This window comes from Piliocolobus tephrosceles, chromosome 13, assembly GCF_002776525.5.
Source record: "Piliocolobus tephrosceles isolate RC106 chromosome 13, ASM277652v3, whole genome shotgun sequence".
NCBI lineage: Eukaryota > Metazoa > Chordata > Mammalia > Primates > Cercopithecidae > Piliocolobus > Piliocolobus tephrosceles.
The window spans coordinates 76,425,617-76,492,318 of record NC_045446.1 but is presented as its reverse complement, the minus strand read 5'-3'; the positions used below and the strand labels follow the sequence as shown (position 1 = coordinate 76,492,318).

At 38.0% G+C, this 66,702-nt stretch overlaps 1 protein-coding gene across 3 annotated transcripts; it reads right to left on the bottom strand.

The window, feature by feature from the left end:
- Positions 1-7,713: 7,713 nt before the first annotated feature.
- EED (embryonic ectoderm development) lies at positions 7,714-43,311 on the bottom strand. Of its 3 annotated transcripts, XM_023209234.1 has the most exons (13): positions 42,352-43,311; positions 37,270-37,422; positions 35,495-35,587; positions 32,014-32,079; positions 30,769-30,894; positions 29,679-29,760; positions 22,623-22,714; positions 20,673-20,806; positions 18,328-18,433; positions 16,729-16,803; positions 9,310-9,468; positions 8,456-8,529; positions 7,714-8,058 (listed from the first exon to the last, which is right to left on the bottom strand). In XM_023209234.1, exons 1-13 carry the CDS (start codon positions 42,463-42,465, stop codon positions 7,932-7,934), a joined length of 1,401 nt encoding a protein of 466 aa, XP_023065002.1. In that variant the 5' UTR covers positions 42,466-43,311; the 3' UTR covers positions 7,714-7,931. The 3 variants fall into 3 exon arrangements, with proteins under 3 accessions (XP_023065002.1, XP_023065005.1, XP_023065003.1); XM_023209237.2 differs by lacking the exon at positions 35,495-35,587 and having other exon boundaries at positions 42,352-43,305; XM_023209235.2 differs by lacking the exon at positions 16,729-16,803 and having other exon boundaries at positions 42,352-42,942.
- Between the last annotated feature and the right edge of the window lie 23,391 nt (positions 43,312-66,702).

Here is a 66,702-nt window from a genome sequence, read left to right as displayed (position 1 = left end):
TAGCTGGCTGTGGTGGCACATACTTGTAATCCCAGCTACTCGGATAGCTGAGACAGGAGAATTGCTTGAACCTGAGAGGTGGAGGATGCAGTGAGCGGAGATTGCACCACTGCATTCCAGTCTGGGCGACGGAGTGAGACTCTGTCTCAAATAAAAGTTGAGTTACTTTTGTGCAGTGTTTCCACTCCCCTGGTAAGAACAAAATAATTGTGTGTATAAGACAAATACCAATTTTTGTAATTTCTAGTATTTCACATAAGAGGTAAAGGCTCTTATGTTGGTATTTAAAATGATCATTACACCAGGCGTGGTGGCTCACACCTGTAGTCCCAGCACTTTGGGAGGCCGAGGTGGGTGGATCACTTGAGGTCAGGAGTTCAAGACCAGCCTGGCCAACATGGTGAAACCCCATCTCTACTAAAAATACAAAAATTAGCTGGGCGTGGTGGCACATACCTGTAATCCCAACTACTTGGGAGGCTGAGGCAGGAGAATCGCTTGAAACTGGAAGGCACAAGTTGCAGTGAGCTTAAATCACACCATTGCACTCCAGCCTGGGCAACAAGAGCGAAACTGTCTCAAAAAAATAAAATGATCATTACACAATATGAAAATGAATACTAAAATTCATGCTAACAATTTAACTTTACTTAGAATGGTATTAAATAGCAAAATTTAAAACCATGACCCGTTGAGAAATTGTTAAAGAATGGAAAAAGCTTTATAATTAGTACCTTTAACCTAATTTTTCCTTTTTTTTTTTTCTTTTCTTTTGAGACAGGGTCTTGCTCTGTCACCCTGGCTGGATTGCAGTGGTGTGATCACAACTCACTGCAGCCTCAGCCTCCTGGGCTCAAGTGATACTCCCACCTTAGCCTCCCCAGTAGCTGGGATGACAGGTGCACACTACCACACCCAGCTAATTTTAAAACATTTTGTACAGACAGGGTCTTGCTATGTTGCATAGGCTGGTTTCAAATTCCTGAGCTCAAGCAGTCCTCCTGCCTTGGCCTCCCGAAGTGCTGCGATTACAGGCATGAACCACCTTTCCCAGCCTTTTCTGTTTTTGTTTTTGAGACGGAGTCTCATTCTGTTGCCCAGGCTGGAGTGCAGCGGCGCAATCTCAGCTCACCACAACCTCTGCCTCACGGGCTCAAGTGATTCTCATGTTTCAGCCTCCTGAGTAGCTGTGATTATAGGTACATGCCATCATGCCTAGCTAAGTTTTGTATTTTTGGTAGAGACAAGGTTTCACCATGTTGGCCAGGCTGGTCTCAAACTCCTGACCTCAGATGATCCACCCACCTCGGCCTCCCAAAGTGCTGGGGTTACAGGCATGAACCACCACACCTGGCCCAAGGAGTTTGCCTTTTCATTTTGCACTGGGCCCTGGATATTACATAGCTGACCTTGTCTCCAGGACTAGGAACAGGACCAATAGCATCCTGTGTTCCTCTTGAATGAATCTACATTTCTTTGACAATGAGCTGGAGACAGGCTTCATGAAGTACAGGGGGCTCCAGGAAGACTTTGTTCTGAAATCCAAGAATCCTCACTGTATCCTTTACTCAAGCTCTGGCATATGTCATCATGACTTTGGTTCCCTTGGGGCAAAGAGCATACTTTTGGCCTGAATGGACATTGAGTGTGGGGGTGCTTAACACCTCTGCTGAACAGGTCTTGTACACTTTTGAGTTGGAGGGCAGGTCAGCTAGGTGTGCACTTCCAAAAGAGGCCTCACTGTCCAAGGTACAGTTGTAATCCAGGAGGGAAATGAGCTCCATGATGTGCCACTATGTGGAGAACTCCTGGGTTATCACGACACTGAAACTCTTGATGAATGATTACTGGAGGAGGGAGTTTAGATCGTGTCAGGCCCTACACTATGGAGTGTGGGGATGCCACCCTTGGTTCCCATTGTCCAAAAGCAAAACCCAGGAACTTCCACATCTTACTGTCCTTCACATCAGTGTAGAAGGCTTTGAAAAACCTGCTGTCCTGATGAGAGCCCTGTCTCACCACAAAAGGCTACAACAGGGGTATGGCATCAATTGGATCCTCATCCAGCTTGAAATAAACTGTGGAAGCTGCTTTTCCTCAGGACCTGATACAGGGTGAAGTTTTGGGCTTGGTAGAGACTGAAGCAGACTGGCACATCAGTGGCCAAGACTGCAGTCAAAGTGGGAGACATGATGGTAAGCAAGATGCCAGAACCACCTGCCATTTCTCCTAGCTCTATCATACATGCCCACATGGCACCCAAGTATCCTGGAGCAAGTAAGATAATTACCTCTTCAAATATTGCCTTCACTTCATTCTTTTTTTGTTTTTCTGGATCTCCAATTAAATATTAATCTCCAATTAAATGTTAGATCTTTTCAGTTTATCCTCTGTATTTCTTAACCTCTCATATTCTCCATTTTCTTGATTCTCTGTGCCACATTCTAGGTAATTTCTAAAGATCACCTCCAATTCACTAATCTCTATTCAGCTGTGACTAACCTGTCTAACCCGTCGGTTGAATTTTTTACTTCAACAAATGTATTTTTCATTTCAAAAAGTTCTATTTGTTTCCCTCTCATATTCACCTCATCAGTCGTCATAGCCTCTTACTGTTTGCTTATTTTTATGACTGTTTCTGTTTCATTTATTCAACCAATAGTTATTGAACCCCTGTTACATGAAAGACACTGCTCTAGGTGCTGGGGTTATACCAGTGAAATAAAAACCCTGCTCTCATATAGACTACATCATAGTAGCAGAAGAAATACAATAAACCAAATAAGCAAATTATGTAGTATAGTAGGTGGTAATTGAAATGGAGAATAACAAGGAAGAAGAAAGTACAGAGAGGGAGAGTTGCAATTTTAAAATAAGGTGGCTGTTTTATATTATCTGAAAATTACAATATCTAAAGTCTTTGGTGGTCTAAGTTTGTATTATTATTATTATTATTATTATTATTATTATTATTGTTTCAACTCAGCCATAGAACTTGCTTCACTGTCTATCTGGTGATCTTTGATTGTAAACTATTTGGTTGACTTAAATCTTCAACAACTTTAGGGGCCTCCTTCAGTCTTACTTTGTTTTGCTTTGTTTAGTAACTAGTACCCACTGAAGAGGTTATCAAACTATGGCTTGTGGACAGAATCTAGCCAACTGCCTATTGTTTGTTGTTCTTTTTTTAACTTCTGCCTCAGCCTCCCAAGTAGCTGGGAATATAGGCATGCACCACCATGCATGGCTAATTTTTTTTGTATTTGTAATAGAGGCGGGGTTTCACCATGTTGCCCTGGCTGGTCTCGAACTCCTGGGCTCAAGCAATCTGTCCACCTTAGCCTCTCAGAGTGCTGGGATTACAAGCATGAGCCGCCATGCCCCGCCACTGCCTGTTTTGGTTAGTAAAGTTTATTGGTACACAGCCATACTCAGTTGTCTATGGCTGCTTTCACCCTACAGCAGCAGAGTTGAATAGTTTATAACGAGACTGTATGGCAAAGCCTAAAATAGTACTATCTAGCTCGTTACAGAAAAAGCACCCTGATCTACAGAGATAATACACAGGAAACTAGTAACAACAAAAAGGAAATGGGCACTACCATATGCTGTTGGCGCAAGTGTAATCTGGTACAAACTTAATAAGAAAGAAATATCCTATCTAATTCTAAAATGAGCCTGAGAGTTACACAAAGACTTGTGTACTGGCCTGTTAATCAAAATATTATCTATAATAGCAAAACTCTGGAAGCAATGAACATGTCCAACAACAAGGAATTAAACAGACAATGGTACATTCATGGAAATGTATTAAAAGATATGCAAACAGAATAATCTGTTAAGAATTACTGGGAATCTGAAAATGCAGCATATAAACAATATATTCAGACAATCATAATTCTTTCAACTTACACACACAAAGTATATCCCATCACTAAAAGCAATTATTTCTGGGTAGTAAAAGGTAGTTTTTACTTTTTTCTTTATACTTCTAAATAAACTGCATATATAATTTAGAAATTACTTTTTAAAGTGTGAGCATGGTATTGATATTTTGTTTAAAGTCTTTATTGGAAACACAGAGTAAATTTTTACAGATAAAATGAAGTCTGGGATGTGCTTCAAAACAATCTGGCGTGGATGTATAAGTAAATCAATATTGGCTATGTACTGATAATTGTTGACGCTTGACTTGGTACATCGTATTCACTACTTTCTTCACTCTTCTATATGTTTGAAACTTTCAAGTATAGAGTTAAGAAAAATAACCCTGTCTTGTCTTTTCAGAAACATAATAGCCAACATATCAAAGCTGGTTTTATCCTTCCTAAGACACTGTGTAAGAAATACACTGGACAATTATTGGGTCAAAGAAGAAACTAAAAGAGAAATTGAAAGATCTCTTGAAAGCCTGGCACAGTGATGCATGCCTACAGTCGTAGCTACTTGGGAAGCTGAGGCAGGAATGGATCACTTGGGCCCAGGAGTTCGAGGCTGCAGTGAGAGCTGTAACTGCACCTGCGAAGTCACTGAACTCTAAGCCTGAACAACATATAGCAAGACCCCGACTCTAAAAACATATATAAAGATACTTTGAGACAAATGAAAATGGAAACACATGTCAAAACTTATGAGATGCAGCAAAAGTAGTTTTAAGAGAGAAGTTTATAGCATTAAAAAAGATTGCAAACCAACAACCCAAACCTCAACACCTCAAGGAACTAGAAAAAGAACAAACTAAACCTCAAGTTAGTGGAAGGAAATAACAAAGATCAGAGCAGAAATAAATGAAATAGAAAACAAAAAAATGAAAGAATAGAAAGCTAAACAAAACTGACAAACCCTTATAACAATAAGAAAAAAGGACTCAAATCAGAAATGGAAGAGGAAATATTACAATTGTTAACAAATAAAGTCTCCCAAAAGCCCAAGACTGGGCTTTTCTGTTTCTACTAAACATTTAAAGAATTAATACCACTCCTCACATTCTTCCCAAAAATGAAGAGCACGGAATAGTTCCAAACTCATCTTACAAGGCCAGTATTAGCCTGATACCAAAGCCAGACCAAGGACACTAGCAGAAACAATATCCCTGATGAACATAAATACAAAAATACTCAACAAAATACTAGCAAACCATCATCTTCAGCAATACATTAAAAGAATCATCTGCCATGACCACGTGGGATTTATCCCTGGGATGCAAGGATGTTTGAACATATGCACATTAATAAATGTGATTCACCATATGAACAGAATGAAGGACAAAAACTGTACATTATCACAATAGATGCAGAAAAAGCATTTGACAAAATTCAACACCCTTTCATGATAACCCCCAACAAAATAGGTATAGAAGGAATGAATGTTCCTCAACCCAATAAAGGCCATGTGTGACAAGCCAGTAACTAACATCATACTCAATAGTGAAAAGTTGGAGGCTTTTCCTTTAAGATGAGGAACAAAGTGATGGATATATTAGCCCAATTTGCTCATTCTACATTGTATACATGTATAAAGCATCATATTGTGCCCTATAAATATATACAATTGTCAATTAAAAACAATTTCTTCTTGATTTCCATTTCCTGATACAACTTCTAAGAACCTTGAGATCACTTGAGTGAAAAGAATGTGTTTTTGTAGGCTAATGAGATAACTGGTGACTGGGGCAGCCCTCTGGATAGCATCCATTAGGAAAAGAGATGTTACTTCCTCAGTATTTCAGGGAAAGGAGAGAGGGCAAAAACAGAGTATAAAGAATGTGGCTGATAACTGGTCTGAGTTCTCACTCCTGGTCCTTTCATTATCTGCACTTTTTTTTTTTTTTTTTTTTTAGACGGAGTCTCGCTCTGTTGCCCAGGCTGGAGTGCAGTGGCACGATCTCGGCTCACTGAAAGCTCCGCCTCCTGGGTTCACCTCATTCTCCTGCTTCAGCCTCCTCAGCAGCTGGGACCACAGGTGCCCGCCACCACGCCTATTTTTTTTTTTTGTATTTTTAGTAGAGACGGGGTTTCACTGTGTTAGCCAGGATGGTCTCGATTTCCTGACCTCGTGATCCACCCACCCAAGCCTCCCAAAGTGCTGGGATTACAGGCGTTGAGCCACCGCACCCAGCCCATCTGCACTAACTTTAACACTCGATATTCTAGCCTAGCCAACATGGTGAAATCCCATCTCTACTAAAAATACAAAAATTAGCTGGGCATGGTGGCACACACCCGTAATCCAAGCTCCTTGGGAGGCTGAGGCACGAGAATCACTTGAGCCTGGGAGGCAGAGGTTGCAGTGAGACCTCTGAGACTGCACCACTGCACTCCAGACTGGGCAAAAGAGTGAGACTGTCTCCAAAAAAATTAAAACTAACCTCCAGAATGGAGTAGTGAATAATACATTTCTAAGAACCAAAAGGAAAGATGACATTCTCACCTAGTTAATCATGCAACAGGAAGGATTTCATCATGCAGTATTTTGCAAGAACCTAGGAAATCTCATTTTGCTAAAAGGCTATGACAGTATTCCTTGTCTTTTGATGTTTGTACATAAGAATTTACTTGCTATAAAGGTTTACTTCTTAAAGTTCCTATTAAAATTTCTAAAAAACAATTGAAGGGTCCATTGGACCCAGACAGTAAAAGGCAGTTCGTTTTCCTGTTTATTCAGACTTACGCATTATACCATTACCAGGGAAGTAAACTGTGCTTCAGAGACAGCTCAAGAAGGGGCAGTGTCAAATACTGTACAAGATATCAAAATCAAACTTTAAAAATATACATATTTATAGAAACAAGGTTCAGGAATCTTTTTAAAAACCTGACAAAATTCAGTCTTTTGTATTTTTCTCTGGCTCACCTCATTTCACCTCCAACCTTAGCTTTATGATCATTCGGGCTTTCTTCACTCCTCTGCTTCAAGTTAACTAACCCCTCCACATGTGATCTTGGTCTTCACTCTTTAGGGAATTTTTGCCCACAAATAAATACAATGTGCCTTATGTTGGAGACAAAATAACCAACTATTCCCAACCTTATGATCTCAATCTACTTAATCTCTCTTAGCCAGTAACAACTTTCTAGAAAAGGGGCAACAACTCACTACATGAACATACTTGCCATCTCTTTCATGATCGAACCCACTGAATTTAAGCTTCTATATCCTCTCCTCCTTTGCTCAAATGATATCTCCTCTAAGGTTACCAATGGCCTAGTTGCAAATCTAATGGCAATAATACTTTTTTAAATTATAAAGAAAGGTTACAGTCAAATATTATCATAGGTTCTAACTCTATAGAATTCTAAATATTACTTATGAAACTATTACATAGGAAATCATTAAAAAATATAAAACCATAGGAAATATAATCTCCAATAATTATAAACACTTAAAATATATTTAGGACTTATTATATGTCAAATACAGTTCTAACTGCCTCACACATAACGAATCATTTGATCCTCACAATAAACCTGAGGCAAGTATTATTATCCCTGTTTTATACACAAGGAACCAAGCATTGAGAGGTTGTTTATCCAAGGTCATGTAGTAGCAGAGCCAAGATTTGAATTCAGTTTAGTTCTAGAGCCTATACTTAATCTCTGTATTATAAAACTTTCTCTGGTTAAGAGAACTACAAAAAACAAGCATTATAAAAAGATAAGGCATAATTTTATTACTTTTAACGTTTTTCCACCACAATGAAAATAACTAAACACACAGCTTTACAAAAATAAATTTTTATTAAAAGCAGTAGAGTCTGAGCAGGAAGACAGTACAAAGAATGTAAACAATGTAAACATCACTACATTCAGCTCAGCCTGATTGAATGCTGAAAGACAACTCTAAATGCTCTACGTGCCCTTACTAGCAAGATACATTAATTCTATTTTACACAGACAACAAACACACTCTAATTTTGATTAGGCAAAAGTATTTTATCGAAGTCGATCCCAGCGCCAAATACTGGCATCATCACAAACAGCTATAAGAATGCTGCTATCCCTGCTAAAACTGGTTTGTCGAATAGCAGCACCACATTTATGATGAGTCAGTGTTGTACATCTAGGGAAAAAACATGACAACAGGTTAAAAACCACACATAACGTTGTCAGTGTCTACCCTAAAACAGTGGATTAGAAAATAAGCAGATGTTCCAACTCATATGAAAAGCATTTAAAACCACAATATACTTCACTAAGAGTCTCAAATTTTATAAAATTTGGATATATTTTCAGTTCAACAAGCACTATATAATTTGTATAAAAACGAGAAATAACGTCACCAAGGTACTTAGGAAAAACAAAAATTATTGGAATAAAAAATAACTTCAACTCTGAAAACAGTAAATGTTAAAAATGACTTAAGGATGGCACTGCAAATATAAATGATCTTTTCTACACTGGCATACAACTGTGGAGAAAAAGCCTGAAATTTTGAACAGAAATTTCTAAATACTTACTTGGCTTTATGAGGATCTTCTACTTCTAAATCCCAAACATAAAGTTTGCCAACTTGATTGCCCAATGCAAGCATCTGTATAAACATATTTTTAAAAACATCAAATTAATAAAATTACCAGGTTCTAAAGCACTGTAGGAATCCTCAGACAGCTTTCTTGTTTCAGAAAAAGCTCAGTTCCAGCCTCTGTGCTCTTGACTATTTCTTTGGGTCTTATACTCCTGATTTGTAAATATGAATAAGACCAATTAATACATCACAAGTGTCTTGAGCAAGTAAGAAGGCATTTTGCAAATTTATGAAGGGCCTTACAAATTTACATTGTTAGCATGGTACTTAATTTTTCTTCTGTCTTCAAGAAATATAGCAAAAGCTGTGGAAAGCTCTTCCAAAGTTTTCTTACAGAAATAAATACCCAAGTAATTTGTTACCACAAAATCCTAACAATATATTTCTTTAAATTTTTAGGTAACTAATATTTTGTCTGTCTTCTATCCTGATTTTTCTCTACGGAACAGTTACATACGTAGATTGACAATCTAATTACTAAAACATTAAGTCTTAGTAATGGTATGGTAATGTTTATGTTATGGAACATAAATACCTAATTTCCACCATTGATACCTAACTGCCAATTTAATTTAAAGTAAGCACTGCAGATCATATGCAGAGCCACAAAAGCAGAATGAATAACACCAAAGTATTTGATGAATAACATCAAAGGGCAAAGTAATCAATACAAAACATCAGGGTAGATTTGTAGAGGAAAAAGAACATGGACATAACAGAAAAAGCTAGAATTACAATGGTCTTTCATAAGTCAGATCATTTCAAAATGTAAAAGTACGTTGATACCTTTTGCCAGAAATCCATAGAAAACCTCATGTACCAAATGTCACACTGGCTGTAATCAAATCGCCCAAGAATAGTCACATTAGACTCACTGGGTTTAATTTTATCTATATCATCTTCCATCTTGCCAGGTTTCCAGCACACAATGGCATTTTCACAAGACTAAAACAAAGAGAGAAATGAGAAAAAGAAATGTTAATGTGGAACTGAATCATACAAAGTAAAAACGAGGCTTTTCTATTGTTTTGGAATTCACAGCTCTTAGAACCTGGTTAATTCATCTATCAAGTACAGTGATGTACATTCATTTATATTTACACTCAATGCCCATACTTAAGGACAAGAAATCCGATTATCAACAGAATTCGATAATACAAAAGAATCACATTTTCTGAAATATTCATTTTGGAAGTCAACATTTCTTTTCCAAGTTAAACCAAGTTCAGCTCTAGATACTCAGACACCCAGAGACTTGAAGTGTTTTATAGCAAAGGTATAATTACAAACATACAGAATTAGAATACATGGCTTTTCATAATCCGGCATTAATCTGGCTCTTGCTTACTTCACTAGTTTGCAGTTTCCCATTTTAATTATAATCACAGGTGGTTTTCTTTACCTGATTAACTATTGTTACTTCATCCAGTATCTGTGCCACACAGTAGGTACTCAACAGGTATCTTAGGAAATTTGATGAACTCATATAAATGGCCTTAGAACTCAGGTTATAAATAAGGCAACTGAAGGCAAGTAAAGCAGTTGTTTAACATCAAGACACTGATATGGGGACAGGATTGAAATAGGCTTCAAACTTATACTTTTCCTCTCCTATAAAATCAAATTTGTATGCACACACCTAAGCAGTAAGTGGTAAAGAATACAATGAGAAAAAAATTACAAAACTGTGGGCACTATTCATATCACTATCTAGGTCAGTAGTCTGCCCACTAAGGGACATTTGGCAATATGTCTGTGCTCTAATGGGTAGAGGCCAGAGATGCTACTAAACATCTTATAAGGTACAGGAAACCCCCTTCAAAAAAGGAATTATCTGGCCTAAACTAAATAGCACCAGGATTCAGAAATCCTCGTGTAAGTGAACAGTGCCCCTAGAGTTTTACTGGACAGCCTACATAATATAGTCACAGGTGGCAGCCCTGTGGGGTTCACAGGCATTTAAATAATTTAATAGTATGGCCACTTGAAGATTAGGGAGGAGACAACACATTCTTTTTTCTTCTCTACCTTTTTTATTTAGACTTTTTAAATCCTAGTGTTATATGACATCTGTTATTCAAGTTTTTAACTGTAAAGGACCTTAGAAATCACCTAGTGTGATGACTTGGCTAAATGCAAAATTGGATCAATAGTCTGTGGAGTTTTCTCGAAAGATTCATCTCAGCCGCTACTGATTCAGTCTCTAAGAGAAAGGCCAAAGCAGAAGAACTGTAAAAAAGCTCTTCAAGTGCTTCTTACTAACTGCACCGGTAAAGAATTTTTAAGTACTGGAGTCCCTAGATGGAAAAACTAAAGCAAAGTGAGGTAAAAAGATGTTGCCAGAGCTAATGGATGGCTGCACTTCAAAATCATCTACTAAGAGCTTTTTAGAACTACCAATTCCCAGGGCCTTGTGCCAGATTTAGAATTTCTGAAGGTGAGGTCTAGGAAATCTATTTTTCTAACATTCTCCTAGTGATTCCGATGCAGACTCAGATTTGAGACCACCAATATATTTCAGTTCAGCCTACCACCTAAAATTCAGAAATCCTTTCCAGATATCTAAGTTCTAAGAGCAGAAATTTTAAAAACCTAATGGCTTTTTACTTCTGCTGGAACAATAGAGCAGATGTATTTTTTCCTATCCGTCCGCTTAAAAATCTGAGTATCATACATAAAGCAAACATAAGACTTGAAAAGGTAGAGAAAAGGCAAACAAGTTAGAAACCTTGGAACATAATGATAACTGTTGAGTTTCCTGGGTTTTCTTTTGCCTTATGTATACTTTTGCCTTATGTATTTCTTTGCCTTATGTATACCAGACTGGATGCGAGAGAAGGCAGCAACTCAGAAATGCTAATGAGTGAAGACAACAAGAACAACAACAACAACAAAAGCCTGCTCTTTCTAGCCAAGTAACCAAAAAAAGTAGCAGCCTAACAAGACAAAAATTTCAGATGACAATGCTCTACTCCAGCCAAACATCCTAGAAAAATCTGTGGACCCATCTCCACCTGAACCAGCAAAAGCCCAGTGAAAAACCCATGCTCAGGTTGTAACTAAGCACCCCAAGTGCCTATCCCATGACTCTCCCCATACCTCTTATAGCAATGGGGTGATCCTCCTCCTCTCAAGGCTAGGGTGGTATCAGAGGAGGCCTAATCGAGTTAGGACATTCGTAGCCACTCACTGGTAAAGCCACCAACTACCCACAGTGTCAATGGAGACCACTAGGGGGGTAGTAATTAGGCATCCTGGCCCTTCCCAGCTAGAGTGGTATCAGCTGAGGCCTACGAAGAGCCTTAACTCCCACCCCCACTGAGCAGTAATGAAGCACCAACACCAAGTCAACCGAGTGGGGAACCTGGACTTCCACCCCAACCTGTCACAACACAATGCGCCTCCCTTCCCCAGATGAAAAGGTATCAGAGAAAGCCTGCTGTAAGAGAAGATCTAAATAAGGTCCAGAGTCTCATAATACCCAAAATACCCAGGTTTCAATCAAAAATCACTCTTCATACCAACAATCATAAAAATCAACTTCAGAAAGACAAAAATCAGCTTTAAAAAGATAATCAACAGATGTCAACACTGAGATAACATGGATGTCAGATCTGACATAGATTTAAGGCAGGAATATAAAATGCTTCAATGAATACAAACATACTTAGAATGAACTGGAAGTTTTATAACTAAAATATACTATTATAACCCAAATAAAAAACTCAACTGATGGGTTCAATACCAAAAGAGGAGAGGGTCAAGAGTTAGTAAATTTAAAGACAGCACAATAGAAATTACCCAATCTAAACAAAAAGAAAAAAGACAGTCCTAGGGACCAAACAAACGATCTAACATTCATATAATCAGAGTCCCAAAATGAGGGAAGACAGCAGGGCTGAAAAACAATTTGAGTAATGGCTGAAAACTTTCCAAACCTGGGACAAAACCTCAATCTACTACAGATTCAAGAATGTCAGTGAACCCCAAACAAGACAAACCCAGAGAAATCCATATCAAGTCATATCATACTCAAACCTCAAACTAAATACACTCCTGCTCAATCTGAAAACTAAAGGCAAAGAAAACAATCCTGAAAGCATTAAGACAGAAAGAACTTCTTACCTACAGGGGACAAACAATTCCAGCGACAGTAGATTTCTCATTAGAAACTATGGAGGCCAAAAAGGGAGCAAAAACATTTGTCAAGTGCTGAAAGAAAATAACTGTGAAGCCAGAATCCTATATTCAGTGAATATATCCCTCAGAAATAAAGAAGAAATGAGGCCATGCTCAGATAAAGAAAAACTAGGAGAATCTGTTAACAGCAGACCTGCTCTAAAAGAATGGTTAAAGCAAGTTTTCGAAACAAAAAATTAAGAAGATTTGAATTTATCAGTAAGGAAGAACAACAGAAAATGCAAAATGAGTCAATACAATACTCTCCTTTTCCTTTTGGGTTTTCTAAATTGTGTTTGATGGTTGAAGAACAAAAAAACTGATATGGTTCTCAAATATAAATAAATATTTAAGACAGTAATGTAAAGGGAAGGAAGCATTCTAAATTTCACTTAAATGGCTTGTGTCTATAATCCCAGTGCTTTGGGAGGCCAACGCAGGGGAATCACTTGAGGCCAGGAGTTTAAGACCAGCCTGAGAAACACAGCAAGATCCCCACCTCTACAAAAATTAAAGAAATTAGCTGAGTGTGGTGGTGCACGCCCATAGTCCTAGCTACTCGGGAGGCTGAAGCAGGAGGATTGCTTGAGGCCAGGAGTTTCAGGCTTCAGAGAGTTAAGACCGTGCCACTGCACTCCAGCCTGGGTGACTGAGCAAGATCTTATTTCTGAAGGAAAAAAAAAACATTGTAAAATGCTGATAATACAGTAGACAAATGAGTTAGTATAGATAAATAAAAATGGAATTCTAATGGAAAAACCATTCGTGTAACCCAGAAAGTTAGGGGGGAAAAACTCAGAGAGAAATGAAAAAGACAAAAAGAAAAATGGCAGACTTAAAATAATAACTGATATTAAGGCTTAAATATAAATGGTCTAAATACACCAATTAAAAGACATAGGCAGAATAGATTTAAAAAATATATGATCCAAATATATCATCTACAAGAAACTTACTCATTATAATATACATAGATTAAAAGTAAAAGTTTGAAAAAAGATAATGTAATGAAAAAAGAGTCAATTCCAAAGACACAGCAATACTAAATGTAGACTGTACCAACAACAGAACTGCAAAACATGACAGTACTGAAAGGAGAAAGAGAAAAATCCACATTGTAACTGAAGATTTCAACACCTGTCTCTCAATGGTTGATAAAACAGTAGACAGAGAACAAACAAGGATATAGAAGAATTCAACATCATCAACGAATAGTATCTAATAAACACTCATACAACATTCCACCCAACAGAACACATACTCTTTTCAAGCTCCCATCAAACATATCTAAAATAGAGCCATAAAACAAATTCTCAAAAACTCAACAACCTAAGCTACCATCTTAAGAAACTGATAAAAGTTGAGCAACATAAACCAACAGCAAACAAAAAGGAAGATATAAATAACATTTACAACAGAAAACAAACAGTAAAAAGCTAGTTCTTTGAAAAGATCAATAAAATTCACAAACTTCTAGCAAGACTGACCCCCAAAATAGATCTACACTGCCAATTTCAAAAATGAAACTGGCAATTTCAAAAATGAGACCAGCCCTGGCAACACAGCAAGACTTCATCTCTACAAAAAAATTTTTTTAAATTAGCCAGGCATGGTGGCCCACGCCTATAGTCCCAGCTACTCAGGAGGCAGAGGTGAGCGGATTGCTTGGGAGGTCGAGGCTGCAGTGAGCACCACAGCCAGTTGCACCACAGCCACAGTAAGACCCTGTCTCAAAAAAAGAGAAAGAAACGGGCTATCACTACAGACCTAGCAGATGTTGAAAGGATAATAAGGGAATATTACAAACAACTCTGTATACATAGATTTTACCTCAGATGGAATGTACCGATTCCTCAAACAGCACAAACTACTATAGCTCACCCAGTATGACCCGAAATGAAGTAGTTAATTTGAACAGCCCTATAACCATTAAGTTAATGGACTTCATTAAAAAGTAACACTAGCAGGTGAGTGACTCACGCCTGTAATCCAAGCTACTCAGGAGGCTGAGGCACCAGAATCACTTGAACCCAGGAGGGGGGGGTTGCAGTGAGCTGAGATTGCACCACTGCACTCCAGGATGCACAACAGAGCAAGACTCTGTCTCAAAAAAAAAACAAAGTCACACTAATTTTGCACAATCTCTTCTGGAAAATGGGAAACAAGTCATTTGCCAATTCATTTTATAAAGTCATTATTACTAATACCAAAACCGAAAAAAACAGTACCAAAAAAAAAGTTCAGACCGGTATCACACCTCATGAATACAGACACAAAAGTCCTTAACAAAACATCAGCAAACAGAACTCAGCAATACAAAAAATTACACAGGATGATCAAGTAGGAATGTATTCCAGGGTTCCAAGGCTGGATCAATATTCAAAAAACCAATCAATATAATCCACTATATTAACAGGCAACAGCAGATAAACCACATGATCATATAAACTGATGAAGAAAACACATCTGACAAAATACCAGTCATGAAAAATCGCTCAAAAATTTAGGAACAGGAAACAGTTCTCAACTTTCCAACTTGATAGAGAATACCTACAAAACAAAACAACAACCAAAAACCCTAATATGCTTAATTGTAAAAGACTGAATGACAAGTCAAGAATATCTGTTCCTAACAATGCTATTCAACACAGGACTGAAAGTTTACCAGTGCAATAAGGCAAAAAAAAGAAAAGGCATATAGATCACAAAGGAAGAAATAAAACTGTCCTTATTTGCAGATCACATAATAGTCTACAGAGAAAATCACAACACACACCTTGAATAGGTAGTCTAGCTAGGGCACAAGATTCAAGATCAATATGCAAAAATCAATTATATTTCTATATATTAGTTATGAACACATAAAAATGGAAAATAATATATGATTCATAATTGCTTAAAAAATACTTAGGTATAAATCTAATAGAGCAAAAACAGGACTCATATGCTAAAAACTATAAAATGCTGATGACAAAAGTCAAAGAAGATGTAAATAAATGAAGAGACATACCACAGTCATGGATTAGAAGACTCAGCACAGTATTAGTTCTCCTCAAAATTATATATACAGGTTTAATACAATTCCACTCAAAAACTCCTTCTCCTCAAAAAAACTCCCGGCAAGATTTTTATAAATGTAGAAAACATTTTTCTAAAATGTACACACAGAAAGGCAAAGGAATTAGGATAGCTCAAAACAATTATGAAAAAAAATAAAGATGGGAGAAATCTATTAGATTCCAAGAAAAATTATAGAGCTACAATAATGAGGACTGTGTATGCAGTACTGGTGGAGGGGCAAATATACAGATCAATGAAACAGAAAAGGAAAATCAGAAACAGCCCCACGCAAGTATAGCCAAACAATTTCTGATAGAGGTGCAAAAGCAATTCAGTGGCAGAAGAATAGTCTTTCAACAAATGCTGATGGAACAATTGAGTACCTATAGGGGAAAAAGGAACTTCAACCTAAATCTCACACCTTCATAAGGAAATCAACTCAAAATGGATTACATATTCAATGTAAAACTAGCAGTATAAAACTTTTACAAGAGAACACAGGAGAAAATCTTTAAGGTCTATGGCTTGGTAAGGAGTTCTTACGCACAACATCAAAAGCATAATCCATAAAATAATATTTAAAAATAAATATACTGGATTTAATAAAAATTAAAAACATTTGCTCTGTGAAAGACCCTATTAAAGAGGATGAAAAGACAAGCCACAGACTGAAAGAAAATATTTGCAAACTATGTATCTGATACAGGATTCATATTAGAATGTATTCAAATTCTCAAAACTCAACAGTAAAAAAACAACAACAACAACACAACAACAAAAAACCAATCCAATTAGAAAATGAGCAAAAGATATGAAGAGACATCACCAAAAAGGATACAAATGGTAAATAAGCACATGAAAAAGATGTTCAACATCACTAGCCATCAGGGAAATGCAAATTAAGACCACGATGAGATATCACTACACACCTATCAGAACAGCTAAAATAAAAAATAATGACAATACCAAATGCTGGCGAAGATTCGGAGACACTGGATCTCTCATACATTGCTGGTGGGAATGTAAAATGGCACGGCCACTCTGGAAAATAGTTTGGCAGTTTCTTAAAAAACTAAACAAACTTAACCATGACCCAGCAATTGCCCTCCTAGGCATTTACCCAGAGAAATGAAAACTTAAGTCCACACAAAAACCTGGACACAACTGTTGATTAGCAGCTTTATTTGCAATAGCCCAAAACTGGAAACGACCAAAACCTCCTACCATAGATAGTTAAATAAACTATGATAATCCATACCATGGGATACTACTCAGCAATAAAAATGGCAAACTACTGATACAGGCAACAACTTGGATGGATCTCAAAGGTCTGAGTGGAAAAAAACAATCTTAAAAGGTCCCAAACTGTACCATTCTTGAAATGACAAAATTCACGTGATAAAATGACATAAAACTATACACACACATTGTACCAGTGTCAATTTTCTGGATTTGATACTGTGTTACAGTTATATAAGATATAAACTTTGGATTCTGGATAAAGATCATATGGGACCTCTCTGAACAATCTTTGAAACATCCTATGAATCAAGTTATTTGAAGATCAAAAGTTTAAAGAAAAAAGAAAAAAAACAGTTTATACATAAAGCCAAGAAAAAAGTAAATCAGGCTCTGCCCAAGAAAATGTGAAGTGGCCTGAAATTCACATCAAGAAAAGAAACTGGACAGCAATTTCACCAAATTTGATAATCCTAAATGCTCATGTAATATCACCAACAGCTTCTCTAAATTATCAGCTACAAAAAAATACAGACACACACACAACCACACACACACACACACACCCAGACACACACCCAGATGGTTCCTGACTTAAAATGGTCTGATTTACAATTTTTCAACTTTACCAAAATGGTACAAAACAGCTACAATTTTGAAGTATTTGGAATTTGGAATTTTGATCTTTTCCTGGGCTAGCAGTATGCAGTATGTGAGATATTCAATGCTTTATTATAAAACAGGCTTTGTGTTAGATAATTTTGCCCAATCTGTAGGCTAATTCTGAGCACATTTAAGGGAGGCTGGGCTTGATAATCAGTAGGTTATGTGTATTAAATGCATTTTCAACTTATGATGGGTTTATCACGATGTAATCCCATCATAAATTGAGGAGAATCTGTATAAATCCATCAACAGGAGCAGGGACTGGCAAACTACAGCCCATAAGCCAACTCCAGCCACCTGTTTTTGTAAATAAAATTTTACTCAAATAGTCACGGAGATACAAAAAAATAAAAACAAAAGCCAATTCTGTTGGCTTTAGTTACTGGTTATCTTGTAACAGTACTGAGTATCAGAGAACACTATCACCTTATAAAACTATACTCATCTTACTGGAGCACAAAGAATTATATTTCAATGGCATGTTTTATTATTAAAACAAGTTTCTAAATACATCAAAATATGAGACTTTAAAAAAGGCAATTTCCCATCTGCCATTCAATTTAATAAACTACATAAACTGCTCCCTGCCAAGTTCCAACACACACACATACATGCACACACACACACGATGGAAGTACAGCTTAACTGCAGTTACCATACCTTAGAAAGTATCAAATCGCCTAACCATCGCACACAATCAACATAATTCCTATGTATGTCTCTGGTAGAAAAATCAGGAAAATGGATTTTCTGAGAAATAAATGGCCTGAAGGAAGAATGGAAATGTAAAAAGTTAAAAGAAAAACTTATAGTAGAATCATACTCTTTTTCATTTTTGGATTTATAAAACTTGGAAAAACAAAATGTAAGACTATTAATTCCTCTGTGTTCCTACATAACCAACCACCTTATCTATTTATTGAAAGCTAAAGTCTCATTCCACTTCTATTTTTCCCCATTATTAACGAATTTTATTTTTGTCTTATGATGGATACTTCGTTTATAAACATTGTAGTTTCCTGCCTTTTACTATATATAATCCAAAATTAATCACTTCAATTCTGGGTACCCTAACCAATAATAAAGGCCTGATCAGTTTCTCACAGAAAATATGCTAAGCTACCTACTAAGTCCTTAAAATTAAGCATTAATAGTCTATGAAAGTCAACATATCTACACTATTTCAAAAGATAGTCATCTTTCCAGGAACAACTAAACATCATTTCAAAGTCTGCTAAAGATAATTCTAGAGTCCTGCCTTGAGCAATAATTTCTGAAAATTATACCTTACGAATTTAAAATTTCTTAAGTGGGGCCGAGTGCGGTGGCTCATGCCTGTAATCCCAGCACTTTGGGAGGCTGAGGCAGGTGGATCATCTGAGGTCAGGAGTTCGAGACCACCCTACCCAATATGGTGAAACCCCATTTCTACTAAAAATACAAAAAAAATTTTATTAGCCAGGCATGGTGGCAGGTGCCTGTAATCCAGCTACTTGGGAGGCTGAGGCAGGAGAATCTCTTGAAACTGGGAGGCAGAGGTTGCAGTAAGCCAAGATTGTGCCACTGCACTCCAGCCTGGGCAACAAGAGCGAAACTCTGTCTCAAAAAAATAAAATAAAACAAAATAAAATTTCCTAGGACTTTTCCAAATTCCTTATTAAGGAAACTAAATGGCACCATTGTTTTCATTAGAGATATCTGCGAGAAAAAACAAAACAAGCTGCGACTAATTCTGGAGTTATTTAATTAACAGTATAGTTAACATTCCTAATATACTCAGTTTTAAATCAGAAATAGCTGTATAAGTATAATGTGCCCTGAATTAGTTGTCTTAGGCAATTCATATGTCCTCTCTTTACTTTTTCCCTCAGATATGTAAAAAAGCACTTTGGATTCCATCAACTCAAAACAATCCTTCCAATTCAAAATCTGGGATATTTTGTTAAAACATTAAAATGTTATTCATGATCTTATATAAATTCTTAATTCTGCTATAATTATATTAATTGGTTTTTTGCCAAGTACATATTATAATTGTATGGCCAAACCTCTCTCAAAAAAAAAAAAAAAAGTACAACTGTTATTTTTTGAAAACTGTGAAATATAGTTTGTATTTATTCCAGATATCTAGAAAATAATCTAAAAATACAAATTTAACATTGTACTACTAGTTCCTGGTGTTTTAAAGGGGAAAGGTAAAACTTTTAATAATTCTTAGAGGGCACTTATGTCTGATGAATGTTAGTGCATTGAAATATTTACTGATGCTTACAAATTTAATAATCGATTAACAATCTGGCTTGATAACCAGAAAATGAACTCTAGCTCTTTGCTAAAACAAAAGTACCAACAAAGTTAACATGCAGACATACAACGTTTACAGTGAAAGTGTTAATGACAGCCTGGTAAGATTCTAAAGACAGTTACTGCATTAAGAATTGAGACATTTCAAAAATATACTAAGAAAACTGCAAAATTCCCCAACCTATAGTACCATGAAGCGAGGCTCCTGCATTTGAATTCTCTCCATTTAATGAAGTGAGCATCATTTAGAGAAAAGCATTATCATGAATTAGAGCTAAGAACTCCGTTGTTTAAAACTGTGGTTTACCATCCTGAATTAGAATTAGTATCATTTAAAAAATGTTAACATTATTCTAAAGTGTCCTTTACTCTCCCTAGTCCATAAGCTTAAGTGACTTAAAACTTTCACATTTCTAACTTAAAAGGCCAAACATATGCATACCAAAATAGAAATAAATAAAATGTGCTACTAAGTTAAGATGACAACACAATTTAAAGGGGATTTTGAAAAGTAAGTCACAAACACTGCAAATAAAGGATTTCTTAAAGGGTTGAATTTTATGGCATGTAAATTATGCCTTAAAGTTAAAAGATGATCTTCTGAACTCAATGTTGGGGCTTATATAGCACTTTTGGGAAAAAATAAAACATATATTCAACAGCAAAAAACAGAAAATTGTTTTAAATACCACAACTGTTACCTGTTAGTTTTATTTGGATTATAATCATAAGATTCCTTAATTGCATTCATCATTCTCTTTGAATTGATCCTCCAAAGTTTAAGAGAGTGATCCATACCACAGGACATTATTTTTTCACCCAAAAGATCATAATCCTGTATGTAAAACCAAAAAGTTTTATATAAATTACAGTTCCAAATTATATTCATCCAATTTTCACCTAATATGCAACATGGTGAAAACTGTATTTCAAATCACAATACAAACTACATTTTGGGTTTCATCTAAACAGGCCATAAATCAGAGTTTACTACTTTCAAGATTTACAGTTTTAATTAGTTTGTCACCATTGGAATATATGAGCATTTACAATGTATAAATCAGGAAAAAATTACTTAATCTTAGTTTTATCTATTCATTGACACTAAAATATTTATTTTGCTTATTTTGAAGGTAAATTGATTACTAAAGTAAAATAACTATTCTGATACGAAGAGCTGGATAGTGTATTACTTTTCCTATCCAAACTCAACCGACCAATGAAACTGACACGTGCACGTGAAAATACATGAATCCTTAAAGAGCTGACATTTTACTTTATCTATACTTCGAAGTTAGTCTTAGAGTTCACTTTTAAGTGAATTTTTAAAAGTCTGATAAAAAACAGATTTTAACTTTTTTCATTTGCTGTTTACTAATTTTTAACAGGCATGCAACAGATCATGTATTGTAACAACCTCATTTCATAGGCAGGCACTAAGGCCCAGAGATGCTATTTAATTTAGCAAAAGGCACATAAATGAGTAATGACAATCTCACACATCTATCCACCTATCAGTGAACTCCTGTATTAACAGAAGAGCTATATACTGTCTCCTGCTCTCAGTCTAAGAAATAACAGTAGAGAGTTCTATTCAAGGAGTATATTTTCCTTACTAACCTAGATATTATATGTTAATCCAGCCTTTGAATTAATTATGAGTACCATTTTATACGAGCCTAAGAACTTTAGGCTTGATGTTTACTGACTCCTGTACAGATGTGCTACTTCTAATTACCTCACTGTCAACAGCAACAAGACATCCCTAGAGACAATACCACTAATTTGGAGTTATTAATAAAGAACAGTTCACTTGGCTTTTACACACATAAAGCCAGATGTAGAATGCTACTGGAACTTTTAGGAAATCCAAGTTGACAAGGTATTCCAAGGAAAGTATGATTCTCACAAAGGAATCCAAACGTCAACATAGGAAGATTTTAGTACCTTCAACAAACATGTTACATGCTATAAAACATGGTGCCCCTTTACATGGTTTAATGGAAAACAACCTAAGAGGTGTGACATTTCAGGAATTAAATGAGTTAAATATGGAACATAAGCTAAAATAATGTTAAAATCTGAAACCTGACTAAAAACACTTGTATAATAGACCAATGGATTATAATACATCAATATAAAGGTGGTATTTATCTTTAAACAAAATTAACTACTGGTCTTGTATTATACCACGCCAACCAAAGAGAATGGCTAGAAATAAGTTACCTAAAACAGTGTGAGCACAATAAAACACTTCCAAAAAGCAAAAATCTTATGTTTCAACTTCAAAGAAAAGATGGACAAGTACTTTAATGGTTACATAATTTTTTTCTTTAATAACTGCGAAACAGCAAAACAAACATTAACTTAGTGATTTTAGATTAAAAGGAAAGGAGCAAGATCATAGTGCTCTCATGAGAATCCAGGGATTGGTATAGATAAAGTGCAAGTAATTTAAAAAAATATATATATAGTCTTTACTTGTTTTATTCCTTCATCTGGAGATTAAATCTTCTATGTCAAACATAAGTGAATGTCTGCCTGACAGGCTACATGAAACAAACCACGCTTTCTTACAAGGAAAGAGTTTCATGGAGACTGTTCACAGCTATGTAAACCTGAAAGTCACTGCCCTGCAGTTTTCAACTTACAGCACTTAGAACTTCATCTCTGTGCCCTTCAACGCCTCCAAATATTGCCACCAGAGTGTCCGTTTGGATATTCCATAATCGTAAAGCATGATCTAATATAAACATACAAAAATTAGGTGAATGTTTTTTATTTACTGTGAACTTTCAACATCTTGTGAAAGAAAAACTACTAAAGTCTAGATGAAAGTTACGCATAGTAAAGCCTAAAAATGGAATCCAAATTACATAGCAACTTAAAATATTTACATCAGATGTAGAATTAGCTAGGTAAGTGCTACAGTTTGAATAGGTCCCCCCAAAAGCATGTGCTAGAAACTCAATACCCAATGCAATAGTGGTGTGAGCTGGGGCCTAATGGGAGGTATTTAGGTCATGGGGGCTCCATCCTCACAAATGGATTAATACTGATTATAAAAGGGCCTGAGGTTATAAATTCAATCTCTTGCTCCCTCACACCCTCTCCTGCCCTTTTGCTGAGATGATTCAGCATGAATGTCCTGACCAGATACCAGCAGTCTCCAGAACCATGAGCCAAATAAATTTGTGTTCATTATAAATTACCCAGTCAGCCAGGCACAGTGGCTCATGCTTGTAACCCCAGCACTTCAGAAGGCCAAGATGGGAGGACTGCTTGAGTCCAGGAGTTTGAGACTAGCCCTAGCAATATAGGAAGACCCTGTCTCAACAAAAAATTTTAAAATTAGTGAAGCCTGAGCTTCACTAGGAATAGAAATAGGAAAGAAATGAATGAATGAATCCATCAGTCAGTCACCTAGTCTGTGGTATTCCATTATAGCAGCATAAAATGGACTCAGAGAGAATGTTGGTATTCAAAAATGGGACTATTGCTATAAATACCTAAGAATGTGGAAATGACTTTAGAACTGCGTAATAAGGAGAGGCTGGAAGAATCTGGAGAAGCAGGCTAGAAAAAGCCTGTATCGATGTGAGTGGAGCATTGAGGGTAATTCCAGTGAGGACTGAAGAGAAGACAATAGCTGTAGGGAGAGCCTTTATCTTCTTAGCGATTACTTAAGTGGTTGTGATCAGAATGTTGGTAGAACAATGTTGGTAGAACAATGAATGATCTGTCTGAGACCATTCAACGAGGTCACAAACAGAAATGAGAAGGTATTGGAAAATGGAGTAAAAAGTATCCCTGTTGGCAGGGTATGATGGTTCATGCCTGTAATCCCAGCACTTTTTGAGATTGAGGCAGAAGGATCACTAGAGGCCAGGAATTCAAGACCAGCCTGGGTAACATAGTGAGACCCCACGCCTACAAAAAATAAATTAGCCAGGTGTGGTGGTGTGTACCTGCAGTCCTAGCTCCTTAGGGGGCTGAGGCAAGAGGATCACTTGAGCCTAGGAGTTTGGGGCTGCAGTGAGCTATTATCATGCCACTGCACTCCAGCTTGGGTGACAGAGACCAACCCTGTCTTTAAAAAAATAAAATAAAAAGCCAGGCCAGGTGCGGTAGCTCATGCCTGTAATTCCAGCAGCATGGGAGGCTGAGGCGGGTGGACACTTGAGCTCAGGAATTGGAGACTAGCCTGGGCAACATGGTGAAACCCCATCTCTACAAAAAATACAAAAATTAGCTGGGTGTGGTGGCACGTGCCTGTAGTCCTGGCTACTCGGGAGGCTGAGGTGGAAGGATCGCTGGCATGGTGCTGGCATCTGGTGAGGGCCTTCATGCTGAATTGTCTCATAGCAAAAGGGCAGGAGAGGGTGTGAGGGAGCAGAGGTTGTGCCACTGCATTTCAGCCTAGGTGACAAGAATGAGACCTTGCCTCAAAAAAATTAAAATAAATAAATAAATAAATGCCATCCTTCCCATACAGTTGTGAAGAACTTGGCAGGATTGTGTCCATGCCCTAGGACTTTGTGGAAGGCAGAAGTTAAAAGCAATGAATTTGACACCTGGCAGAAGAAAAATCTGAGCATCAAAGCATTCACAGTGATGCATGGCTTCTTCTGGCTGCTTATCATAAAATGAGAAATGATCTAAAGGTAAACTTTGTAATTAAAAAGGAAAGCAAAACAGAAAAATTTGTAAACTCTCAGCCTGGCCACATAAAGAATAAAAAAGCAGGCTGGGTGTGGTGGCTCACACCTGTAATCCCAACGCTTTTGAAGGTTGAGGTGGGAGGATCATTTGAACCCAGGAGTTCAAGACTAGCCTGGGCAACATAGTCCTTGCCTCTTCAAAAAATAAAATAAAATAAAAAAGCATGTTTGGGAGAGAATATTAAGGATGTGGCTAAGTGACTAATTGCTAAGGAGATTAATAGGGAATAGAAGGCAGGTTCTATTCACCAAGAAATGGGATAATGATCCCAAAGGCATTTCAGAGATCTTCAAGACATAGCTAGGACCTTGAGGACAAGGTTTCCACAGTAGCACCTGTGGGACCTCTACATTCACTGTCCAGGGCTACTTCAGCACTTTGCTCTCCCTATTCCAAGGCAGTGCTCTTTGGTCACCCCATAGCTCGAGGGGGCTCCAGTATGGCTCAGGCCATAGCTTCTGAAGGTATTCTGAAGGTATAAGCAGCAAATCTTGGCAGTGTCCATGTGGTGTTAAGTCTGCAGATGCAGAGAATGCAGGAACTGTGGAGGCATGGCTTCCTCTCTAGATTTCAAAAGACATCACAAAGAGTCTGGGGCTCCAGGCAGAAACTTTTCAGAAGGGCAGAGCCACAAAGCAGTTCCCACTACAGCAACACCTGGTGGAGCCATGGGGAAAAAGCCATCCCCCAAATCCCAGAACTGCTGAGCTACCAGGGCACACCATCAGCCTGGTGTGCTGCAGGCACCAACTCATAAGATGCTATGTGGGCTGCACGTGGCAAACCCGTAAGGATGGGGCTGCCCAAGGCCTCTGGGGCCCAAACCCCACACCCAGCATGCCCAGAAGGCAAAACATGGAGTCAAGGAAGATTATTCTGGTGCCCTGGATTTAATCTTGTTTGTTCTGTTGGGTTTTGGACTTACTTGGGACCAGTTACCCTTATTCTTGCCTATCTCTCCTTTTTGGACAGGACTGTCTATCCTATGCTTATCCTACCACTGTATTTTGGAAATAGGTAAGATGCCTGATTTCACAGACCCACAGATGGAGAATTTACGTCAGGAGAATCCTGCCTTGAGTCTCACCCATATCTGATTGAGATGTAACCCTGACTTGATGCCAGAAGGAGTTAAGACTTTTGGGGTTATTGGATGTAATGAATGTATTTTATATGTGAGGATTTGAATTTTGGGGGCTAGGGGCAGAATGCTACAGCTTAAATGAGCCCCCCAAAAAGCATGTTGGGAAACTTAATCCCAATGCAGCAGTGTTGGGAAATGAGATCTAATGAGAAGTGTTAGGTCATGAGAGTGCCACCCTTATGAATGACTTAATTCCAATTATTAAAAAAAAAAAGGCTTGAAGTTCAATTTCTTGTTCTTACTCTCTAATGCCAGGTTAAAATGGACTAAGACAGTAAGTTAAGAAATATTTATGTGGTCTGAAAAATATTTTAAGCATATTTATCTCAAATAACTTTCTGTAAACAATCTAATTTGATGGAAATATACTTTTAAGATAAAATACAGATTTGACATAAGCAATTTTATCCCACAGAACAAGATACTAGCTTTTCCCTTCACCACACTCATATTAAAAAATTAAAAGGGGACTGAGATTTATGATTTTTACAGTAAGCCGAAAACATAACTACATATATCATGCACAATTTTATAGAATGACAGTCCTTCTTCAAAAATTATACAGCTATAATTTGAGCAATGTTATATTAAACATTAATAAAGAATGTACAGCAGGCCAGGTGCAGTAGCTCACACCTGTAATCCCAGCACTTTGGGAGGCCAAGGTGTGAGGATTTTTTACGGCCAGGAGTTTGAGACCAGGTTGAACAACATAATGAAATCATATCTCTACAAAAAATTTTTAAAAATTAGCCAGGCATGGTAGTGTGCACATGTAGTCCCAGTTACTCAGAAGGATGAGGTGGGAACATTGCTTGAGGCCAGAAGTTCAAGGCTACAGTGACAAGTGATCACATCACTCTACTATAGCCTGGTTGACAGAGTGAGATCCTGTCTCTAAAACAGTATTTTTTTTTTTTAAAAAAGAATGTAAAGAAAAGACATATAAGCTTCAAATACAACAATGTTCATTCTGTCTGTGACTATAAATGCATCATATCAATACCCCAGAGGTAGTAATACATGTGAAAATTAACAGTGCTATAAAAATGATTCCTAGGCCGGGCGCAGTGGCTCATGCCTGTAATCCCAGTACTTTGGGAGGTCGAGGCTGGCAGATCACTAGGTCAGGAGATCGAGACTGTCCTGGCTAACACGGTGAAACGCTGTCTCTACTAAAAATACAAAACTAAATAAATAAATAAGCCGGGCGTAGCGGCAGGTGCCTGTAGTCCCAGCTACTCAGGAGGATGAGGCAGGAGAATGGCATGAACCTGGGAGGCAGCGGAGCTTGCAGTGAGCCGAGATCATGCCACTGCACTCCAGTCTGGGCGACAGAGCAAGACTCTGTCTCAAAAAAAAAAAAAAAAAAAATTATTCCTTTATTTCAATTTTGTACAAGCTTTTGTATGGACATGTTATTTCTCTTGGGGATACATATGTACACCCCCACCCACACAACCCTAGGATATATATACATATGTAAACACCTAGGATTAGTGACTCTATAACATTTTGAGGAACTGCCAGATTGTTTTTCAAAGTAGTTACATTTTACATTCCCACCAGCAGTGCCTGGGGGTTCTGATTTCTTCTTGTGCCAGTTAATACTTATTAGTATCTAAGGTTTTTATTACAGCCACCCTAAGTAGGTGTGAAGTGGTATCTCATTGTGGTTGTGATTTGTATTTCCTTAATGATTAATATGTTAAACATCTTTTCATGTGGTCAGTGGCCATCTGTGTATGCTCTCTGAAGAAATGTCATTCACAACTATTTTTAAATTGGGCTGTCTTTTTATTGTTGAGCTGTAAAAATTCTTGATACACGTCCCTTATTAGCTGAGAATCATGGCTCATGCCTGTAATTCCAGCATTTTAGGAGGCCGAGGTAGGAGGACTGCTTGAGGCCAGGAGTTTGAGACCAGTCTAGGTAACACAGTAAGACCTCATCTCTACAAACACATTTTTTAACAATTAGCCAGGTGTGGCATCACATGACTGCAGTCCTAACTACCTGGGAGGCTGAGGAGGTTGAAGCTACAGTAAGCCATGATCACGCCACTGCACTCTAGCCTGGGTGACTGGGCAAGACCCTGTCTCCAAAAACAAAAATAAAAATTAAAGTCCTTTATTAGAATGATTTAGAAATATTTTTTCTCCTTTTGGGTAGACGTTTTTACTTTCTTGATAGTATCATTTGCAGCAAAATTCTTATTCATGCTCCAACATCTCATTTTCAAAAGTGCTCTTACTGACACAACAGGGGATGACTAGGGTTAAAAGTTGTGATATTGGGCTGGGTGCAGTGGCTCACACCTGTAATCCCAGCACTTTGGGAGGCTGATGCGGGTGGACCACCTGAGGTCAGGAGTTTGAGACCAGCCTGGCCAACATGGAGAAACCCCATCTCTACTAAAAATACAAAAAATTAGCCAGGCACGGTGGAGGGTACCTGTAATCCCAGCTACTCAGGAGGGTCAGGCAGGAGAATTACCTGCAGCTGGGAGGCAGAGGTTGCAGTGAGCCGAGATAGAGCCACTGCACTCCAGACTGGGCGCCAAAGCGAGACTCTGTCTCAAAACTAAATAAATAAATAAAGTGAGGCAGGACGCAGTGGCTCACACCTGTAATCCCAGCACTTTAGGAAGCTGAGGCAGGCAGATCAACTGAGGTCAGGAGTTCAAGACCAGCCTTACCAACATGGAGAAATCCCATCTCTACTAAAAATACAAAAATTAGCCAGGCATGGTGGTGCATGCCTGTAATCCCAGCTACTCGGGTGGCTGAGGCAGGAGAATCGCTTGAACCTGGGAGGCAGAGGCTGCGGTCAGCCAAGATTGCACCATTGCACTCCAGCCTGGGCAACAAGAGTGAAACACTGTCTCAAAAACAAAAAAAAAAAAGAGAAAGAAAAAAGTTGTAATATTTAGAACAAGTGAGGCATTATGGCCTATACACTTGTTCAGAAATATCTGAGCCCCAGTTAGTGTTATCAAGAGACAAGAAAAAGTAATCAACTCTTCCTAGAGGTAGTGATTTCCAAAATGCAATGCTTTCCCTTTATGGCAATATTTCAAATAACTTATCCTGGAAAACTTAGCATTTTTAAGAAATTCTACAAGGAATCCTTTATAAAACAAAAGCTTTTCTAAAAAACAAAAAAGCAATATGAATTTTAATATGTAGTATTTATTATTACACGATTGGACAGAATGATTTGGATATGCTAACATAGCCTGGGATTTTCCTAGTAAAATTTACTGTTGTAAAATTTTTTTTAATTTGGCTTTTTTCCCCTTAGAATACTATCTGCCCACACACTGGGGCCTACTGGAGGGCACAGAGTGGGAGGAGAGAGATCAGGAAAAATAACTATCAGATACTAGACTTGAAATAAAACAGGACTTGTTAACCTAAGTAACAGGCTCTCTAAAATCAAAGATGTTTATATGGAAATAAAGCATTGCAATGAGAATGTACATGCCAAAGTAAATTATGTGTGTCTTCCAAGAGGTAAAGGAAAGACAGGTTTTTAAAGAAAAAAAATGAGAAGGATTACATAATTGTTTTGAAATAAGATTGGCCACAAAATCAGTAACAAGGGTGATGCCAGTCCAAGAGTGGAAAGGCACTTACTGGCAGTATTTTCTGTGTAAGGCTGTGATGGCCTTTGTGCAAGGTTGTGGTTGTGTTTTTTTGTGAGTTTTTATTATCAGACATACAACCATGTGAACTCTCTTCTCATGGCTTTTTCAATTTGTCAAGGTTCTCTTGACATTAGTGACTCCATCTTAATTCTGACAAACTGCAGAGACTAAAGAAACATTTGCTTCTCTTACCTTTACTTACTGACAGGAGAAGATTTGGATCTCTTGGGTGAAATTTCAGCTCATTGATAGCATTTCCATGGCCAACATAGTGCTACAATAAATGTAAAACATTTCAAGTTTCCCATCTCAAAATCAGTACATTTTTTTTTCATAAATCTTTAGAGAATGTAAAAATAGTTTCACTTAAAGTAGTGGTTCTCAACCTTGGCTGCATACAAAATCACCTAACAAACTTGAAGTGAAAAGGAAAAAAAAAAAAAAGAGCCCAGGCACAGTGGGTGGCTCATGTCTTTAATCCAAGCACTTTGGAAAGTTAAGGCAGAATCGCTTGAGGTCAGGAGTTCAGGACCAGCCAGGGCAATGTAGCAAGACCCTATCTTCATACACACTTCACACACACAAAATAAAAAATTGGCCCTAGCTACTTGAGAGGCTGAGGCAGGAGGATCACTTGAGCCCAGGAGATGGGCTGCAGTGAGCTATAATCATGCCACTACATTCCAGCCCGGGCAAAGGAGTGAGACACTGTCTAAGAACAACAACAACAAAAAAAAAGCAGAAAAAAAAAAAAAGATGCTCAAAACACCACCTGCAGATATTCTGATCGGATTAGCGGAGGCTCCAATATGTGTAGGGTTTAAAAGATCCTCAGGTGATTCTGATGTGGCCCCACAGTTAAAAACAGCTGATGAAAGTGATTTGAAAAACTTCTCTTCTTACCAGCTTCCTAGGTTTCATCTTTATGTTCCTTAAAAAGTCTCTTTGACACCCCCCCCCTCCAGTTTAGGTGTCTTGGAAAATGGACTCGCTCTTATTGTTCATTTAGAGCCTCTCAAAGCAAACCAAGACAAGGGTGAAGGAGGTAAATTATTTAAAAAGAAAACACTACAAATATTAACATTTCTCCACTTATTCCTCAATTTACATTACCCAAATGTGATAAAGGTCTCGAAAGATTCATCTAAAGAGAGCAGTAAGAAAAGTACAAATCAAATCAGAAATGTTACTTTCATACTATTAGTTTTAAATTTAACATTACAAGCTTTTACAGTTGTGGATTCAAAAGAAGCAGATCTACAATTCAACCAGAAAAACCCACCTTTATACACTGCATTGTTATAGGATTAATTATCCTAATTATGCCTCTAGATCCAGCTACAGCCAGCAGAGGATGGCTTGTATTGCTATCGTAGGTCCATGCACAAGTGTAAAAGTTTTCATCAGCCTAAGAAATTCCACAGTTAAGAAACAAAATGTTTTTGAAAAAGAAACATGTCAATAATTATAATAGAAATTTACAAAGAACTGCTAAAGGTTTTGACACAAAAGTTTTCAATTTTCCTTATACAACCAAATATATACAATGGTAATTTGAGGTCTAAAATCCATAACAAATAATCAAACAAAACTAGTTTCTCCACTCAATTTTGTTTACTCTTTAGCTGCTTGTACAACTACTCAACTCTGTAGTTGTAGTACCAAAATAACTGCAGACAATATACAAACGAATGGGCATGGTTGTGTTCCAACAAAACTTTACAAGAACAGGTGGCCAACCTGCAAGCTGTAGTTTAACCTCTGCTCTATCCCATACGTCCATAAATATCTAAATAAGAACAATTCAGTTTTCCACTTCTTTCTTTGTGAGATATTCTCAATACAACAACAGGTCACATTTTAGTATCTTTCAGAGAAAACTGAATGTCCTTGCCTTGCCTTGTTTGCTAGGTTTTTCAAATTGATCTGGAAGAAATATGCTATTACTTAGCTTTTACTTCTCTAACTCTTGGGCTTTTCAAATTTTTCCATTTCTTTATGAACCTGTTTTGCAATATGTTATTTTATTTTATTTTTTATATATTATATATATATAATATACATGTATTTTATTTTTCCTAAACTTTTTTTTTCTTCCTAGGCTTCATTGATCAAATACTTGGAATGACCACCAGTCACAACCCAAGTTCATCATTATAACTACAATGAAATGATATATTCTAGACAAGGTCAAAGAAAAAGGAGGTTTTAACCAGTCTTTGCTAATATTTTCTATTACTAGATTTCTAATGCTCCTATCTGTCTAGACATCTGCACCCAACCAGCACATCAATCCCACAATGGATTTTTTTCTTTTTTCTTTTTGCCTAGCTGAGTTGACACATACCACAATGGATTTCTAAGGGTCAGGAAAACTAGATACCAGGATTCTCTTGGGTGACAGTGAAGAAATAGGTTAAGAAAGGACAATAACTTTAGGGAATTGATTAATTTATAAAAGTTTTGGTGCACTTATTGAAAATAAATTTTCTTTGACCAAAGATATTAAAAACCCAGGAAAGGATACATCAGCATCCACGTAAGATTGCAACAACCGGATTTCTCCTTGTGAATGACATTCGTACAAGGTAACCTAAAGAAAATAAAAATACAGTAAATTTCATCTCAAGTATAGAAACATTCTCCAACTTTTAAACATATTTTAATCACAATCATATCTTAAATATACTATAGAAACTACTGCTTTAAAATACCTCCTGTGAACTTAAAGAAGCCATTATAAAGCTGAATGTTTTACATAATACACAGAGTATATTAAATACTCCAGTCATAATGGTTTTGATTTCCAAACTTTTAAACTTATATTTCATCCATTTGATTGCACCAACTCTTCAAAGTGAATACAGTTAAAAACCCCAAAGTAGTTGTGGTTTATCATCCCTTAATTCATAATTAAAAAGTTTTTGGACACCAGACACAGTGGCTCACTTAATGCCAGCACTTTGGGAGGCTGAGACAGGTGGATCGCTTGAGCCCAGGAGTTTGAGACCAGCCTAGGTGATACAGCAAAACCCCATCTCTATTAAAAAATAAAAATTAGGCCGGGCGTGGTGGCTCATGCCTGTAATCCCAGCACTTCGGGAGGCCAAGGCAGGCGGATCATGAGGTCAAGAGATCAAGACCATCCTGGCCAACGTGCTGAAACCCTGTCTCTCCTAAAAATACAAAAATTAGCTAAACATGGTGGCACGTGCCTGTAATCCCAGCTACTCAGGAGGCTGAGGCCGAAGAATCACTTGAACCCGGGAGGCGGAGGTTGCAGTGAGCCGAGATTGCGCTATTGCACTCCAGCCTGGCAACAAGAGTGAAACTCTGCCTCAAAAAAAAAAAAAAAGTCCAGACACGGTGGCTCATGTCTGTAATCCCAGCACTTTGGGAGGCTGAGGCAGGCAGATCACAAGGTCAGGAGATCGAGACCATCCTGGGTAACATGGTGAAACCTCGTTTCTACTAAAAATATAAAAATTAGCTGGGTGTGCTGGTGTGCACCTGTAGTCCCAGCTACTTGGGTGGCTGAGACAGGAGAATCGCTAGAACCCAGGAGGCAGAGGTTGCAGTGAGCCAAGATCTCACCACTGCACTCCAGCCTGGGCAAAAGAGAGACTGTCTCCAAAAAAAAAAAACATAAAAAATAAAAATTCAAATAAAAATAAGTCTTGGATAGTTTGAGTATTTACATATTAGTTACATATTTAAAAGTCTACAATTTGCCTAATAAATTATTTTCTCATGGGTGCAGATAATCATATATTAACTTTAACATGTATGATACATCTTTTCATTTGTTGCTTACTCTAAAATTAAAATTATACATACACCATATACAATTTTGTAGTACTAAACTTTTATAAATTCCTTTCCATTTTCTTTTCTTTTTTTTTTTGAGACAGAGTTTCACTCTTGTCATCTAGACTGGAGTGCAATGGCGCGATCTTGGCTCACTGCAACCTCTGCCTCCCGGGTTTAAGTGATTATCCTGCTTCAGCCTCCCGCGTGGCTGGGATTACAAGTACCCGCCACCATGCCCGGCTAATGTTTGTATTTTTAGCAAAGACAGGGTTTCACCATGTTGGTCAGACTGGTCTCGAACTCCTGACCTCAGCTGATCCACCTGCCTCAGCCTCCCAAAATGCTGGGATTACAGGCGTAAGCCACTGTGCCCAGCCCCATTTTTCTCATAGCTTATAGTCAGTCACATTAGCAAAAACCTATTAATATTTTATAATAGTATTTAAGATCTCTGAAGATCCTGTACATCATCACAACCTATTAATTCATTATCTCCTATGTTAATGTTCAAAAAAAATTCTTTATATGGCTGCTAACTAGGTTGATTATGTCTTATGTGATAACTGTTTTCTTTTTCTTCCTTCCTTTTAAAGAAATTCTAACAGCAGAACTTTTTATAATTCAATTAACTATATGACATCCCTTTATATCACTTTAAATAAAAATAGGGATTCTTTTTGTTAGAAAACCTAAACTCTGCAATTGGCATACTGGAGCACAAACTATACCAAGTATAATACTATCAAAGCTAATTATTAACTTAGGTTTACAGTGGTGTCTTAAAAGTGGATTCAAATTTAATTAATGGCTACATTCCCAACTAGGAAAAAAATAATCTCAACCTTTTCTTAAAACTGCATAATTTTTCCTATGAATTGTTGCTTTCAAAGAATCTAGGAAATAAACAGCTATAGGCAGACTACAATATCTTAAAACCTACATTTGACTAAATACCAAAAAAAGAAATAAAAAGTTATTATTTCATGTTACCAACTTCAGTGGTAACTTACAAATATTTAGAGTTTCAATGAATTGACCCTGTCAAACAGTAAAAGGCCTAGAACCTTACATCTCATTATAAAATTTCCTTAAAAGGCTGGACAAGGTGGCTCATGACTGCAACTCCAGCTCTTTGGGAGGCCAAGGCAGGTAGATTGCTTGAGCCCAAGAGTTCAAAACCAGCATGGGAAACATGGTGAAACCCCATCTCTACAAAAATATTAGCCAGGGATGGTAGTGCATGGTAGTGCATGCCTGTAGCTACTAAGAAGGCTGATGTGGGAGGACCACCTGAGCCCCAGAAGTTGAGGCTGCAGTAAGCCTTGATTAGCCACTGCACTCCATCTTGGAGGAAAGAGTAAGACTCTCTCTCTTTCAAAAACAAACACCACCACCACCAACAACAAAAACCACCACCAAACATTACCTGTCTCAAAAGAAAAAAAAAAAGCAAACTCAAATGTTTACTGCAAATAAAACATCTCAATAACTTATTTAAATCTACTGGATTTGGCCGGGCGCGGTGGCTCAAGCCTGTAATCCCAGCACTTTGGGAGGCCGAGACAGGCGGATCACGAGGCAGGAGATCAAGACCATCCTGGCTAACACGGTGAAACCCCGTCTCTACTAAAAAAAAATTACAAAAAACTAGCCGGGCGCGGTGGCAGGCGCCTGTAGTCCCAGCTACTTGGAAGGCTGAGGCAGGAGAATGGCGTGAACCCGGGAGGCAGAGGTTGCAGTGAGCTGAGATCCGGCCACTGCACTCCAGCCTGGGCGACAGAGCGAGACTCCGTCTCAAAAAAAAAAAAAAAAATCTACTGGATTTATGCTTTCATTTATAGAGTCATTAATTACCTTAATTTTTAAAAAAAATCACAGCCAGTTCTTATGCTATTTGAATGATAAATACCAAAATCACTTTAAAAAGGACACCAGTTCTTTCAACCAAATATTTATGAAGACAAATACAAGTATAAAACCTGTTTCATAAATAATTAGGGGTAATATATTAAATAAAGATGTATTTTCAGCCATGCATACCAGTTTTAATTAATTTCTAGAAAGCTTCACTTACATGCAAGAATCATATTGTTAAACCAGCTTCACAAAATGTATTTTGAAATTATTCTATTTCAATATTACATTAACACGAGATCTGGAAATCAAGTCAAATACTAAATAGACCCCTTAACACTCACTCTGTTGCTTCCTACAGTTGCAAACACTAACGGATCTCCTTCTTTACTGTGCCAGTTAAATTGAACTCCAAACAATGGTTGGTTATGATCTTCCTATAAAATAATCATGAAATAAGAAAAAATTCATGTATCTTAGAAACCAGAAAATTACAGTAAACTAACCTATCCCCTTCTAACTTTTTTCCAAAATGCAATCCTTATTTTGTGTATCATACATAAGCTAACTTTTGACACTAAAATTAAAAGATGTCTACTAGTCTAGTTTTCACATTTTAAAATATTGTATATGATAAAGTTTTATCACAACCAAAGGCTGAAATCACAAGTTAGGTAATAACCACTTACCTATGAAAATACTTATAATATTTGCCTTTTATTTTCTTAAGACAATCATATGCTGAATCACAATAAACCAGATAATTTTGGTGGACACAATTTATTTTTCTGAAATAGGAGATTAACAAATGGCCTTAATAGTTTCTCTGGCATTCACTAAATTTTATAAGGCTAAATTTTTCCCTTATAAAGTGAAGCACAGCAGACTCCATTCAAAACACTGTTTTCTGTTAGTCAGAACCAGAATATCTGAACACTGGGGACTAGGGGAAGAAATAAACTGTAACTTCACAGTTACCAGGAGGCTATAGGAGATGTACAAAGAACAACTATTCACTTTTGTTCACAAAGTTATTTTTCAGCTTTAGGATTTTACTGGCCATCTTCTGGCATTTAACACTGACTTTCATGTTCAGTTCAAGGCACTGTTTTCACTTTTAAAGTACAACTTTCATTTTCTCATCATTTGAAAAGCCACAGCTTTAGGATTTTGAAATACTACCTTAAGTATAAAAGGCAGCTAAAAACATCTTCCAGGTATAGTACTTAAAAGTAGTACGTTAATGTAAGGAAGTATGCACATGAAACTATAATTCACTTTTAAAAAACAGTCTGAGATTAATTTCTCTCCTTTTACAGGAGTAAAATCTGACACAATGAGCATCGAATTTTTGCTACACAGACAGAAAAATGTTACAGTCATAGTTTCTTATGCTTTCCTAAGACTTTACTTATAAAAAAATATATTTCGATATTCAGGGGTTTTAACTTACATAAGTACGAGATAATACACATTTTTCCTCAGTATAGAAAAAAATAACCTCACATTTAAAAAACAAACTGGACATATATAAAAGAAAATATGTTAAACACCAGTAACCCTTTTTATGAATAAAAATACTATTGGGGACACATTAACTTAAATAACCCCAACCGTCTTTTCCCCAAAAATTTATTATTAAAAAGTTAAAAAATGTTTACACCTTTTTATTTGAAAACAGTTACAAATAAAACAAAAGACAGAAACTGTACAAAGTAAAACATCTGTTTCAATTTTTACTTGCTCAAAGTTAATGGGTTACATTCAGTTCTTTTTAAAAACTGATGCCAGAAGTGGCTTATGTTTTTTAAGTTTTATCAAAATATGAAGAGTAATAGTTCCCCAAATCTTTAATTCAAATACAAACAGCAAAGCAAAAACATCCTGCAACACTCAGTGTCACATATTTAAATTAAAAAATAAAACCAAAAAACTAAACATGGGATGGACTATAATAGATAAGCAGTCTGAACTACAAAAAAAAAAAAACCCTTCAAAACACTGTAACTTCAATATATTTACAACTTGACAGAGTATTCTCAGTACGAAATGCATGCCACAGAGAAATAATTTCTGAAGCCTAGCATTCAGCCCAAAGGATCTGTCTTTTTGCACATACCTTGAGACTATTTACACATTTGAAAGAATATTTGCATTTCTTTGACTTCCATTTTCCCTTTCCCCAACTTTTCCTTCCAGGTGCATTTGGCGTGTTTGTAGGTGTATCAGGGCGTTCAGTGTTTGTACCACTTTCTATACTGACAGCATCATCCTGTAAGCAATAAATGAGGAAAAATTACATGAAACAGCAATACTGTTTTTAGCAGTAAATAACTATTGGGAAGATGTTGACTGACCTAAGAGAAATAATTTCTGCAAGAAGAAAAATATGTATTCATGCCTCCACATAAGGATAAACAAAATCCAGCTACACGTTAGAAGGTTTGTAGATATTTTATATTTCAGCAAAAATGAAAATGAAATAAATATTAATGAGAATAATGGAAGAGTAATACTGTCTTTAAAAAGGCACTGGTCTGTTCCAGTCACTTAAATACACTGTAAAGATTAACTATCTTTACAGCTCTTTACAAAAGGTACTGGAAGTGTTGAAAAAGCCTAACTGGTCGCTTGGCTGGTAAGGGTTGCTGGAATTTCACCCCAAAGCTGTGACTCTTAATGGAGACTGATGTGTATGTCTTCATAATGTATTTGACTGCTGCTCAGTCTGGAGCATACAGCTGGGCAGCCGTTTGAAGCAGGAATGTTAATGGCTTCTACGTTAGATGTCACTTTCTAAAATCCTGTTATTCAAATTCTGCTTATAACGCAAACCATTTAGAATTTTTTAAAACTGCTACATATATTCTATGCTATTTACAAGTTAAAACTGTCTCGTTCTAAAGTAATAGTAATACTCATTTAACGGAACTCCAGAGACTCTCCATCACAATTATTAAAGTAAAATCCTTCCAAATAAAGAAATAACTGCAGGAAACCTTGAAAATTCTCCTAATTCATACCTTATCTCACACACCAGTGGCCCTCTAATCTCAGCTCTCTGATCTCAGAAGAGGATTCCACTACCTCCTGATTACAGATTCCAATGTCTCCTTTGGAAAGAAAAGATTTATTTAAATCTATCACCTTAGGGCGGCAGTTCTAAAATACATTCCAGAGGAAGCCTTTTTTTCCATGAAATGCCTATTAAACAGTCTAGGAAACACTGCTTTAGGGGCTATTTCTAAATTATTGCTTCCTAAAGTTGGTTTTATATAGAAGGTTAAAAAAAATCATAAATGAAATAGGTGTGTAGCAAGCAGTAGGTACTCAACAAATATTTGAATTATAATTTAATGTAAATGTCATTAGTCTTTACAGAAATAGAAAATGGTATTTTAATCTCTTTTTCTCTTCACCGTTTCAGTTGTATTCACATAATTAAAATCAAATGTAGAAAACAATTCTGTGTCTCAGTGGAAAACTATGCATTATCTATATAGCATACCCTTCCAAGTTACCAGACTATAGCCCTCCACTATGTCTCTGAGCTATCTTATAACTCTTTTTTGAGACAGGCTCTCCCTCTGTCGCCCACTGTGTCCTCGATTCAATGCAACCTCCACCTCCCAGACTCAAGTGATCCTCCCCCCACCTTAGCTTCCTGAGTAGCTGGGACAACAGGAGCTGGCCACCACACCCAGCTAATTTTTGGTAGAGATGGAGTTTTACCATGTTGCCCAGGCTGGTCTCAAACTCTTGGACTCAAAGGATCCTCCCGCCTCAGCCACCTAAAGTGCTGGGATTACAGGTGTGAGCCACTGTACTCAGCCACAACTCTTTTTTCATTATGAATAACCGATAGACATGTAAATTTTGTCTCTACAGTAGAGGTTCAAAATGTCTTCCCTTCCACTCAAGGGAAAAAAAAGTTTCTGTCTCCATTTGGAACTCATCTCTCCATTCCTTACTCCATATATTAATAAATTTGTACTGTTTTGATTTTGCAGGTTAACCATTACTGTATAACATCTGCTGGTTCCCTCTGAGTAAAAGTTTTAACATGTGTTCACTTATCATTTTTTCTGTAAAATTACCTTTTAACACTAGAAAAATGAAATTTTAAAACCTCTAAGACATTTTTATATACCAGTTTCTTTACATTCTGGCTAAACACTGAGCTTCACATTGTGTAAAGAGGCCACACAAAACACTCGTTAATAGGGCACATTGCTTATTTTACTTCTGACCACTTAATTTACCCATCTCCTCCAAAGGCAAATCAAGATGGAATCAAATGAAAATGTAATACAGCCAACATGCTTCCATTTTATCTTTAAACTAAAATCAAGTCTTTGCTGAGTGTCTAATGTATGCACAGGCTGACTTCTATTCTATTCCCTTCTCAAAGTAAAGAATGATACTGTGCAACAGACATGGTACTACCATCTTCACTTGCCCAACAAGGAAACAGACACAGGGCAGTAATTTGTATCTGCATCTTGCCACAGAGATGCCCTGCATCTCTGCTTCTGCTTAAGCAAAAAGACAAGTCTCTAGATTCAGTCCTCTGATCTTATTACCAAGGGATCCATTAGTACTCTTGCAGAACTATTTCGCAGTCATATGATCTCAAAAAGTTCAATAAAATGGCAGATAACACACACAATAAATTCAACATATGGGCCTATAATTCTCTGACTCGCATTACCAGTAGTAACTGCTCAAGTTACCTTAACTCTAACTCAAAAACATATTCTTCCCCCATCTGCTTTGGCCTTTTGCCATTATTTGGCGCCCTCAAGAGTAAAACTATTGCTCTTATTTTTTCTGAACTCATTTTTATACAATGTTCTCTACTCCCTTACCTTACTACTGCCCCTAAGTCAGGGGTACATGGATGAAATTCAGAAGGCATGTGAACTCAAATGGAGAAAAAAATTTGCATCTTAATTTTTGCCACCTTTAAAATTTAGCACTTCCTTCTATTATTATCTAGGTAACACACATGCTTAATGTTACTGAAGTTGTGACTCTGTCACCAGTGGAAATCAAGTATTTTTATATTATACTTCGAAAAAGTGTTTATGCTCATCACTACTATCTGACCCACTGCTAGATCTTGTTACTTAATGTGCTAATAAACTACATATAGTATAGTGCTATATCTAAAATTTGTTTTAGAAATATTTTATAAAATGGTGTGCACAATTTTATAACTGAATTTGTTTGCAATCTCATATCCTGTATTTCACATATGTGAAAATGTTATTTTGAAGACTCTACAAGGTTAAGGCTTCCAAGGGATGCGCACGCACGCACGCACACACACACACACACACACAAAATTAAGTCTATCCAAATGGAGGAACCAAAACAAAAGCTAATCCAATCATTTGGTCTTGCTGCAACAAAGAATATGTTTTCCTTTAAGGGTCTGCAAGAAGAAAATAAGCTTTATTTTGTCTTCTGCAAGTTTCTTCATTCTAAACAGCTTTGATAGTTTCATTATATTTTGCTTGATTATTAAGTATATGGAAGGACCAGAAACATTATTCTGTGTAATCATAAATAAGTAGTAGTAATTATTACAAATAAGTAACACGTATATGGTACTTACCATGGGGCAGACACTCTTCTTAGTACTTTAGCTATATTAACTCATTTAATGCTTACTCTATGAGGTAAATACCACACACCACCATCCTCATTTTTAAGAAACTAAGACAATTATGTCAGTCAAGCTCAAGGTCAAGATAACAGAGCAGAAATTTTAACCTATCACTTGGATCCAGCATCTGTGCTCTTAATACTCTAATCTGCCTAGGGAAATTTTAAAAAATGCAGAAATAAAATGAACGGTCTCCAAATAATAAAAAGAGGGTAAAAAACGTTCGATGCCAATGTACAGGGAGATTGGGGTGCACAATCGGGGAAAAATACAAAAGTAACACTTAACACCCAAGCTTCCTGAAATTTCAAGTCTAAGATCCCACAAACTGACAATCCCAAGAATATCTATCTTGTCTCTGCAAAAAGAATCCTTTCCCATCTTAGTCATGACACCATTACATGTTCCAGCTAGGAATTATGACATAGAATTTAGAAACTGCATGTGGAAGATGTAACATTTATTCCTAAAACTAGCCAAACTGAGAAAATGAAAAACTTACCGCCACTCTTCTGAAACTTTTTAAGGATTTTTAAGATATTCACAAGTTGTCATATATCATGAGAAGGAGAATCACATTTTGGAGTAATATCTTTGAATAAATTGTCAAGATATTTCGTTGACCCTACTGGTTATCAACCTAAAACATGAAACTGAAAGCTTATTTATGTCAATTCGGCTCTTACTGGCGAGTCAACTAAAACCCAGTTGGGTTAAATGTTGGTACCGAATGATTACGAATATCCATTTCAGAACTTAAATCTGATTGTAAAACATCTCGCACTTGGCGAAGCCAGGAGCCCATCCTTAAACACATCTGCCTATACCACTGTTGCCTAAAATCTTCCAGGTCGCCCCCTCTTTATCTTAAGTAAAAACGTTCAAAGAAGAAATCGCCCACTCTTATTCCTTCCTCAAAAGTAGTCACCCCCCCCCCCCCCGAAATCAAAAATCGATCCTCTCAATTCGGCTCCTCCTACAGAAAAGGCGACCTTCAGGCGCACCCGGTCTCCGCGGACAGGACGGAGGCGGACACAAAACCCCCTTTAATAAAGTCCCCCAAACTCCGCAAATCGAAGATCTCTTTCCATCCTGAAAATTCCACAAGGGTCTTAGAGTGACAACCCTTAACGCTCCTTTAACAGGGTCTCTAACTCTGCCCCATCCTTCCAACTTTCTTAGAAAAGTCTCTAACTTGCCTTTTAAACTATTAGAATCTCAGACCCGCACTCTCCCCTTAAATCTCCCCAAAGGCCAAAACACTCCCCATCACAAGCAAACTGACTTCAGGGCAGACCTCTCAGACCCAGGTAAACACTAGAACCACTCTCCTTCGCCTAGTTTCTGTTTGCTCTCGGCCCCACATCAAAATCCCCGTAGACAATTTCGATTTTCTCCCGCACGCCCGCGTTTTCCTGAGTGACACCTCTCCCTCCCCCCACAGCAGCCCGCTCGTCCCTGCGCCCCCCGTTTTAAAAGAATTTAAAACTTTTACTCCGGAGTCTCGTAACTGCCAGGAGCTGCACTTACATTCTCGTCTCCAGAGAGGTCTGGGTTGCTATTCTCGTCACTGCTCAGCTTCTGCTTCTTGGCCGCAGGCATGTCTGTTCCCGCCGGCGCAGTCGACACTTCCCTCTCGGACATATTCCTCCGCCTCCCTCCAGGTTCCTGCCGCCTGGGGCGGGGCCTCCGCCACACCGCCGTCAAGCAAGCCCGGCCCGAGCTTGCCGCAAAGTTGCCGCTGCCGCCGCCACCTCCACCGCCGCCCCCACTGTCGCAAATCGCGCCCAGCCGCCGAGGCGGGCGTGCGTGCGACCCCGCCACACTGCTGAAAAAGGGGCGCGCGCGCGCGCCCTCCCGCGCGGCTTCCTGGCTGGTTCCCTTCCCCAATTCCCGTCTTGCCCTTTTCCCGCCGCCCTGCCGGCAGTCTACACGATGTAAGATCCGTTGGATTAAGAGGGCAGTATTAAGTATGTCTCCCTTCCCACCACCGCCTCGAGAAGAGGCGAAACTCAAAGGGATGCTCCCTCACCCCCTTCCTCCTTCCAAAGACGTTTCAGCCGCAATTGGCCCGTTCCTTCGATCTCCGACCCGCTGCTAGGGAGCGAAAGCCTGTGGAATGGGCTACACCACCAATGTCCCAGGAAATGGGGGAAGATACAAGACGTCACCTCTTGCTTTAGCTGTGCATGCCACGTTTCCTTAATCTTGAACTTGGATGATAGCGCTTCCTGACAATTCACAGAGCTATTCATAATCTAATTCTTCCTTGAAGATAGAAATACAAAAACAGTAACCCGCTTCCCCCTGACTTCCCCCATCTGGCGAATGGAAAGTACCCTTCAATGGATGCGCAGGCGCCGTGGCGTACTCTTGCGCTGGGTTCGTGGAGACCCGCCTCTTCCAAGCCCCTCCTCTGTTTGAATTCTCGTTTGCTGAACCAGGTAGTTTTCTCCCCGATTTCCGAATCCCAGGGTGGATTTCAAAGCGCTGCAGAGTTACACTCTAGACACTTCATAAATTCTTGTCGGATATTTATTCTGTTGACTATTTATTGTAATGAATGATTATCCTTCCCAGTTGCTACCATTAGTGGTTAAGACTTAAATAGAAATATCCGAAAATTACGAAGCTAGATTCCAATGAGTTACAGCCGAAGTGCTCTTTTTAGCTGCTAAAGTAGGATAGGCCCTGAACTGCGCCAAGGCCTAAGAATCAGTGCTCATCTCCAACTATTATGAGACTGTGAGACTTAACTGGCAATGTTTTGTTTTTGCACATTAGATACAATGAAATTCTAGAAGGCAACACAACTGTTTCACCAAAATATTTGCCTGTTACTATATCTGTTCTCTAGCAGGTGCCAGATAACATTGGTGAGCCTTGTGGAATTAGTATATGGGTCATGAAACCATAACTGAGCAGCAGGAAAAGGAGAATGATGAAAGATAAAATACGGCATCCGCCACCCTTTTTTTTTTTCTTAGAACATGATTGTGACTACTTATCTATTCAGGCTTCTGTAAAAATGTCCTCATCTGTAAAAATGAGGAGGTAGGAAGGGACCTACCATTTCTTGGGCACCTACTTGATGTTGTATATCTTTTTTAGACGTCATTACCCACCTAGAGTGCACCATCCATAAAATTCCAATATACATGAATTATTTCTGCATGATAACTTTATAACCAGGACATCAGTTTCCTTATCTGCAGATTGCAAGTCACTCTTTCTTTTGCAGATAAAGAGACAAGTCTTGGTTGGGAATGAGAAAAGGAAGTAAAGCAACAGCAGGTCAGAATAAGAGGTTTTTGCAGTGAAGACTTTGAAATGAAGCTGAAAAAAATTAAAGTTGAGGTCTCAATGACTGCAGTCATTTGTTCAGCACTTCCAATGTTCCAGGCACTACTAAGCACTCTTCAGTTGGTGAGGAAGAGATGAGAGTAGAGTAGAGTAAGCTCCTGAGAATGTAAGATGTGCCTTGGTATGACATTTTCATCAGCAGACAGAAACATCCTTCCCTTAGTTGAGAACATCTTTCCCAATAAAAGGAAGGATGTTTCTGAAATATAGTTCTACAAGTAAAGGATAATCAACTAAGCATTTCAAATTAAAATTACTCCGTGTGTGAGAGATTAGTGGGAGCTGGGAAGTGGGAGTCAACGTCTAGTCATAAAATTAGAAAAGTGCTGAACATTTGGATAAAGGACACATATGGTAGAAAAATGCCTTACAGCATTCATATTATCAGTAACAAAGCAAAAATATTTTAAAGAGGCTTATTAAAACTTGAATGTTTAAAAAAACATTTTAAAAATGTTTCTGATGAATTGGGTGATAAATGGAAATTAGTTTATATTACTACGTTATTGTTACTACATTAAAGAAAAAATATTCTGACACTTGTTAAAACAGTAAGGAACACTTAATTCAGGACTATTTTGATAGATGTCAAGACTATCACAATAGGAGAGAGATCAGGCTCAACTCCAAATTACAGCAAGGAGTGGGAATTTATAGTCAAGGAGCAGAGTTGGAGGGGTTGGTGGTTGGAAAATTACTAAGAAGAGACATCACGGATGGGGAAATTTTTGCTAAACCAACTTAACAGAATTTGTGCTGAAAAAAGGCCAGGATGATCAGATATCAAGGGTGTGGGTTTCTCTCTAAACTGACTCAGAATTCTTGCTATAGCTGAGCTAGGCAAGCTAGACAGGATGAGGGAGAAGAGGGCTCAGAGGAGAGTCTTTGTTACTAATTTAAGATATGTAAAATGTCACAGGTATTTTATGCAGAGTACTACTTTTGTGGTATTAATTTAATAACCATAGAAGTCTGATCACCTATTAAAAATAAGTTTTGCTGAGTGCATTGATGTGTACCTGTAGTTCCAGCTACTCAAGAGACTAAGGCAGGAAGATTGCTTGAGCCCAGGATATCAAAACCAGGCTGGGCGGCATAGGGAGACTTACTTCTCTAAAAAAGAAAAAATCATAAGTTTCTCAACACTGCATTCTTCTACTGTGAAAGATCTCAGGAACCATCACAGTTGGATAGGTCTTACTACCTACATTTTACAAATGAGAAAACTAAGACTTAGGATAAGTAAACCGTATGTCCAAAGATACACAGCTGTTCAAGTGACAGAACTAGAGATTGTGTTCAATTGATTGGAAAGCCAAAGCACTTTTTCCTCAAGACGAGGGACCCAGGCAGGTCTAAATTTATGTAATTCTATGCACAGAGCTTGGTCTTTAGACCACAGAATTGTTTATAAGGTATCAAAGAACCTTAAAAAGCTATCTCACTTGGGACAGAAAGAAGATACAACTGGGAAAACAAACAAAGAATCTATAGCCTAGTTTATAGTAATGTACAGATTTCAGTCTTTACTTAATTTTGACCAATGTACCATGGTAATAGAAGATGTTAATAATGAGGGAAACTGGATGAGGGCAACACAGGAACCTTCTACGCTACCTTTGTTTTTAGTAAACTTTCTGTAATAGTATTCCAAAATAAAAACTTACTTTAAAATATCTATCTCATATTTGACTGTTGAGAATTCAGTAAGAAATACCCCTTAACCTTCAAGTAAGTGGTTCATCATCTTGGAACTTTCCAAGATCATTTAGTTATATAGAAAAAATTCACAGCCTTCCTTGGCATTGTCTCCTTGTATCTTGTAAGCTTCATATCAGGAAATGAGTTTCAAAAGCTAAATTAAATCCTTCCCATTTCATCTGAAGTCTATTTCTCATTCATTCAACATTTTTGTCTCTTCTGCTTCATAAATAGCAGCTGTTCATCATCATTCATGCAGTGTGTAATCATATGCTTGCAGATCTAGTTTTCTATGAACAGAACATCATATGGCTTCTTTGAACATTTTCAAATCAATCAGGAAGAATTTACTGAATGCCATTTACGTGCAAAGCAGTATGGTAATTCCAGGGGCAATGGGGAGGAGGGGACAATAAAAAAAGAAAATAAGACACAGTCTGTACCTTCAAGCAGCCTAATATTCATCCAGCATTAAGAAATAACGAATGGGGCGGCCAGGCGTGGTGGCTCATGCCTGTAATCCCAGCACTTTGAGAGGCCGAGGCAGGTGGCTCACCTGAGGTCAAGAGTTCGAGACTAGCCTGGCTAACATGGTGAAACCCCACCTCTACTAAAAATATAAAAATTAGCCTGACATGGTGTCTGTAATCCCTGCTACTCGGGAGGCTGAGGTGAGAGAATAGCTTGAAACCGGGAGGTGCGGGTTGCAGTGAGCTAAGATCATGCCATTGCACTCCAACCTGGGTGACAAGAGTGAAACTCTGTCTAAAAAAAAAAAAAAAAAAAAAAAAAAAAAAAGAACGAATAGATTTAATATATATTTACTGAGTACCTACTATGTGCCCAACACTGTTCCAGGTGCTGAGGAAACTTGACAATAAGCAAAACCAGATAATTTCCTGCTGTCATCATGCTTATTGACAAGTAGGAGAAACAAGCATTAACCAAATAAATGTGAAATTACTGTGGTAAGTGGTATGAATGGGGAATACAAGGTCAGAGATGCTGCTAGCCCATATGGTATCTTTGTGCTGTTTTTTGAAAGGATATTAACAGAAAGAGCCCAGAGTAGGTAAAGCTTGGCAAGCAAACAATGACTTTCGTAAATTAGAAAAAGGCACCCCCTTTTCCAGATTGTTACAACCCTGCTCCATGTGCAAGGCTTTGTGAGTGGAGCACAAACTTGATTTTAGTTTTAGTCGTCACCTCAGCTGGGAACCCTTGTTTAGATGAACAAGCTGCACAGGCATACACAGCAGCTGGAGAAAGTTTCCATGGACATGTATAATGAGAAACAGACAGAAGAGTGGAACTAAAAGAAGAATGGGAGTTAACCAGTCTCCTATTAAGAAGAGCAGAAGAAACATTCTAGGGAGTGATAACAGCATGTGCAAAGGTCCTGGGGCAGGAATATAAGGAGGGTACAAATGCCATTGGTACACTGAAAGGTCAGCATTGGTGACGGACTGAAAAGAGAAGGTGACAAAAGTGTGGTAACAGATAAGGCTAGAAAAGGAGGTAAGGGGCCAGATTATGGAGGATCTTGTAGACCTTCTTATATATCTCCTGTTGATGAGACTTATACAGAAGGAATTAGAATGACATTATTTTATCTCTTTGTTTGTATTTATTTCACTTATATACAGTGAAATGCACAGATCTCAAGTATATAGTTCCATGCGTTTTGACACAGGTATACACCCATATAATCCACACATCATCAAGATACAGATGGAGCTTTCTGACACTTCAGAAAGTTTTCTCATGCCTCTTCCCAGTCAAACCTCTCCTCTCTTTCTCCCCAGGCAGCCACTATTCTGTTTTGCCTATATTAGCACATTAGTTTGCCTATTGTAGAACTTTATATAAATAGAATAATTCAGTATGTTCTCTTTTGTATCTGGCTTCTTTTGCTCAGCATAATGTTTTCTAGATGTATAAAACGACATTAGCTTTTTTTTTTTTTTTTTTTTTTTTTTTTTTGAGACGGAGTCTTGCTCTGTTGCCCAGGCTGGAGTGCAGTGGCCGGATCTCAGCTCACCGCAACCTCCGTCTCCTGGGTTCACGCCATTCTCCTGCCTCAGCCTCCTGAGTGGCTGGGACCACAGGCGCCCACCACCTCGCCCGGCTAATTTTTTGTATTTTTAGTAGAGACGGGGTTTCACCGTGTTAGCCAGGAGGGTCTCGATCTCCTGACCTCGTGATCCGCCCGTCTCGGCCTCCCAAAGTGCTGGGATTACAGGCTTGAGCCACCGCGCCCGGCCGACATTAGCTTTTAAAGAAAAATACTGCCTTTAGCTTTCAAATACTACATTTAGCTTTTAAATATTGTCATTAGCTTTTATGGCCAGGCGTGGTGGCTCATGCCTGTAATCTCAGCACTTTGGGAGGCTGAGGTGGGCGGATCATTTGAGCTCAGGTGTTCGAGACCAGCCCAGCCAACATGGTGAAATCTGTCTGTATTAAAAATGTAAAAATTAGCTGGGCATGGTGGTGGGTGCCTGAAATCCCAGCTACTCAGGAGGCTGATACAGGAGAATCACTTGAACACAGGATGTGGAGGTTGCAGTGAGCAGAGATTGAACCACTGCACTCCAGCCTGGGCAACAAAGCGAGACTCCATCTCAAAAACAAAAACAAAAACAAAACCTTTTATTAGCTTTTAAAGAAAAATACTGTATTTTAAAGGAAAATACTGTCTAGTCAATGGTTCTGAAATTGTAACAGAATTCAGAATCATCTGCATAGCTTGTTAAATCACAGTTGCCTGGTCCCCATCTCCAGAGACTCTGATACACTGGGTTGGGATCCAGCCTCTCAATGTGCATGTCTAACAAACTCACAGGTGATACCAGTACTGCTGATTCAAAGATCATGCTTTGACAACCACTGGTCTAAATGACAAATCAGAAATGTCTTATAACCAGTTTCAAGAAATTTTTCTATTCATTTAAAAAACACTTTCTTAAGTACCTGCTATGTGCTAGGCACTTTCTAGGTGGTGGGATTCAAAAATAACTAAAACATCACACCTCTTCTCTAGTAAATTATAGTCTAGTAAGGGAAGACAGAGGTAAACCAAATGAGTATCACTAGTTGCCTTAGAAAATCTGTTCACTAACTAATGGCAAAAAAATCTTAAAAGAGAGAGAGTGCTTTTGCTTTCCAAAGTAGATAAACTGCCAGGCGCAGTGGCTCACGCCTATAATCCCAACAGAGGCAGGAGGATCGCTTGAGCGCAGGATTTCGAGACCAGCTTGGGTAACATAAGGAGACCTTGTGTCTGTAAATAAAAATACAAAAAAATTAGCCGGGCATGGTGGCACACACCTGTAGTCCCAACTACTTGGGAGGCTGAGGTGAGAAGATCACCTGAACCTGGGAGGTCAAGGCTGCAGCGATCATGCCACTACACTCCAGCCTGGGTGACACAGTGAGGCCTTGTCGCAAAAAACAAACAAACAAAAAAATCAACTAAATAAAAAAACAAACAACAACAACAAAAAAAACCAATGTTGATAAACCACTGAGAATAAAAGCAAGGCTGTATAATGGATGTCCTAGACATGGGATTCCTTACTGTCAAGCTAACTGCAAAGATGATCAGTAAGACCTACTTTACTAAGTGTTTTCCGTGTGTCTGGTACTGTGCAAAATGCTTTCTACACAGCATGCCATTTAATCCTCTCAATATCACTATAAATCTGGTACTATATTATCCACATCTTACAGATGCACTGTAGCTCACAGAGGTTAAGGGACTAGACAAAGGCCATCCAACAAGTAAGTGGGAGAATCAGAATTCAAACCCAGATCTCATTGACCCAAGTGCTGGTCCTTTTAAACACTAATACTTACAGCTCTCTGTTAGAAAACAACCTTCATAAATAATTTTAGTGCTACCTAGTGCTATAATAGAAATATTCAACAGAGAATACAGTACTATGACAGAACAGGTAGGGGAGTAATTTGGTGGAAATATAAGAAGATGTCATGAAGAGGTGAGAATTAGCTTGGAAAGTAAATTTTTGTCAGTGTTACCCTGACAAAAGTCTGAGACACAAACAATCTACTGGATGCAAACACTACATTCCGAACATTAGCAAACAACACTCTCTTGTGGCTAAAGAAAAGTTGATTAGGATCACTTATAGCTTGAGTGAAATCTCCCTTGTAATTATGCAGTGCCTTTGTTTACCACATACAGTCATGTGCTGCCTAATGATATTTCACACAATGATGGACTACATGCACAGTGGTCCCGTAAGATTATAATGGAGTTGAAATTTTCCTATTGCCTATTGATGTGATGGCAGTAACAACGTGGTAGCGCAATGTAGCGCAACGCATAAAGCATTTCTTGTTGTTAAAGGGATGCATGACTCAGCTACTCGGGAGGCTGAGATGGGAGGATTGCTTGAGGCCTGAACTTTGAGACCAGCCTTGGCCACAGGGGACACCCCATCTCTTAAAAAATAAAATTAGAAAATTAGCCAGGCATGGTGGTGTGTGCCCACAGTCCCAGCTACTCAGGAGGCTGAGTCAGGAGGATCACTTGAGTCCAGGCATTCGAGATTGCAGCTTTGGAGACAGGGCAAGACCCTGTCGCTAAGAAAAAGAAAAAAGAGAGAGAGATGCTATCTTATGAGTGCCAATTCAGCTTTCTGGTTTCCTCGATAATAGAAAGTGCCCCAAAGAATGGACATTCCAGGCCAGGTGCTGTGACTCAGGCCTGTAATCTGAGCACTTTGGGAGGCCGAGGCAGGCGGATCACCTGAGTTCAGGAGTTCGAAATCAGCCTGGCCAACATGGCGAAACCCCATCTCTAGTAAAAGTACAAAAATGAGCTAGGCGTGGTGGTGGGCACCTGTAATCCTAGCTACTCAGGAGGCTGAGGAAGGAGAATCACTTGAACCTGGGAGGCGGAGGTTGCAGTGAGCCGAGATTGCGCCACTGCACTCCAGCCTGGGCAGCAGAGCAAGACTCCATCTTAAAAAAAAAAAAAAAAATAGAAAAAGAAAAAAAAGAAAGAAAGAAAGAAAAAAGAATGGACATTCATATTCCAGTCACTGGAATAGCATCTTTTCTATTTATTTATTTAAGACAAAGTGTTGCTCTGTAGCCAGACTAGAGTCCCGGGCTCAAACAATCCTCCAACCTCAGCCTCCTAAGTATCCACAGCATAACTTTAATACTTTGGCAAATGGTTCATGAATACGTTTCTTGTTAGTTTAGGAGGGGTCACATCATGAAAGGCCTTATGCCATTGGTCTGTAATGTAATGGGTAGCCAAAGAAGGGTTTTCTCTTTGGCAAAGATGAGAGGGTAAGCTGGGAGATAGGCTCAGGGGCTATTTCAGCTATTTCAGTACTGCAGACCTGAACTAAAGCAGTGCCAATGAAGATGAAAAGCAAGGGGTTGGTTCCAGAGATATTTAAAAATACAATCAACAGGACTCAATAATTCGTGGAACATGAGGGGCTTAGGATGACTCAGGTTTATAGTTTAGCTGACTTCCTGGCTCGCGGTATCTCTAATTAAGGTAGAGAAAATAGGAGGAGCAGTAGGTAGAATTTTTAACTTTTAGTGTTGAGAAGATAAGCATAATGTAATTTAACTTCTCCCAAACCCAAATGTAGTCTTAAGGGGCACAGGTCAACAACAATGCTCTATCACTAATTAAAAGGAATAATTGGCTGAAAAAATGGATGTAATTCCAGTGTCTTGTACATTTTCTCTTTCCTTTGTTTCTCTCTCTGTCTTTTCCTTCCTTTCTTCCATTCTTCCTTCCTTCTCTCTCTTTCTTTCCTTTTTTTTTTTCTTTTGAAACAGGGTCTGTGTTGCTCAGACTGGTCTCAAACTCCTAGGCTCAAGCAATCCTCCCACCTTGGCCCCTCAAAGTGCTGTGATTACAGGCATGAGCCACCATGCCCAGCCAAATATTTTGTTCTTTCAAAACATGTTTGTGTGAAAAAGTGTGTGAGACAGTATGTGTGCGGAAAAGCTTAAACCATTTATTATTGGAGGAAAAATTGTTGAACAATAAATATATTTCAATTTTTGAAACAAAGGTTTGTTCCTGCTTTTAAATTACCAACCTTGATTTTACGAATGAGAATTTTATCCACTATCTTCCTCTTACACAGTACAAAAAAGTCTGAAGAAAAATATATTTTAATTGACTATCTTCTGAGATTCTCAGTGCTCTTTTCAAATGTAAATCAAAACCAGTAGTGGCCCTGTTTAAACACTAAGACAAAAAGGATCCAGAAAGTTGTACTGAGAGGTAATATTCATTGACGGGGCTTGCGCTATACAGGCACATTTGCACAATTTATCTTATTTAATCCTTATAACATTCTTGCATCTGTATTTACAAATGAAAGCTCTCTTTCTGTCTCTCTCTCTCTCTCTCTCTCTCTTTCTTCCTTTCTTCCCTTCCTCCCTTCCTTCCTCTTTATAATTTAGGTCATAAGCATGTATTACTTTTGTATTAAGAAAAAAGCTTGCTTGAATTTAAAAATCAGATCAATGAATTTATTTTAAATATCCCTTCCCATTGATTCCCTGAAGAGATCACTTCTCTACCTTTAAGCATTGAGTACATTGCAGTTTGAAGGCAAAGGCTTGCCTGGTGCATGTACATAATTATTGTACATAATTCTCTGAAAAATAGACCACAATTACTACCAGGGTAATTAACTGTTATTATCTTAGAGTCTGGATTATTACAGATAAATGCCTAATTCTGAAATAAAACTGGGAATTAAAGCCAGATAAATGGGAGTTTTGTTGTTATTTTAACATTTTGTAAACTTTTTTTTTTTTTTTTTTTTGAGATGTATTCTTGCTCTGTCGTCCAGGCTGGAGTGCAGTGGCACAATCTCGGCTCACTGCAGCCTCCACTTCCCAGGTTCAAGCGATTCTCCTGCCTCAGCCTCCCAACATTTGCAATCTTTACATTGTCTGAAAGTTTATTAATCAGCCATAAGAAATTCACTCCTATCTATAAATTAAAGTCAGTGCCCAAAGAGTCCTGAGATCTGAAATTTATTTTTACTTTTATTTTCTTTCTTTTCTGTTTTTGTTTTGTTTTGTTCTGTTTTTGAGACAGAGTCTTGTTCTGTTGCCCAGGCTGGAGTGCAGTGGTGTGATCTTGGCTCACTGCAACCTCTGCCTCCCGGGGTCAAGTGATTCTCCTGCCTCAGCCTCCTGAGTAGCTGTGATTACAGACATGCGCCACCACGCCCAGCTAATTTTTTTGTATTTTTAGTAGAGACAGGGTTTCATCATTTTGGTCAGGCTGGTCTTGAACTCCTGACCTCCTGATCCGTCCGCCTCAGCTTCCCAAAGTGCTGGGATTACAGGCGTGAGCCACCACGCCCGGCCACTTTTATTTTCTTTCTGTGAACTATGCAGAAAAGTTGAGATCTGAAAGTTAACAGCACTGTGAGGCTAGCCCCTTAGAAGTGCAAAACTGTATTCCCAATTTCTTTGTAAATTTTTTTTTTTTTTTTTTACGTTCATATTGGTTTGTTACTATATGATGTCTCGGGAGAATTAGCCTGTTGGATCAGATATAATACTGTTTGTGTTGAAATAAGCCAACATCAGGGAAGTTTTTGTGTTGAAAGAGTAATTACATAGATGAAATTACACAGATTTTGCAAAACAATATGAGCACTAAAAGAAAAAAAAATGGAAAAAACAACTTTTAAAATAGGTTGCATGTGACTTCACTGACCTTGACATTAATCTACCATCAGTACATATAAACAAATTAAGAAAATAAATATACTTAATATGTTTTATGCACAAACTGCTTGCTGCTTTTAATTCAAAGATACGTGTATATTTAAAAACACGTCTGGGAGAAAATCTTCAATAGGGTTAAAACAAGTCTTTCCAAATGAAGATAATAGTAAAAATATATTTTCTTTAAAAAGGGGTAAATTAGAAATTATGTATCTTGAATTTACTGTAACATGGGTTCTTACTTTATTTTCTTTCTTTGAGGGACCAAGAGGTGACTTAGAACAAAGACTTGATAGAGCGAGTTCAAGCATTAATAACGTGCAGAAAGTCAAATAATTGTGAATCAAGACTTTGATGAGTTAAGTGTAAATGGATCAGAAACATGGGTTATACTCCTCAAAGTACAAATGAGTTTAAAAGTGCAGAGGAAAACATGCTCAGTAAAATGCTCAGAGGCATCAGCATCCTGAAACCCAAATACTTCAAATATTGCATTTCAGCATTTGAGGTGTGCACAAAATGAGACCATGGCAATCTGTATCCAGAGTAAATAGTGGAGATAATTTGCATTATCTTCATTTTTCCTTCTATATTTTCTAAATCTTATGCCCAGAAATAAGGATGCTGTATTAGCATTCCCCAGAGGAAAAGAACAAGTAGTGTATGTGTATATATATATATAGAGAGAGAGAGAGAGAGAGAGAGAGCGAGAGAGACAGAGAGAGATCTATTTTAAGTAACTGGCTCATGCCATTATGGAGGCTGGAAAGTACAAAATTTACAGTTCTAATCTGAAGGTCATGTGCTGGCAGAATTCCTTCTTGCTCAGAAGGTCAGTCTTTTGTTCTAGTCAGATCTTCAACTGATTGAATAAAGCCCACCCACATTATGGAAGGTGATCTGCTTTACTCAGAGTTCACTGATTTAAATGTCATGCTCATCCAAACACCCTCACAGAAATGTTCAGAATAATGTTAAATAATAATAGCTGAACACAGTGGCCTAGCCAAAATTAACCCTTACAGATGCTTAGTTGGTTCATATTGTCTTCCTGTTAATTAAATTTGACATTTAGAATACTAAAGCAATGCTAGTTCAAAGGGATGAATAGAATTCACTAACAAACTTGTAGAGCTGGAAAGGCCATTGGAGACCTTCTAATAGTATTTCTAATGGTATTTCTCAAAAGAAGTCCTATTAGCATTTAGGGCAGAACAGCTTTTGGATGTAGGGGATTGTCCTGAGCATGGCAGGACATTTAGCATCTCTGGCTCCAACCCGTAAATGCTAATAGCTCTCCCAATCATTGTGACAACTGAACAAAACCATGCACAGATTTCCAAACACCTTGGGGTGGGTGGGGGGAGGATGGAGATAATACTCTTCATTAAGAACTACCCCCTTACCCCAGTTTTGGAGGAGGAAACAGATTTAATAAGGTCAATTAACTATGTCTTCCATGTAGACTATTACTTTCGCTCTCTCTCTTTTTCTGATTTAGCAGGGTAATTATTTGTACCAGACTATTTTGTAATAACACTGCCTAAAATAAAGTTTAAAATGTAAACTCTGAGTGGTATGAAAAGCTACAATGTACAAAGTTGGGTAAAGATTTTAGTCATTAAGTTACCAGGGTTTTGGCTAGCACACATATGTAATTTTTGGCATTAAACTAAAAGCACAGCTATATCTAAATGTTCTGAGCTTGGTGTGGTGGCACACACCTGTAGTCCCAGCAACTCAGGAGACTGAGGTGAGAGGATTGCTTGAGCAATCCAGCATGGGCAACATAGTGCAGCCTGGGAAACAGAGTGAGACCTCATCTCTAATAAAATTTAAAAGAAAGAAAGAAAAAGTAGAATATCTAAATTCTCTCCTTCCACAAAGCCTTTTACCATCTTTTCAACCAGGACTGTGAGTTTTCTTGATCTCCCATGACACTTATTTTTCTCTTTTTTATGCTACTTACTATAGTAATATAATAACTTTCATTCATTGTTGCTTACTATGAGCAATATGGTTTGCTAAATACTTACTTAACATGTATTATAACTTTTACCCATCATAGAAACATTATAAGTATATATTATTATGTTCTAATTGACAGATGAGGAAGTTGAGACACAAAGAGATTAAGTAATATATGCAAGACCATATAATTAATACACTTCAGAGTTTGGATTTTAACTAAGATCTGTTTGCCTACAGAGTCTGTGTTCTAAAATTATGCTGTTCTGACTCCAAATAGAGCCCATTTTGCCAGTCTCTCTCAGAAACTCTGGGATATTACTCAAGGCCACCAATAAACCTACTTACACATGGCCACTTGGTATACTGGGAGATATGGCAGAGACTTTGGTATTGCTTGTGAGGCCCCAGAGATAACAGAATTAAAAACCCTTGAACAACAACAGCAGAAAGATCTTTGAAGATTTCCTGCAGCTCCTGGTGAGTGTTCCCTAAGACAGCATAGGAAGTGACTCTTCTTTGCCTTCAGATACAAGTTCTCTGAGTAATGTTTTGAGTTGGCACAGTTGGCATCACTAAAATAGCTTTCTGTTCCAGCCCCTGGAGAATTTGGTGAAACTTCTTTGTCAAAGAGAGCTACAAAATAGGAAGAACTAGACCACTTTTTGTTTTTTCTTCTTAAAAGCATAATTTTTTCAAATAGTGAAAGTAACACATGTACATTTTGGATAATTTGGAAAACACGAGAAAAGCACCAAGAAGAAAACTCATATAATTCTTTGCATAGATAGCCACTATTAATATCAGAGTTTTCTATTTTTTAGTCTTTTTCTGTCCACACACAAACATGAATACACACATATTTGGAAAATATAATTTATACCACATTATAATTTTATAAGCAATTTTTATAACAGCATATGATGGATATATATTCCTTTGTTTTCCTATAATATCATTTTAATGGCTGCATGGTACTACACCATAAAGGTAGCCACAATTTATTTAACCACACCCCTGCTGTTTGTCATTTAGATGGTTCCTGATGTTTCCATGTGTATTGACATACTTGCATGTGCACGTTTATATGAGCTCTGATTATTTCCTTAGGAGAGGGAAAAGAGAAGGAAGCCAAATCACTAGCTAGAAGTTACATTGTACTCTGGTAAATGTGTCCAGTTAACACTCTCAGTGGAGCCAGTTGCCCTTTTGACTAAAAGATATGTAATCTCTCAGAGGCCACATCCTGAAAGTGTTGCTGGAATTGCAGGGAAGGACCCTTCCACTGGGAAGAAGAAGAGCAAGTGGCTCCAGGCAACAGTGAGAAAATACCAACTGAGCTTTTCAACATTCATATTAGGATGTCAATTTTGCTAAATGCCATGTTTCTTGTTCTACACTCCTAAGACTGTGGATTAACAACACAAAATACCTGTACTTCAAGTTCCTAACAGAAATGTCAGCCTTAACCCAGCTAATTAGCTGGGCCACGTCCCCACCCCAGACTGTTATTTGTGGGCAGAATCCATTCCTCATTCATTGTGATATGTGTAGTGACTTCACATTCATTCAATGAATGTTTTCTTTTTCTTTTTCTTTCTTTCTTTTTTTTTTTTTTGAGACGGAATCTCGCTGTGTTACCCAGGCTGAAGCTCTGTGGCGCAGTCTCAGCTCAATGCAACCTCCTCCTGGGTTCAAGCTATTCTCTTAGCCCCCTCCCCGCCCCCACCCCCGAGTACTTGGGATCACAGGTGCGTGCCACCATGCCCGTCTGATTTTTGTATTTTTAGTAGAGATGGGGTTTTGCCATGTTGGCCAGGCTGGTCTTGAACTCCTGACCTCAAGCAATTCTCCTGACTTGGCCCCCCAAAGTGCTGGGATTACAGGTGTGAGCCACTGCCTCTGGCCTCAACAAACATTTTCTGAATGAATGAAATCAGTATTATCTTTCTGCCTACTACCCTAATTTATATGGACTTATTTAGAGGATTTAAAAGATGTCAGCTCCTGAAATTTGCTATTGCAAGGACTGAAAGGCTTTTTCCCATGGTGAGAACACAGTTACTCCAGCTGAAACCACTTTTACAGGTTGGAGCTTCTGGGTCGAGACCTCTTCCACAAGCTCGCTAATCCACATAAGGAAAAAGACCTTGAAATAATCTTGTTCAAACCTGCATTTGGAATCTACCCAATTGCAGTACACCAGTATATAACTCAGCTTTATACTACACATATTATTTTTTAAATTTTTTCTTCTGTTTGTTTATTTTCTTTTGTTTGTTTTGTTTTGTTTTGTTTTTTTGAAACATGGTCTCATTCTGTCACCCAGGCTGGAGTGCAGAGACACGAGCATGGCTCACTGCAGCCTTGACCTCCTAGGCTCAGGCGATCCTCCTATCTCAGGCTCCCAAGTAGCTAGGACCATAGGCACACAGCACCATGCCTGGCTAATTTTTTTTTCTATCTTTTGTAGAGATGGGGTTTCGCCATGTTGCCCAGGCTGGTCTCAAACTCCTGGAATCAAGTGATCCTCCCACCTTGGCCTCCCAAAGTGCTGGAATTACAGGCATGAGTCACCATGCCCAACCTACACATTACTTAGAAAAATTTTTTTCATGTCAGCTGCAAAAATGTACCCTTTCAACAAGATTGGAAACTTGATGACCAAGTTCTATTCTTTCAGGTCAAATTCCAGTAAACAGGTATAATTATCACAAGATGGATTATAGTGAAAATATTTCTAAGGTGTTGCAAGGCCATAATAACACTGTTTTGCTAATATCTTTATAAGGAGATTGTCAACTTACCTCTAACACTTACTCACGTTATACTCATAAAAACGACATCTAATATCTCCCACAGCCAGTACATTTGCATAAAACAAAGAACGTTTTGTGAGGTAGAACAAGGCTTAAGTAGCCTCATGGTTCTCCCTCTAATGACCATAGTACAGAAAAAGATACTATTTAGTTTCTGATGGCTTTATTATTAAAATCCCGAGCACACACATCCCTATGCAGAGTTAATGTTTCTTTGTATGTGAGTGCTACAGGAGGAAAATTGCAGTTTTTTAGGATTTTATGATAGGGTTTTTTTTTTTTTTTTGGTTGTGGTTTTGTTATTTTAACTTTTCTGAGATGTTATTTCCTAACGTGCAAAAACATGGGAATAGGAGTTATTGATGAGGTTGGTACTGTACTGGTATCATCTCTTTCCCATCTCTGCTTTCCTGGTTTTGAGAAGTCTGTGACCTTATTATTCAAATTCTTGGTTTTCTCGTTTGTGATCTTATTTTTCAAATTCCTATGCATAATAAGGAATTTGGAGCCAGTAAGGTGGAAAAATCATCTCTAGAATTTTGGAAAAGCTTGGGTTAAACTCAGCTTGGCTATTTTAATAGTTGAGCAATCCTGGGCTAGTCATCTCAGACCTTAAGTCACCAGTCACATGAGACTCTGATAAGAATATCTGCCTTTGAAACCTTTACTATGCCAATGTAAGCTTTATTTAATTTTTGAATGTTCATCCAAGGCCTTGTCTTCCTTCCTTGACTCCTTTTCCTTTGCCTCCCACCTAAAGGTCTTCTTTTCTAGTGTTCTCCCCACTTTTCCTTTTGTCCTATTAAGGTTATATAATTCTCAGGTGGCCTGTTCCATTCTCAGTTTCACCCATCATATACACCCATGAATGTCTGCTTTTGGTATGTAGTGCTGTCGTTGAGCTTTGGACCTATATATTCTACTGCCTATTGGATATAACCACCTGTAGGCCCCAGAAGGTCAAACAACCAAAACACAACTAATCATCTTTCTCCCTATACTTGTTCCTTTCTGATGTGGTGACTAATACTAAGTGGGCCAATCCAGAAACACGGTATTCATCCTAGATTCTGCCCATCCAATCAGACCCCTGTCAGATCAGCCAAAGGTCTGTAGATGTTATCCCTTCAGAATTTTCTGATACCATATCCCCTCCTCTCCATTTCCATTGCCATCACCTCAGTTAAAATCCTCATAAAATATTTCTTGGATGACTTGAATAGTCCCTCTTTTGGCTACTCTCTCTCTTTACTGGTTCCTCTCTAATCTATTCTTCTCATCGTAGTTATAGTAAACTTTTCTTATAATCCTATCATTCTGCTTAACACCAATCTGGCTCTGCATGTCCTTTAGGATAAGGTCAAATTCTTTACGTTATTAGATGAAGCCCTTTATGAGCTTGCTAATTATTTTAAAATTATTATTATTATTATTATTATTATTATTATTATTATTAGAGACAGTATCTCATTCTGTCATTCAAGCTGGAGTGCAGTGGCACAATCATAGCTCACTATAACCTTGAACTCCTGGCCTCAAGTGATCCACCCACCTCAGCCTCCCAAAGTGCTGGGATTACAGGCATGAGCCACCACGCCCAGCCTAATTTTTATACTTGATCTTAGCCAAAAGGCTGAGAAGCAATCCTGGCCTAATTTTCTATTTAGTTTTCCTGCTGGGCATTCTGCCACATTTACCTCCCTCCACACAGTTCTTCTCTAGTAACGAACAAGTTCATTTCCAAATGGCTGTTTCTAAGTTTATTTGTTCTCAAGACTAAAAGAACTAAGAGACGTTTATGTTTGCAGGCATTGGATGGAATTCCACCAAATAGGTTCTCTGAAGAGAACCAGCACACCTATTGTTTATAATAGCAAAATACTACAATATAGATCCATCAATTGGGTATTGATTATATAAGTTATAGTATATCTATGATGTAGTTTTTAAAATAAATAAGGTATACCTATATGAATTGATATAGAACAATCTCAAAAACATATTAAATGGGAAAAAAGTTACAGAACAGTGCATATAATGTGCATTTATGTGTAAGAAAGGAGATATTTAAATTCCTAATAATGGTCACCTTTAGGCAGGAAACTGGGGGCATAGGAAAGAAGGAAAACTTGGTTTTTACTGTGTCTTTTTTATACATTTGAATTGTAAACATTTATAATTATTGCTTTAAAAAATTAGTTTGCCTTCAACATCACAGACTACACATGCTCTATTCTCCTACTTTCTGTACAATCTCTCAGCTATCTTTTCTCATATACTAGTTTCCACTATGTTGAACATATGTTTAGGAAGGAAATCTCCCTCCTTGGTGATGGCTGCAAGTGTAGAAATCTCCTTGGCAGCTATGATGTCCTTAAACTACAGAACTTAAGTGTGGCTATGTAAAAAGTTCCAGCAGGTGCATTTTTATCATGTTCAGTCCTCAAGTTCCTAACAAATGATGTTTTTATCCAGAATTAACTTGATTCCAGCATCTGACATTAATCTTCCTTCTCTAGCTGTACACCCATAAAGCCCTTCCTTCTGGCAATTTTTTTTTATTCTTCTTCCTTATTATTGTTGATAGTATAGATATATGAGTGATTGCATGATCAGACCTTTGTTCCTCAGAAGTGTCATTATTCCTGAATAATTTATCCCATCAGTACATACATTTATCATTTTCAATGTTTACCACATCTATTTTTGTTTTGAAACTAATTGATTGCATGTCTCTTCCTACTAACATTGTTAATACTCTAGATGCTTTTGATCTTGCTGAACATGAAAGGTTAATAACATTTGTAATTTTTGTAAAACATTGAAAATTAAGAGCAAATACATCAATTATACAAAGATCAAAGGCCATAAAGTTGTACTCTGCAGGCTTCAGCCTGCATAGTTTTTTTTGTTTGGCCCACATACCATTTTTTGTTTTATTTATCTATTTATTTAGGTTATTTTGTTTTTTAAATGTAACTTTTAAGTTCAGGAATACATGTGCAGGTTTGTTATACAAGTAAACTTGTTTCATGGGAGTTTGTTAAACAGATTATTTCATCAGCCAGGTATTAGGCCTAGTACCCATTAGTTATTTTTCCTGATCCTCTCCCTTCTCCTAGCCTCCACCCTCCAATAGGCCCGAGTGTGTGTTTTTTCTCTCTATGTAACCATGTATTCTCATCACTTAGCTCCCACTTATAAGTGAGAGCACATGGTGTTTGGTTTTCTGTTCCTACATTAGTTTGCTAAGGATAATGGCCTCCAGCTCCATCCATGTTTCCTCAAAGGACATGATCTTGTTCTTTTTTTATGGCTGCATAGTATTCCATGGTGTATATGTACCACATTTTCTTTATTCAGTCTACCACTGATGGGCATTTAGGTTGATTCCATGCCTTTGCTATTGTCAATAGTGCTGCAATGAACATACATGTGCATGTGTCTGTATGATAGAATGATTTATATTTCTCTGGGTATATACCCAGTGATGAGGTTGCTCAGTTGAATGGTATTTCTGTTTATAGTCTTTGAGGAATCACCATACTGTCTTCCACAAAGGCTGAACTAATTTATCCTCCCATCAACAGTGTATAAGCATTCCTTTTCCTCCACAACGTCATTAGCATCTGTTATTTTTTGACTTTCTAACAATAGCCATTCTGGGTCAGGTGCGGTGGCTCATGCCTGTAATCCCAGCACTTTGGGAGGCTAAGGCGGGTGGATCCTTTTGAGTCAGGAGTTCAAGATTAGCCTGTCAACATGGTGAAATCCCATTTCTACTAAAAATACAAAAATTAGCTGGACACAGTGGCATGCATCTGTAATCTCAGCTACTAGGGAAGCTGAGGCAGGAGAATCACTTGAACCTAGGAGGCAGAGGTTGCAGTGAGCTGAGATTGCACCACTGCACTGTAGTCTGGGTGACAGAGTAAGACTCTGTCTTAAAAAAAAAAAAAAGAACCATTTTGACTGATGTGAGATGCTATCTCATTGTGGTTTTGATTTGCATTTCTCTAATGATCAGTGACATTGAGTTTTTAAATATGATTGTTGGCCACATGTATGCCTTCTTTTGAAAAGTGCCTGTTCATGTTTTTCGCCCAATTTTTAATGGGGTTGTTTTTTTTTCTTGTAAATTTGTTTAAGTTCCTTATAGATGCTGGATATTATTAGACCTTTGTGAGGTGCATAGTTTGCAAAAATTTTCTTACATTCTGTAGGTTGTCTGTTTACTCTATTGATAGTTTCCTTTCCTGTGCAGAAGCTCTTTAGTTTAATTAGATCCCATTTGTCAAATTTTGCTTCTGTTGCAATTGCTTTTGGCATCTTCATCATGAAACCTAAGTCTTTAATCTATCTTCAGTTGATTTTTGTACATGGTATAAGGAAGGGAGTCCTGTTTCAATCTTCTGCATATGGCTAGTCAGTTATCCCAGCACCATTTATTGAATAGTAGTCCTTTCCCCATTGTTTTTGTCAGCTTTGTCAAAGACTAGATAGTTGAAGGTGTGTGGCCTTACTTCTGGGTTCACTATGATGTTCCATTGGTCTCTGTGTCTGTTTTTGTACCATTACCATGCTGTTTTGGTTACTATAGTCCTCTAGTATAATTTGAAGTCGGGTAGAGTGACATTTCCAGCTTTTTTTTTTTTTTTTTTGCTTAGGATTGCCTTGCCTATTTGGGCTCTTTTTTGGTTCCATATGAACTTTAAAATTGTTTTTTCTAGTTCTGTGAAGAAGTCATTGGTAGTTTAATAGGAATAGCATTGAATCTATAAATTGCTTTGGGCAGTATGGCCATTTTAATGATATTGATTCTTCCTATCTGTAAGCATGGAATATTTTTTTGTTTGTGTCATCTCTGATTTCTTTGACCAGTGTTTTGTAATTCTCCTTGTATAGATCTTTTACCTCCCTTAGCTGTATTTCTAGGTAGTGTGTGTATGTATGTATGTGTGTGTGTGTGTGTGTGTGTGTGGCGATTGTGAATGCGATTACATTCCTGATTTGGCTCTCAACTTGACTGTTGTTGATGTATAGGAATGCTACTTATTTTTGCACATTTATTTTATATCCTGAGACTTTTCTGAAGTTGCTTATCAGCTGAAGGAGCTTTTGGACCAAGACTATGTTTGCAGACAACAGTTTAACATTTTGTATTAGTTATCAGCATTTGCAAGTTGAGAGAAAAAGAAAGCCATAGCAACACTGAGGCTACATTCTGACAATGTAACATCAGCTGGCACTGTGGCTACTCACCCTTTCAAGGGGCATATATGGTTCATTTCACACCTCACACTCCAGCTTACCTCCAGCTTACTTCAAGTCCTTGCTCTGCCGACTTCACTCATGGTAGGCATTTGAGTTTGCCACCCTATCACAGACTAAGGAATAACCCAATGGTCACATGGCTAGGACTAAAATGACCCCACCTGAGCACTAACTCCTGGCATGTCTGAAATAGTTTATGTACCTTTGCTCCAGAGCAGAGCTTTGTATTTCTGAATGTTCACAGGTTGAACATTTTTAAGGAGACATGTAATAAATCATAGCTTACTGGTTAAGTTGTGATCTCCATAATATATGTTTCCCGTTGTTTAAAATCTCCTCTTATTCCCACCTCGCCCTTTTCATTTAGCTCATCCTTCAAAATGTAGCTTGCCAGGAAATCTCTCCTAGCCACCTAACCTGATTTGGTTGCCTTTTTCCTACACTTTAGTAGAACCCTTCTTTTATCTTAGTTTTAATTATGGATTTTTTTCTCTCCTCAACAAGATTGGGAATTTCATGAAGGCAGATTACATGTTGAATTCACTTCATGTCCTATACACCTTGTATAGGTCTCCTGTATGTCTAGAGTCAGGTACATAGAGGCATTCAACAAATATTCGTTGAGGGAATTAATGACTGAATGTCTCAATCTATAGATTGTATATGATTTGCTTTCTATTACTCTGTCAGTATCAGTTTTGAGTTGTAGTATATAGGTTGATAAGGTCTGACTTATTCCTTTAAATTATCAACTTATTTATAGTTTATACCAGAAAGTATGTTTTGCTATGTTAAGTGTTGGAGAATAGGAAAAGCAAAGAAAGTTGACGTCTAAATTCATAAGTCTTGTGAAGGGGCCATGGTTGTTAAAATGCATCTACCTCTGCCTCCTTAGAAAAGCTATCAGGAACACAGCGTCAGAATTTTTATTTAGCTACATATTCTCATGGGTGTCTGTACATCTAATTATCAAATAAATGACTCAGAGTAAGATGGTGTTGGGGCTAGATGAAGTGGGAAGGGGAGGGTTGTGATTACTGAGTGAAAGCAAGCTGATGTCATTAATATGTCTATTCAAGAAGTTAGTGAGTATTAACAAATTACGATGAAATGCAAGTCCAACCTAATGATTTGTCATTACCTTAAAACCTTGGTTAACAATATTGTTGGCATCATGATTACAAACTACTTATTAACTGTATATACCCTTAAATGTACAGTCTTAAATTGATTGCCACCCTGTGGCACCATAGAAATATATTTGGTCATTGCCCCTGTTCCTGGCACAGAGCTCCTAAAATCCTTGGAATTTCCTGGGTAATAAGGATGATGCGAGGATCTTTTGTTCTAATGAAGCAACTCTTGGCCCCTAGATAGCTGCTTCAGGATGGGGACTGATAGCCAGACTATCTAAGCCTTGATTAGAAGCTTGGAATTTTAGCCCCAACCCTCAGCCTCCAAGGAGGAGAAAGGGGTTAGAGATGGAATTTGTTTACCATTTCCCAATAATTTAATCAGCCATGCCTATGTAATGAAACTTTCACAAAAACCCCTAAACAATGGGGTTTAGGGAGCTTCCAGGTTGGTGAACACCCGTACTGGGAGGGTGGTGCACCCCAACTCCATGGGGACAGATGCTCCTGCACATACTCTTCTGAATCTCACCTTATATACTTCTCCATCTGGCTGTGCATTCATATCCTTTATAATAAACCAGTAAACATAAGCAAAGTGCCTTTTTAAGTTGTGTGAGCTGTTCTAGCGAATTGTCAAACATGAGGGAGGGGATCAAAGGAACCCTGATTTACAGCTGGTTGGTCAGAAGTACTGGTGGCCCAAAACTTGCAAACAGCATCTGAAGTGGGGGCAGTCTTGTAGGACTGAACCCTTTGAACTATGGGATCTGATGCTAAGTCCAGGTAGATAACGTCAGAAATTAATTGAATTGTTGGACATTCAATGGGTGTCAGAGAGCTGAAGAAGTGATGTTGGAAAAGATAACATATGTTTGGTGTCAGGAGGAAAAAAACTTTTCATGCCCTTTCACAGAGTTCTCAAACCTGTATGATTCTATCGTTGATGATTAGCAATACTGATAAGTTACTTTAAGCAGTTCCTTCAAATCCATGTTTCAATTTGGTTTACCCTACTGCCTTTTATGCAACAACATTAATTTGCTCTACTAATATTGAAATCATACTATGTACCAGGTTTTATCCTAGAGAATAGTGGTAAGCAAAACCAGATATGTCTCTATTTTCATGAGTCTGCTAGTGGAAACAGATGTCCATCAAAAAATCACATATACAGATACATTTACAACTACGTTAAATACTATGGATGAGAGGTTTATGATGTTGTGATTGTTCTCAACAGAAAGATCATGAAACACTTTCCTGAGGAAGCTGAAATCTGAAGAACCATAAAAGGTCAACTAAGTGAGAATATAGGAAAGGGTGAACTTAGACCTTGTGTCTTGCAAAAACTTCTAGGACTGGAGTTTCTTTCTTTTTTTTTTTTTTTTTTTGAGACGGAGTGTCGCTCTGTCGCCCAGGCTGGAGTGCAGTGGCCGGATCTCAGCTCACTGCAAGCTCTGCGCCCCGGGTTTATGCCATTCTCCTGCCTCAGCCTCCCGAGTAGCTGGGACTACAGGCGCCCGCTACCTCGCCCGGCTAGTTTTTTGTATTTTTTAGTAGAGACTGGGGTTTCACCGTGTTAGCCAGGATGGTCTCGATCTCCTGACCTCGTGATCCGCCCGTCTCGGCCTCCCAAAGTGCTGGGATTACAGGCTTGAGCCCCCGCGCCTGGCCAGGACTGGAGTTTCTTATCTTTGCCCTCCTATCTCAGCACCCTCCTCTTGTAGATCCCCTCCACTCCCCCACACACAATTTCACTTCTATTAAGAGCCTCTCAGAATATACTCAGAACAGCATCAGAGGAAAACATTACATACAGTTTTTTTTTTTTTAACATATAATAGTATTAGATGTTCAATAAAGAA

Coding starts and splice junctions, on each gene's coding strand:
- EED (XM_023209234.1), bottom strand. CDS start 42,465: ATGTCCGAGAGGGAAGTGTCGACTGCGCCGGCGGGAACAGACATGCCT. Junction 35,588..37,269: donor AATGTGTAAATAGTCTCAAG/GTATGTGCAAAA, acceptor ATTATTTTATAG/GAAGATCATAACCAACCATT. Junction 16,804..18,327: donor GCGATTTGATACTTTCTAAG/GTATGGTAACTG, acceptor ACTATTTTCCAG/AGTGGCCGTGCCATTTTACA.